This window comes from Hibiscus syriacus, unplaced genomic scaffold (genome assembly GCF_006381635.1).
Source record: "Hibiscus syriacus cultivar Baekdansim isolate YM2019G1 unplaced genomic scaffold, ASM638163v2 tig00112699_pilon, whole genome shotgun sequence".
Taxonomy (NCBI): domain Eukaryota; kingdom Viridiplantae; phylum Streptophyta; class Magnoliopsida; order Malvales; family Malvaceae; genus Hibiscus; species Hibiscus syriacus.
The window spans coordinates 235757-307845 of NW_024063387.1; the positions used below are offsets into that span (position 1 = coordinate 235757).

Consider the following 72089-nt stretch of genomic DNA (forward strand, 5'->3'; position numbering starts at 1 on the left):
AAAAATCAGAAGAAGGAAGGGAAATACTTCAGAAAGAGTTCCTTTCCCCCTCCCATTTATTCCCCCACAAACTCTTATTCTCAAACGGCAGTTACTCCAGCCACAGCTCCCTTTCAAGACAATCAGGTACCCCATTCCGATGAGTGTCGAATCCGACCACCTTAAATAAATGAAGAGTCGGAACAATATAGACATTACCATAAATACTAATCCTTTTCTCCTGCAAAATGTACAGGTTTGCCCCATTTGTCTTTGTAATCCCAAGGACATGGCCTTTGGTTGTGGACATCAGGTTGATTACTTATTCCATCTCCCATTTCTAATTTCATTTCACATCATAATATACATACATATATATATATAATGAAATTAAACATTCAATTTTGGCAGACTTGTTGTGACTGTGGAGAAGATCTCCATCTCTGCCCCATATGTCGTACAACTATCCGAACTCGAATCAGACTGTATTGATCTGTCCCCGTCTACTTAGCATTGTAAATATGTTTCTTTGTTTTGAATTTCCATAAGCAAGGAAGGTTGTTATATAACCTGAAAAGAAATCAGAAATATATCCATTGATGAGGATTTACAATTCTAAGTCATGGGAATGATATATACAGGGAAGGTTTCTGTGTTACCTGATGCGTCCCTTTGGAGTTTCAACCCCCAGCTGAACTTCTTTGCTACATTGAGATGAGATGAGAATTTTGCAGTTTCATGATTGTGTTAATTGTTTTTTTACTAGTTTAGAATTGTGTTATTTTTTTTTTGGCTTCCCTATATATTTGATTATTCTTCACAAGGGTAAGAGTTGTTAAATTATTGTCCAAAACTTTGGTAGAATTTAAATTTCATATGCTAAGAACCGAGATCAATATACAGGGGTGTAAATGAATAAAGTGTTCATTGAATTATTCGTGAATCGTTCGTATAACGTTCGTTTTTTAAGTTAAATAAGCGAGCATGAACAAAAATTTTATGTTTATTTAATAAACGAGCAAACACAAACAAATGTATGTTTGGTTTGTTTATGTTCACGAACAAACTCGTTTATTGACTCACACATAAGCTCGATCATCCGATTCTCATTTTCCTTTTATTTTTTACACTTTCGATATTATTTAAGGCAGGGGTTTAACTGAATACAAGCTTAATGTTGGAGTTAAAATTGTGAAGCTTAAGAAACACTAGGACTAATGTTGTAATTTTATCATTTTCTTTTGGCTTGAAAATAAATGGAGAAATAAAGAGTGTTGATTGCCATACATTAATTCTTAATGTGCACATAAATTTTGATTGAAAATATGAATTTATATTAAGGAATATTCTAACATTAGATTTCTTTCTCGTAAATCAATTACAATGTTGTACTAATTTTCTCTTATCTCTTGTATTTTTATGAACTATAAAGTTGATTTTTTTAATTAATCACTTGTATCCGATTTATTGACGACTAATTCAGATAAGGTATTGTAGAGTCAAATGTGATCCTTCACACACAATTTACTCCATTCGCAAACACCAGAGTACGAACCTCTAACCTTGCTTAAGGGACCTAATATCTCACCACACTAGACCAACTGGTTGTTTGTATTATTAGAAGTTGAAATTTTAATAAAGGCGTTCCAAGAATAACACATTTGCTGACTGACAAAGGATTATTTAATATTTGTAGCGAGCACACGAACGTAAAATAAATACAGGAATGAGTAAACAAACAGCAAATCAAGTCACTTTTTTTAATCTAAGCATTGTTCATCAACCTGGGCTTGAAAGTCACCATCAAACCATTTTTCATGTAAAGTGTGGTCGTCAACTTTGGTACAACACTCTGACCTTCAACCACCTTAATGGAGTACCTTAAAAGAACCGAAGCAGCCACCATTTTCATCTGAGTGTATGCAAATTTCTTCCCCAAACATAGCCTCGGACCGGCATTAAAGACGGGGAATTTGAACTGACTTGCACTCACAAACTTCCCATCTTTGATCCACCTCTCTGGCTTGAACTCCAAGCAATCTTTTCCCCATATGGATTCAATACGCCCCATTGAGTATATGATGTGGAAGATTCGAGCGCCCTTTTTAACCCTTGTTCCGTCGGGAAACACGTCGTCTTCTTGGACTTGTTTCATTTCCACAGGCACTGATGGGTAGAGCCGTAAGGATTCAGATAATGCAGCTTGGAGATAAACCATCTTTTTCAACCCCTCTTCTGTGAAAGCTCTTATGTCGTTATTACACTGAGAATGACCCAAAATTTGGTGGATTTCGGCCAGGATTTTGCTTTCCTCATCAGGGTTTTTTTGTATTAGCCAGAAAAACCAGGCTAATGCAACCGAAGTTGTGTCTCGACCTGCTAAGATGAAACTTACGCAGAAATCTCTCAAGAAATTACCTGGAAAATGCTTGATGTCGCTCTCCATAAGCCTCGACAAGAGATCAGAATGGTCATTTATGTTTCCAAGTTTGCCTAGTATGTTCCTTCGATCTCTCACTGTCTTATCTGCAAAATTATGGACGACTTCTATAGCTTCCTTGAGCCGTCTCTCGGTTCCAAGTCCGAAGAACGTCAGTGGCTTCAATACAAAAGGTGGCATCAAGAATCTTAACAGGCTGAGTTCCGTCGCTTCTTCAAAAGCTTTCGCGAAGGGAATGTCTGGTAGATCAAGGGCTAAACACCCAGGATCAACGCCAAGAGCTGCAGTGCAAATGTTATCGAATGTAACCGAAGAAGCACATCTTGAAGATCAAAGCACTGCCCTGAAACAGCCAACTTTTCCAATAAAACCAACAGCTTTTTGTGTACAATATCTTGCATGGTTTTGAAGGAATGATCTATAAAACGACTGGAATGCATCTCGACCTTGGCGAGTTGCCTTTGCTGCTTCCATGATTCACCGTCCGAGTTAAAAATTCCATCCCCCAGCAGGTCGCGGAATCTCTCTTTATAGCAACTCCCTTTAGGGAAGTTGTTAAAATTGGTCTTGAGCATATATTCAACAATGGAGGGGTCAATTGTAATGATGCCATGGGCACCTCCCATCCACATTCCCCTGTAAGGGAATGTTCCTCCAGTTTTTATCAAAGCTCTGGTGCCCCAATCATGTATGCCGCTCCTGTTGGAGAGAATTGTTGGTAAAATCCCAAGCACCGGCCACAGCATCGGACCCTTTCCCGATCGTCTCTGGTGCAAGCAACGGAAAATGAAAAGCCCCAACAAAGCAATCGATAAATCCCAAGAAGTCAGACGAGAAATCGCCCACTTTAGCATTTCCCCCATTGTTGTCATCTCTATTGTCTGGCACAATACAAGCTTTTGTAATTGTGAAGCCAGTTGAGAGGAGCGGGGGATAAATAATGTAAATGAACTAGCTAACTTTTGGGGCAGGTATCGACGAATTGAAGACACAAAATTATGGCAGAAATCAATGTCGCCTATGTTACTAAATGGCAGTGGAAAATGATACTTTGAAGACATGAAAGATGGATGTTGCCCTCTTAAAAATTTAAAATTATATATATATTAAAAACCTATTTTCACTCTTGAAATTTTATAAATTTATCTTCTAAAATTTTAGAAATTATCCCCATAAATTTTATAAATTTATTTTCACTTACAATTTGAACTCAAAGCATTAATAAGAGGTGTTATGAACATCTTCCAAACTTAGCTACCTTCATCTCAATTTTTTAGTGCGTTATCGTACCATAGCTTGGGTTAGATTTTGACAGTATATTTTTAAAATATCATAAATATTCGAATTATTAAGCAGTTTCAATAGTTAAAGGTAGCATACTCTGTTAAGATCTGAGTTCGAGCAGTTATATTTATAAGGTGTACGTGTATTGTCAATAATTAAGAAATATCTAAACAAATATTTTATGATGTGTTAAATATATTTATTTATTTTATAAATCTATAATTTATTCTGTAAATTTAAAATTTTATCGTCTTTGTTTAATAATTCTTTTTTCTTCTTGCGAGAAAAAGAATTTGTATATTGTCTCGTATAATTTTATCTTCACCAATCAATTTATTTATTATTTTAGAATTGAATTTGTGGTTACTTCACTAATTAAAGAATATGCAATTCTTATTCAACATATATACTTTCATTCGATCTTGTGTGATACCAATAAGCCGGCTCATTAGATAATATTACACAAATCAAACTATCTCAGTGATTAAATGAATAATTGGTATCACTAGAAATTTTATGTTCGAGCACCAACAATCACAACTTAAGCGTTCATTTGCCAAATGATTGAGTCTTTATAATAGATACTACCACTCGTAATCATCCCAGATTAATCTAAGAAAAACCTTAGATAATATCGGTTTTCACTAGGACTTATATTCAGTTGTATTGAGTAAGCTTGTTCGTTTTGCAGTAGCAATCTTTTGAAATTATAATTGTTACTGTTAGAAGAAAAAGTTAAAAAGAGGGTTGGATTTTTTCAGAAATTGGGACAATCAGTGTGGGTTTTCAACAATGAGGGGCATCGAATTCCAATTCTTTATTAAAAATAAAAATGGGTTAATCATATTTTAGTCATTGCACTTTAGGGTATTTTCAAAGATTAGTCTCTAAGCTTCAATTATAAATACCCTAGCTCATTTAGGTTCAAAATCATCCAAAATCTCAAAATCATTTTCTTTCTCCCAATACTAGAGAGTTTTCTTGTGAGTAGTGAGTGTTTTGTAAACACCTGTAATTTTTCTCTCTTAGTAAAAGATCTGCAGCAGTCCAGAGACGTAAGCAAAATTGGCTGAACTCCGTTATCAATTTTGGGTATTATTTTTCCGCTTTTATTTCGTATTCTCACTAATCTGGTTATAGGAAATTAAGCGTACTATGTTTATTTCCCAACAACTGGTAATCAGATATTTTGATTGTCAATTTTGTCAATTTTTGCGAGGTTACTATTCATTACTATTCACATAAATAGTGAATTTCGTGAATAGTAAAATTTTGTCGGCGATACGAATTTGTCGACGGAGGTGTTCTAATACACTGCGGTTCGCGAAAATTGTCAAAACGATCCAAAGAAGCCAGATTCGAGTGGGAGCGATGGCTGCAGACGAAGGGAATGTGAAAATTGAAAAGTTCAATTGTGCGGACTTTGGAAGATGCAGATTGAAGATTTTCTGTACCAGAAAAATCTATATCAACCTCTCTCAGGAAAGCAACTAGAGGGCATGAAGAATGAAGACTAGGCTTTTCTCGACAGACAAGCCCTCGGAGTTATCCGACTGACGTTACCCCGCAATGTTGCTTTCAACATAGCAAAGGAAAAGACACGGCGAGTCTTATGGCGGCTCTCTCCAGTATGTATGAGAATCCATCGGCTTCAAACAAAGTTCATTTGATGAGGCAATGTTCAATTTGCGGATGGCGAAAGGGGCATCAGTGGCTCAACACCTAAATGAACTCAACACAATCACAACCAAGTTAAGTTCCGTGGAAATTGAATTCGATGATGAAGTTCGAGCTTTAGTTCTCTTATCATCTCTACTAGATAGTTGGAATGCTACTGTTACAACAGTAAGCAGCTCGTCGAAAAATAGTAAATTGAATTCGACGATGTTCGGGATCTGATACTAAGCGAAGAAATTCGACGGAGAGAATCGGGTGATGCATCAACCTCATCAGCCTTGCACACGGAGTCCAGAGGGAGAACTTCAGAAAGAAATTCAAATCGTGGTAGATCCAAATCCAGAAGGGGAAATCAAGAACAGGAAAGAAAGATTTTACCTGTTATAACTACGGTAAGAATGGTCACTTAAAAAAGATTGCCGAGCACCGAAGAAAAATATCGGCGCACACGAATCTGCCAACATGACAGAGGATATAGGTGATGCCATGATTCTAAGAGTTAACAGTCCGATTGAATCATGGATCTTGGATTCAGAGCATCTTTCCACTTCACCCCATGCCGAGAAATCATGGAGAACTATGTCAGTGGTGATTTTGGGAAGGTTCATCTAGTTGATGATGAAACCTTGAAGATCGTCGGAAAAGGAGACATCCAATTAAAGTTGTCAAACCAGACCGCCTGGACGCTAAAAGGAGTAAGACATATTCTTGGCCTCAAAAGAAATTTGATTTCTGTAGGACAACTTGATGGAGAAGGATATAACACAACTTTTTCAGGTTGTGAATGGAAGATTACCAAAGGAGCACTCGTCATTGCTCGTCGTAAGAAGACTGGTACTCTCTATGTAACCTCAAATTTAGAGAATATCATTGTAGTAGTAGATACTGATGGAAAATCAAACCTATGAAACTAAAGGCTTGACCATATGAGCGAGAAAGGGATGAAGACACTTTTGTCAAAAGGGAAGTCGGATCTAAAGAGTGTAGACGTCAGACTATGTGAGGATTGTATCTTTGGCAAACAAAAGAAAGTCAGTTTTACAAAGATTGAAAGACACCCAAGGCAGAAAAGTTAGAGTTGGTTCATACTGACGTATAGGGACCGTCTCCAGTTCCATCTCTTGCAGGCTCATTATATTATGTCTCCTTCATCGATGATTATACAAGGAAGGTGTGGGTTTATTTTCTGAAGAAGAAATCAGAAGTCTTTGATACCTTCAGAAAATGGAAGGCCATGATGGAAAATGAGACTGGTTTGAAAGTCAAGCGGTTGAGGTCTGACAATAGAGGAGAGTACAAAAATAGAAGATTCAAAGATTTCTGCGCAAACAATGGGATCAAGATGAGACAACAGTTCCTATGACACTGCAACAAAATGGCGTAGCAGAGCGCATGAACAGAACTCTGAATGAACGTGCCAGAAGCATGAGGATACATACCGGATTACCCAAATCAACACTGCAACTTACCTAATCAACCGTGGGCCCTTAGTTCCCTTGGATGGTGGAATACCGGAGGAAGTTTGGAGCAAGAAAGAAATAAACCTTTCACACTGAAGAGTGTTTGGTTGTATTTCTTATGTACACATAGACTCTGCTGAAAGAAGTAAATTTGATGCTAAGTCCAACAAATGTGCCTTTGTTGGTTATGGTGTGATGAGTTCGGTTACGGTTTTGGGACTACAAAAATCGGAAGATCATCAAAAGCAGAGATATCATTTTCAATGAGAATGTGATGTACAAAGACATGTCAACCATAGAATCAAGTAGCTCAAACATCGAAGTTGAAATAAAGGAATTTACTGAGTTCGAGGAGATTTATGGAAATGATGTTCAGATCAGTCCTGAAGCAGTTCAAGAAGAACCAAGCACACCAGAACTAAGGCGCTCATCCATAATTCCTAAACCAACCCAACGTTATTCGCTTTCTTTGCACTACTTGTTGTTGACTGAAAATGGTGAACCAAAGTTCTATGATGAAGCAATGCAGGTGAGGATTTAGTCAAGTGGGAGTCTTCCATGAAAGATGAGATGGACTAGCTCATGTCAAATCAGACATAGGAATTAGCTGAATTACCACCAGGCAAGAAAGCGCTCCACAACAAGTGGATTTACAGGATCAAAGAAGAACACGATGAGAGCAAACGCTACAAAGCAAGATTGGTTGTCAAAGGCTTTCAGCAAAAAGAAGGTATTGACTACAATGAAATTTTCTTTCAGTCGTAAAACTGTCTACAATTAGATTGGTGTTGAAAATTGTAGCTGCAGAGAATTTAATCTTGAGCAGTTAGATGTAAAGACAACTTTCCTTCATGGTGATTTGAAGGAAGAAATCTATATGAGGCAGCCAGAAGGCTTCATATATGCAGGCAAGAAAAACCTGGTATGTAGGTTGAAGAAGAGCTTGTATGGTTTAAAACAAGCTTCTAGACAGTGGTACAAGAAGTTCGATAGTTTCATGAGTAGCAGTGGTTTTACCATATGCCAAGTAGATCATTGTTTCTACATCAAGAGGTTCGAAAATAGCTTCATTATTTTATTGTTCTACGTTGATGACATGCTCGTTGCAGGCTCAGACATGTAAGAGATTATAAACTTGAAGAAAAAATTGTCGAAGCAGTTTGCTATGAAGGATCTGGGCGCTGCAAAGCAGATTCTTGGGATGAGGATTAAGAGAGAAACAAAGTCGGGGACTTTGATGTTATCACAAGCTGAGTACATCAAGAAAGTACTCTCAGGTTCAACATGCAAGATGCTAAACTAGTAAGTACACCTTTAGGTGTTCATTTTAGACTCTCCAAAGAACAGTCACTAAAGACGGATGAAGAACTTGCACACATGGTGAATGTGTCGTATGCCTCAATAATTGGAAGTCTAATGTATGCCATGGTTTGTACCAAACCAGATATTGCTCATGCAGTGGGACCTGTTAGCAGGTACATGAATAATTCAGCAATGTACACTGGGAAGCTCTCAAATGGATCCTCAGATATCTACGAGGTACTACAAACAAAGCACTTTGTTTCAAAAGTGGAAATACGATACTGACAGGCTATGTAGATGCTGACTTAGCCGGAAATGTTGACATCAGAAGGAGCACTACAGGTATGTCTATACTCTAAGAGGAACCGCAGTGAGTTGGGTTTCTCAACTACAGAAGATAGTTGCTCTCTCCACAACTGAAGCAGAATATTTCGCTGTTACGAAAGCCAGTAAGGAGATGGTTTGGCTCCAAAGTTTCTTGGAAGAGTTAGGCAAGAAACAAGAAAATAATGTCTTGTATTGCGACAGTCAAAGTGCTATCATCTAGCAAAGAATCCGTCTTTTCATTCCAGGACGAAACACATACAATTGCGATATCATTTTATCCGGACTCTTCTGGAAGATGGGATTTTGAAACTTGAAAAGATTAGTAGAGCTCAAAATCCGGCAGACATATTGACAAAGACGGTGACCACGGACAAACTGAAGTTGTGTTCAGGTTCATTTGGCATGCTAGAATAACAAGACTAGAAATGCTGTTGCATTGATCGAAGTGTGAAGACCGATTAAAATCAGTCTTCAAGTGGGAGATTGTTAGAAGAAAAAGTCAAAAAGGAGGGCTGGATTTTTTCAAAAATTGGGGGCAATCAGCTTGGGTTTTCAACAATGAGGGTGCGGTGCCCCAATTCTTTATTAAAAATAAAAATGGTTAATCACATTTTAGTCATTGCACTTTAGGGTATTTTCAAAGATTAGTCCCTAAGCTTAAACTATAAATACCCTAGCTCGTTTAGCTTCAAAATCATCCCAAAATCCCAAAATCATTTTCTTCCTCCTAATACTAGAGAGCTTTCTTGTGAGTAATGAGTGTTTTGTAAACACCTGTAAAATTTCTCTTTTAGTAAAAGATCTGCAGCAGTCCGGAGACGTAAGCAAAATTGGCTGAACTCTGTTATCAATTTCGGGTATTATTTTTCCGCTTTTATTGCGCATTCTCACTAATCTGGTTATAGGAAATTACTCGTACTCTATTTATTTTCCAACAGTTACGCTATTGATTTTTTTAGCAAAGTATAGAAAAGTTTTTAAATTAAACATATAATTATAATATTCTCATTTAATCATTGATATAATAAATTAGTCACTCGAGATTATATAAGGAAAATGTTAAAACATGTTTGAAAAAACTCAATTAAAAGATATACGCGAAAAAACTATCAATGAACGATGTATACAAGTTCAATCCAGAGATCCAAAGCATGAAAGATTAACATGATAACAAATAAACGTCATCTTGATCAATCGAGACGATATCAAACTTAACCTAAAATATTAAATGAAGAAAGACGATCAAATGACCGAAAATGTGTTATAAAAGTAGAGGAAAATATGTTATAAAGTTGAACTAATAGAAATAAAAAAAACTATGATATAAGAAAATAAATAATTTTAAAACAAATAAATACAGTAAGAATACAGAAAAACATGAGGCCGTCATTGTGTTGTCCTGAAATTAATTTTGAAACAAATTAAAGAGCTAACCGGTCAGTGGAGATTTCTAATAGAAGAAGCCACTAATTTCTTGACCAAATTCATAAGTGAGTTTGTGTTTCAAATCAAGAATCATTTAAGGCATTTGTTGGAGGCCCAGCACCGACTTTTCCAATACTTTTGTCACTCGATTAAGAGTTTTAAAACAAAGAAAAAAGCGTTCTTTAATTGGATTATGAAAATGGAAAATTTAGTGGTAAGAAACTGATGCATTTCTATGTAAGATATTGAATTCGATTTTTATGAATAAAGGAATAGTATTAGAAACAAAGATTTTGTCTAAAAATTCGATCCGATTGAACTTGAATATAATTGAATCAAACACCATCTATTAAAATCAGGGATTTTACATAAAAGGTAAATTACACCGTTCCTCATTTAATTTTACTCTCTTTCCTATTTTATTCACCGTACTTTCAATTTTTCTATTTTACTCACTAAACTTTACATATTGGATCATTTTGCTCACTCTACCGTTAACTCTCTAACGGCGTGATGACATGTTATTTTTATTATTATTATTTAATATAAAATAATTAAAAATATAAAAGATAAATTACACTGTTCTTCACTGAACTTTATCTTCTCTCTTATTTTGCTCACCCTACTATGAGATAAAAATAGAAGGTGGCCGGATGCCACCGTCGTCGTATAAGGTGGTCGTTCGGTCTCAAATTTCATGGGTCGATTTGCCTCGACACATTGAGTTTGAAACCGACTTCCATTTTGTCGGAACTTGCTCCGAAGTCCACAAATCGGAGATTAAAAGTGAGGAAGTCAAAACATTTCAATCAAGATTCATGGGTTTTGAGACATTTTTCGATGCAACAACCATCATATTCGGACTCAGGGGTCGAGAAGAACCAACCCATGAATTTTGAGACCGAATGGCCACCACAAACAGCGGTCAGCAGGGCATCTAACCACCTTTTGTTTTTATTTTATAGTTGGGTGAGCAAAATATGAGAGAGAGTAAATTCAGTGAGGAACAATATAATTGACGACTAAATAATAAAAAAATGACACGTCATAACACTTAAAAGTTAACGATAGAGTGACCAAAATGATTCAATCTGTAAAATTTAGTGAGCAAAAAAAAGTACGGTGAGTAAAATAGGGAGAGAGAATAAAATTCACTGAGAAATAGTGTAATTTACCAAAAAAAAAAAGTCTGACGTAAAAATAAGAGGATTAAAAGGAAAGTAAGAAAACGAAAATATCGGTGCTTTAACTGCACTATACAAAGAGTGGAGTGATGAGTTTAATAAGTTGTTTTAATAACACAGTGTTAGGCTATTAATTAGTTAATCAAGACATGTTACTTTCCATTGCTAAAGTATACTGCAGAGGACATCACAAAGTGGAAGACAATTGGGCAGAAATTCCCCTGCAAGGAAATATAGTATTGACTAAGGAGAGAAAGAGATTATGTGTTGGTAATTAATCTGAGTCCAAATATAGTTAATTTATTCACTGCCTCTCACCCGCTTAATTCTTCTTTTCTAAGATTCCCATTTATCACTTAATCACTCCAACTGTATTGGTAGTTTGGATAATAATTATATCTACCAAATTTTGTATGTTGTTATCTTTCATTTTTCATATAAGATTATCACAAGCTGACTCGATTTAGCTTTTGATCTGTTTCTGTGAAAAATGTACTTACATGTGTCTTGTGATATGGTATGAGATCCAAAAAAAAAAAAGTGTGAAACTGACAAAAAATAATTTAAACTTTGTTCATACGATACAATATAAATTTATGTGTTTTAGTGGTAAAAAAAAGATGTTTTTTTAGAAGTTTTGGGTTCAAGCAGCTACGTCTGTAGAGTAATGTGTGCATTGTCTATTAGCAACATCGAACCGATCGAATCACGCAACATATACAGTCATCTTAGGCCGCTGGTGGATGTGTTTTTTGGACTGTCTGGATTGTTTAGAAGCCCATGGGCGGGGGAGATCTCATTGCTCCCTTGATTTTTTTTGTATAAGAAAAGGATGCCATGGAGATATATGTTGGGCTCATCCGCCGTTGATAATTTATTTATTTTAATTTAGATGGAAAGTGGTGAACGATAAGATAAGAAAATAATTGTTGACTGATATTTTTGTAGAAAAAAGAGCATGCCATGAAAACGACGATATCAGGACTGTGAGAGCCTGTTCATTCGTTGGCTGCCTGTCTGGTTGATTATGCCATAAACTGTGAAGATTGGGAGATTAGGAGGAACATGTGCTGATTGTGAAGCTTTGCTTCAACAAATTGGTGTTCCGACAGTGGACATGCAGTTTGGAACAGGTAATGAGCATATTACATTTTATATATTTTTTACTTCACAAGGCTAACGAAAAAGTGTTGGATAAAATATCAAACTATTCTTTTGTTCAAATATGTAGTTAGATAGATGCCAAGAAAATAACTTTAGCAATATAAGCATGAAAAATAAATAGAAAAAATCCCAATATGATAGTACAAGTTTTCTTGTTTCTGACTAATAAAGAGTAATTTTGTTCACGCAGGATACCCAATATATCATTCGATATATGATGACTAATATGGACAAATTTTTTGATGACAAACAGAAACGATGATCAAGAGGTTGTGGTGAAATCGTGGCCAAAATTTGACTATTGGTTTCGGATATTTCATAGGGAAGTATCAATTTATAATAATCATATAGTTTTGAAAGCTTATTGTAATTAATAACGATATGGGTTGTTATTGTGTAATTTGTAAAAAGTATGTCATTAGTAATTTATGAGATGTTTTGATATTTATTGTAATTTATAGAAATGTTTGTCTTTTATACAATTTATAAAAAAAGTGTTGTCCTTAAATGTAATTTACAAAATATTCTTTTATTGTAATTTATAAAAAATTGATATTATTATAATTTATAAAAAATAGATTTCTATTGTAATTTCATGATTTTTTATTTAAAAAAAATTAAAATCTTAATTAAAAATTGTAACGATATTATTTTTGTCATTTATATATAGTAAAATTAATATATTAGTTGTGACAATACAAATAATTATTGATGATATTTTATATTTTTTAGTGACAATTAATTGTCAATAAATATATATTATAACGTGACGTTATTCATTAACATCACTATATGTTTAATAATTCGTGACGAATATATATACATTGTCACATTTGACATTTAGTGATACACCTAGGGTGACGCTCGTCGTGATATCAACTTTTACGTCACAAAATACAAATAGTGACATAAATGTAACTTTCAGTGACAATATTTTAGATGCCACAAATAAACAAATTTGTTGTAGTGACCACTCACCGAACATGTCATCAAAATCCCAATTGGCCTTGTGAACAGATTTGATATCGGTGACACTAACGACGAGAACAGGAGGGTTAAGGGCGGTAGATACTCTAAGCTTATCCCTAAATATATAGATAAGAATACAAGCATAGGGAAGTGTCTTGTTGTAATTGGACCCTTTATGGACAACATCAACAAGTTCTAAAAATATGATCTTTGCAAAGTTTGGGCGGATGTTGTTCTTAATGTTATAAAACCATCAATAGTTGCAAGTGAGCATATGGGTAGCCTTACCACTGGAAGGACGAAAGAACCAAGTAATGAGGAGTAGCAAGAGATAATCCGAAAATCAAGATGAGTACGGCTATCATTTGGGAATCTCTCGAAATGAGTAGGGAAAACTTCTTTGAAAGGATCATCATCTCTATCAACGATATTTAAGTGCACAACAATGGAGGAAGGACTAAAAGAAAAAGTTTAGCCCATGAGGTACAACTCAATTCCAACGATTCTATCCTCATTACCTTGGGCATGGACAAGAATGACATTAGCAAAGAAAACACGAACAAGGTCCAGATGAACCTTGGGAGGAATGCAAAACATGTCCAACCATCCCCACAAGATGAAAGTTTCAAAAATAGGAAATTGATACTCCCTAGACATGAGAAAATTAAGGTTCCTAAAACAAGTGTTTTCAAAGTTTGAGGAGATAGAGAATTGACCTTGGAGGAGAGTCCTACTAGTCTTACTAGACCTAGGAAACTCGTTGGAAGTTCTAGGAGGCATTTTGGACGACAAAAGAAGGATAAGACAAAAGAAATTTTCGTTTGGGAATTTTTCGAACATTTGAGAGGCAAACCTAAAACAATGGCTCTAGGCTAATAAAGGTGAATGGGTTGAACTCAAATTTTTGAAGAAAATTTGTGATGATGATGATGTTAATCCACTCTAGATAAAGAATGAATGAGGAAATCAACACGAAATTTCAATAAATTGGAGTGAAGATGGAGGATTTTTAGGAAGGATTCGATTTAGGTTTTAAAGGTTTGATAAAAAATGATTTTGGGGGAAAATAATCCTTAAAAACTCGTACAGGGACCCCAATCTTGAAACTGATACTAAAGGTCTCGAGACTCATTGCCCGGTATCGATACCATTTTGGCTACTAGAATTTTGGTCTCGATACTAATATATCAGTCTCAATACCAAAAGGTTAGAAATGCCAAAAATGACATTTTTTATCCTCAAAAGCTTCTGGAATAAGCACCTAATGATTTTAAGACTATAGAATGCACTAGAAACTTATTTAAGCACTAAAAGTTATAATATGATATTAAAATATAATGTTCTTCTAGGTACTTTACTAGAGTGTATATTATGGACTTTTTAAAGAGTTTTTTACTTAGAACAAATAAGGTCCAAAACATACCACAAGGATTAATTAAGGCAAAAAAATATCAAATAAGCATACAATACCACAAAGAAACAATTCATGCATTCTTAACTCCCCTAACTAATTGTAATTAAGCATTATTTGGGGACACACAATCAAGCACAAAAACTCAAGTAATCACATAAAAGCACAAAATTTATGAAATTAAAATATTTTACCACTTGAATTAAGATTGATTTATTCAATCTCCTTTTCTTCAAGTGCCATTCCATAGTGTGTCTAGAGCCTTTAAATACCTTGACATTGCTCATCATTTCTCCAAAACACCTACAATAGACAATTATGCAACTTTTGGTAGCTAAATTTTTTTGGGTTCATTAATGTTAGTTTCAATCAATTTAGTCCACTTAGGTATCCATAGAGATAGGATATCCTTATCTTTAGTAGCAATGAGTCCTTTAAGGACTCATATACTTTTAACCATTTTCCTTTGAAATATTTAAGGGAATAAGCATTTCTATTGTAAAAGCTATTTTTGACAAAATTTGATTTGGAGAAATTTCTTCTTTCAAATTTATCTTTAACGATTTTATCAAAATTACCCTTTTCTTTCTCAAGATCATCAATTTTCTTTTATTAATCCTCATGAACTTTGGAAAGAAAATTTTGCAAGTCTAAATTCTTTTTCTCAAAAAAATTATTTTCTCTTGCAAATCCTTGACTTTGCTTTCAAGTTCACTATTAGTCTTAGAAAGCGTGTCATTTTCAATTTTGAATGAATCTTTTTGTGTTTTGAAATCATGACTTCACATTCTAATACTAATTTATCATAGGTATCTTGTAACTCATCAAATGAATAGGAATTTGAATTATATGAATTAGAGGATACCTTTGAACTTTCTTGGATGACCATGAGGCAAAAGTTGGCTACTTCTTCATTTTCATCACTGGTGATATCTTTATCACTCCATGTAGCCACAAAAGCATTCTTCTTATTTGATCTCTTCTTCTTCAGAAGGGGACATTCATATTTGACATGTCTCATTCTTTGACATTCATAGAACACCATGGGATATTTCTTTTTACTCGATTCATGCTTCTTATCTTCTTTGGATTTCATGAATCGTTTGAATTTCTTGAAGGGCTTGGATATCTCTTCATCTTCATCCACCTCTTTACTTGAGTCTTGATTACTCTCATTGATGGATTTTAAGGTGATTTTCACCTTCTTCTTTTTTCTATTCTTCTCTTTTTCTTATTTCTTATTTCTTTGGAGCTTCACCTCATAAGTGAGTAAATAACCAATGAGCTCATATAGGGTGTATAGCTCCAAATCCTTTGCTTCTTCAATGGCATTTGCTTTACCTTCCCATGATACAGGCAAAGAGGAAAGCATCTTTCTCACCATCTCTTCATTGGGATAAACCTTCCCAAAATTCTTCAAGTCATTGATGATCATAGTAAACCGATTAGACATTGTCTTGATGTCTTCACTGGGCTTCATTTTGAAGTTCTCATAGTTGATAGTGAGAATGCCAATCTTTGACTTCTTCACTTTGCTTGTTCCTTCATGGGTCACCTCTAATTTGTCCTAAATCTCCTTAGCATTAGAGCATGAAGATAATCTACTATACTCATCCGAGCCAAGAGTACAAAAGATGGTGTGCATGGCTTTGGTATTGAGTTGGGCAAGCTTCTTATCTTCACTTGTCCACTCTTTTCGATTTCTTGGAGGCACGAGAGAACTGTCGATGATGGTATCCCAAACCGCAAGGTCAATGGATTGGATGAACAACATCATCCTATTTTTCCAATAGGAATAATTTGCTCCATTGAAGTAGGGTGGTCTATGGATGGAGTGAGAATCCTCAAGGTAGCATTGACCGGATGTAGAAGTCATCTTCTCAGTTGCTTTGGGAAGTTGATAGAGAGCTTCAAGGATCTTCACAAGGTTGTTAAACCGTCAATTTGTGACCCACTCTGATACCAGTTGTTAGCTCTAACGACCAACTAAATAACGTTAAGAGGAGGTGAATTGGCCTTTGAAAGATTTATGGTGGAAGCAATTGAAATTAAAAAACTTTGCACAACAATTTAGAGTGGTTCAACTTCTAAACCAAGTCTACATCTACTACCTTAGCTATCTACACTAAGGATTTCTCAAATCCACTAGATTTGCAAACCTTTAAGGATAAGGTGTAACCTTACAAAGACACAAGATTTATACCCTAAAACCTTAGTTACACTATCTCCACAAGAGGAATTACAAATTTAGCAAACAAAAGAAAACCTCAAAAAGGAAAATAAGTTTGCAATTAATTAAGCACACACCCAAATTATACTTGAGCAAGAATAAAAAATAAGCTCACAAGTGTATTTATAAAGAATTTGACAATTTAGCACTAAAAACTCTTTTGATGTTGAAATGATCTTGCAATTGACTTTCTTGTTGTTTTCCATTTGAATATTGGTCCTTTTTATGTCTTTTAACATCAATTTAGTCGTTTGGAGTTGTTGGGATTGAATAGAGTCGTTGGTTTCATTAATTTTGAGCATTTAATGCCCACATTCACATTTGGTATCGATACTGAGACCGAGCCTTCCAACGGTCAAATTTATAGCTATTAAACCTCCAATATCGATACTGCTTGAATCAGTATCGATACCAGTCCACCGGTCTCGAGACTAAGAACTTGGTATCGATGCCAAAATACATTTTGGAATTCTGGTATCGAGATTGAACAGATGATCTCGAGATTGGATGGTGGTTTGGCAAAATTAAGTATTTTGAGCTTTAAAAATGATATAAAATGTGGATAAACTCAAACACTTGGGATTATTTTCACACTTAAAAATACTTTAAAATTGTTTGTCTAAAATTATTTATAAATATTGTGAAATTCAAATTTTATTAATTTAAAATATTATAATAATCATGTTATATCAAAATCAAAACTTAGTTTAACAATATATAATATTTTTTCCAAAATTATATATTATATATGTTTTCAAAACCTATATATTATATGTTTTCAAAACTATATAATATGTTTTCAAAGACAATATTATATATTATATATTTTTTGAAATTATTTCATATAAATTATCATATATATTATATAATATAAATACTATATAATATAAATATTGTAATAATAACCTTTAAAGTCCCAGACGAAAATGAGTGTCTACAGAAAGCATTTGAGCATGTTTCTACCATTGAATCAACAATGATACATAATCTATATCTCACAATGTAGACACGCATTTTTTCCGGTATTTTTATTGTTTTATTTTATTTTTATTTTATTAATATTAGATATTAATTTAATTTTATTGTTATTTTTTTAGGTCATTACAAGGCTTCAATTGTACCTGCAACAGTTATAGAAGAGAAAAAAAACTGCAATAAAAACAGTTTGTAAAGGGGGTTTTCCTGGCTCCCATATATTGAAAAGAAAATGGTTACCATTACGTGTGGGGAGGGAGGCCATTTTTTGAGGAGAAAAAAACTGATCATTAACAGGGGAAATCATCTCTGTAATCTTTGGGAAAACAGCGAATACAACCAGATTTTGAGTTCTTCGAAGAGATAAAATCATCCTTAGCCATTGAAAACGAAAAAAAGAGAAATGAGCATTCTTTTCTTGTGTTGATTCACAAAACAAAAAGGCCATCCAAACTAGCAAGGTGTCGAGTAGTGGAATAAAACCATTTGAAAAATCATCATCAAACAAAAAAAACAGAAAAAAAGAACTCTGTAGTAAAAATCAGAGAGAAAGAAACCATCTTTGATCAAAATAGACACTTATATTACTTGTTCGTCGGAGATAAAATGTTAATCGGTGTAAATCTTTGGATCTAGGGAACCTCGCTTGTTTCTACCTGAACCTAGAGGTAGACCGGTGAGGTAAAGCCTCGGATCTATCTTTTCAAGTCTTTCATTCGAACGTGGGTCACCAGAAACGAAGATCCCTTGTGTCGACGAACAAAACAGAAGGGCTTGATTTTAAAGGTCGGCTACTTTTATAAAACAAAGGTGAAAACAAATGATCTTTTCTTTTTATTCTTTTTTAAATTTTTAATATGAATCAGAACTTTGGAAGTGGAACCGCACTATTGTTCATATGTTGGGAAAATTCCTTTTAGGTCACTTGACTTTATTATGAGAAGATTATCAAGTTTCATTGCTTGCTTAATTAATGGGTTGATTACTAGATGTGTTCTGTTAGATAATCCTTTAGGCTTTTCGCGTGTGTGTTGATATATATTTGTGAGTCTTTATTATGTGTGTCCTGTTTAGGATAGCATATGATTAAATAGGTTTCCCATATATCCATGTTAAATCATATGTATAAATATCAAGTATAATTTAATTTTTGATGTTAATATGGTCAGTTGTATGAATATAGGTGCATATACTAATTGATATAGGATAAGTTTTGTGCTTTGCTTTATTTTATTCAATGTGTTGTACAAATTAATGTTATGGGTATTAGTAGTTACATTTTTATTAGAATGCATATACGTTTTGATATTTTCATATCATTTACTTAATAAGTAGAGTATTGCACAATGGTAGGATATCCTCATTTGCATAATCGGCATATTACATAATTGGATTAAGGGTAATACACTTTTAACTTAAAATTGTTTTAAGTGGGTTGTCATAACATTTGAGGTCCGCTTTTAATGATTTTAAAATAAAAGTGTATCCCATTATGACGCCTAAAAATTGATCCATCACTTAAAATTTGGGAATGTAAGAAAAAGAAATATTCGGCTATTTAAATTTATCGAGAAAATGTTGTTATAGCTTTTAAGGTCTGGTCTCGATATTTGTAAATAATCGAACATTCTTTATCTTTCTAAAATGACTTGGTAATTTTAATTTAATTTATTTGAGTGGTTTTGAATATTATTAAATTTACATCTTTGTTTTATGGGATCAAAAATCAAATTAGATTTGAATTTGTAAAGTTCATTGCAAAGACGTTAATTAACCGACTAGGTACCGATTTAGGGCGTTGTGGGGGTGCTAATCCTTCCTCACTCGTAACTGAATCCCAAACTCTGATTTTGGTAACGCATACCTTAATTTGTTATTTTAATTAAAATTAATTTTTATTTAAAATAACAAACATTTTTGGGTGCCCAATCACACCCTAATCAAAGATTGGTGGCGACTTTTTGAACCATATTTTTTGCTATCGTAAACGAAATCCAAAATTATTCAAAACGAGAGGTCTTTTAAATCGCATTTGTTTTTAAACTAAAAATCGATTGAAAGAGATAAGTCAAAAATTAATGTTGTTTTCAAAATCTCACCTTTTAAGGAAAAAATCATTTCGACAGCTTGGCGACTCTGCTGGGGATGTTTTTTTTAGAGAGTCAGGCCGATAGTCAATTAATTGTCTTTGCAATTGAAAGTTATAAATTCGTTTTAATTTGGTTTTTGATCCATTGTTTGGTTTTTAATAAGTTTTGTTTGTATTTTGATTTTTTTAATTTAATTTGATTAATAATTAAATAGTTGTACTGATATGTTTGCTAACGGTTTTAGAATAATTGTGTGCTTTGGGGAATTGGTTTTGAGTTTTTTATTGTGTTTTCTTTTTCTTTTTCTTTTTCTCACACACTGCACAGCTGCATTTTCATGACATGAGCTAAAACCCCGCTCCGTCCTATTTAAGTAGGAGTAAAGGAGTGAGAGACTATGCCCTCGTGTGGTTTTCACCTCTATGGGATAGTGGATCGCTCCTGGAGCTCACGCCTTATGATCCTCGTGATGGTATTCACCTCCGCACAGACATAAGGAGGTGTGTTCTCTCGAAATTGAACTTGATCCCCTAAAGCCTGTGATGGGCTAGGATTGAGGGTTCGGTAGCCCAAGGGGGAACCAACAAGGACAATTCAAGAACCTATTACTTTAGAACCGAACCCAGCATATAGTGAACATAGAGCCCGAACTTAGGTCGAGCCTAACCCGAACCTTAAGAGTCCCGTAAGGAGAGAACACAAGGAAAAGTTTTTTGAGTCATTTATTTTTTCTTTTCGAATAAATGCATGCGAACTAGAAATCACGCGGTTAGGTTTATTTTTCTCGAACAAGCATGCGAATTAGATATCATGCGGTTAGGATTTTTATGAATAACAAGGCATGGGGTAGATATCATGTTGGGTAGGATCTACTAAAGCATGATTGGGTAGCCAGCATGTAAGAGTAGGTTTTATTTAATGATTATGATATTTATTATTTTGTTGCTGATATTACGTGCACTAACCCATTTTGTTGTATGTCTATTTTATTTTGATTTGATTGCATTTTCATCTTCATGTCATCCAAAGGTGTTAATTCGTAAGTGATTGACTAATAAGAAGGTTGGTCATAATGAGACAAGAAATTCTTAACCATGTAGTCAAAATCAGGAGATTCAAAGATGCTCAAATGATCCATTAAGAAGGGCATCCGATGAATGAAGAAATTTAAAGCTGATTGAGACTTTTTTAAAGGAGTGAAGGCCAAGATATTCCCTCAGAAGATAGATACAGTTATATCAGGGACAAGAAGACCCTTCACAAAGACATGAAGATCACTTCGTATTGAAAGTAAAAATGGAGACCTCAAGATTCAATTTAAGGACATATGGCATCGTCAAAGGTGATAAAGTATGCCGACAACTTTGGGTGGAATATTAGATTCCATGAAGAGTACGACTCAAGGAAATGAAGAAATGAATAATCACATTTATATTTTGACTACATGGTATATTGAATTCTTGTTGTCTAAATGAAGATTGTTCTATGGTGGTCACTTTTGGAATTAACACCTTGTGCATTTGCATTTTGCATTTTCATTCTTATTAGCATTAATTAATTTATTTTGTTATTGTTGCTTTTTGTCATTTTGTTATCTCATTTGTACTAACTTGTTTCTATATTGTTTTTCTCTTTGTCCGCATTGCATGATCATGACATATTCAAAAGGTGTTGATTTGTAAGTGGTCATCATATTAAAAGGTTTTCATGACGGACAAGGGGTTTCGTGATCAAACAGACTATAACACAGTCAAGAAATGGCATCCTGAGAAAGCTTCGAGAATAATGAAGAGTTGCGCGCATAAAGATCATATGTCTGACGAAGAGCACAAGGAGATAAGAGAGATAAAAGAGCAAATGTCCAAGATGATGGATAGAATAGATGTTTTGTCCAAAGGAAGAGAGACTTCTACAAAAGAAAAGAAAGAACTCAATGAAAATAATCTCGAGGTGTCAGATACGCAAGGGACTACTTTAGAACCTGTTGATTCTAGTCAGTATGAGAAATCACGCACGATCATTGTTTGTATCATCAAGTTGTTTGGAAATGCTAAGGAAATAGTGGCAACTATAGAAGTTCAGAATGATAAAAAGAAGCCATGGAGTCAGAACTCGTTGGTGTTTGATAGTCTACTCCTAACATCAGGGGAAATAAAACTAGAAACTCTAGTTCAACCCAAGTTGAGAGGTGGCTCTCGTTGTGATTTCATCCCAATATCATATAAGTAGTTGTATGATGAACTGTTAGAAGCCCGAGAAGTGGCCCCGCATTATGTGAAACCTTTGCAGCCTCCATATCCAAGTTGGTATGACGTCAATGTTCATTGTGAATATCATGCCAGAATTCAAGGACATTCTATTGAGAATTTTTCTACCTTCAAACGTCGAGTCCAACTTCTTCTAGATCATGGAGTATTGGAGTTTGAATTGAAAGGACAACACAGTTTGGAGACGGATTATCCTGTTGAGTTTGAACCAAAAGTGACCAAAGGTAAGGGTATCAGTGAGGACATCCAGGAAGAAAATTGTTTTCCAAAATACGAAGCTCTGATTCATCATTTAGGAAGTGAAAATGATAAATTGAGCAGAGAGATGGAAGTCATACGAGATTATTTTCAAATGATCAGTCAAGCTTTTAAATTTGTTGGTATGGGAAATATCCTAGATGAGTGGATAACAGGAGTAGCTAAACTGAAGAATGACGTTGAACAGGGAAGAAGGAATTGTAAGGTGCACGAGGGTCGAGCCGAGAAATTTTCTCATGATTTACAGATTGCAAAAAGAAGACGCAATATAGCTATTGATAATTTGGGAAAATATCGAGCCAAAAATTAGATGTTGAATTTCTCCGTAGCCAACATGAAAATGTTATATCAACGCTACAAGCAGGAGAATGAAGCTGAGCTAGAAGCCACTAGAGACAAGAACAAGAAGTTGATGAAGATTGTGGATAATTGTAGTGATCTTATGCAAGAGTTTCATAACCACAATGACTTTCTTACAAGGAGGATTCAGCAGCAGTGTCTGCAGTTCCGAGAATCGACACTCAAGATAGAGAAAAAGGACAACGTCATGAAAGAAGCTATGACCCAAGCAAGCGATGTGGCTCACAAATGGGTTGATTTAGCTGGTTTTGCAAGAGAATTGAAACAGATTGACAACTCGACCCTCGAGCATGAGTGGAAATTAAATTGGCTTTTGAAGGAGATAGAAAAGTTCGGAGTGAAAGCTGTCCATTATATGTAAAGTTTGTTTGATGTATCGAGACCTTTGTGTTCAATGAAAGTTGTTTTAAGATGGTTACTCTGGAATGACACCTTTTGTATTTGCATGTGACATTTGCATTTTCATTACATGTATTTATTTAAGCATTTTACATACATTAATTATAAAAACACAGAAATAATTTATGGAAGGTTATGTGACAGTAATAACAAGATCATCCATTCATACTACTTCCTCATCGTCATGAATAAGCAAATGGAAACAATGGAGCAATCTCATAAGGGATCACAAGATCAGTTGCAAGAGCAATTAGTCGGGTCATAACAAGATACGAGGAATCAAACATCGGGTTCTTTGCAAGGCGTATCGAATTAAATGATGCAGGTACTGGTACCACAGGCTGCTGGTAAAGAGAAAATAGAGGATAAAGGAAATCAATCTCATCAGACTGGTATATCAAGAGTGATAACCTACCCTGGAGCATCTAACTCAAACCAAGAAAAGAGTTTTGTCAATTATGAGTAATTTGAAGACAAATTCAGGTGGTTGAATGAAGCCATTAAAGATATGAAGGTTGTTAATGCCCCTCATAAGGAGTTAGAAGCTAGAGAACTCAGTTTGGTCCCTGATTTGGTCATCCCACATGAATTTAGGGTGCCTAATTTTGAAAAATATGATGGCACTAGTTGTCCCCTAATTCATCTAATGATGTTTTGTAGAAAGATGAAAGAGTACCTAAATAATGACAATCTGTTGATTCATTACTTCCATGATAGTCTTGTTGGGCCAGCTATAGCATGGTATAACCATTTGAACAAAGAACAGATCAAGACATGGGTCAACCTAGCTGATGTTTTTTTGGAACAATATCAATATGTTAAAGGCTTAGCCCCAAAACGTCATGACCTTCAAAGGATAAGAATGAAAGCTACTGAGAGCTTTAAAGAATATGCCCTAAGATGGATAAGAGTGGCAGCACAAGTTCAACCTCCTTTGTTAGAAGAAGAAATATCATATATGTTTCACGATTCTCTTCTAGCTCATTTTTTTGAGTTAATGATGGGAAAGTCGACGAATAATGTAACACCCCAATTTAGGGGCTAAATTTAAGAAATTATAAAGTGGATAATTTAATTGGTATTTTTTGAAGAAATTGAGGATTAAATTGTAAAATCGTAAAGTTAGCATACCATTTTAAGAAGTGCAAGAAGTTTAGTGACTAAACGCATGGTTTACTTATTTTTCTTTTAGAGATAATATAAACCCCCATTTCCCGTATCATTCAGTAGAAAATTCTCAATTTTCCCTTCCCTTCAACCCTCCTTTCAACTCCGATCTACTCGCCGTACGACCTCCGATCGACGAACCGAAACCACCATCGTGTTCGTTGTCGACCGAGGAACAAAACCCCTCAAACCTTTTGTCATGAATCGTCGTCGTTTGTCGTTAATTTCAGTCAGAAGTATCCTCGATAATAACTCGATTTCAATTGGTTTTTAGTCGATTCACGACGATCTAGTCATCCGTTTACGACAACTCCCGCACCATCGTGTTCCTTGCATCGTTTCGAGTTCGTCGGTGTCATCCTTGGTCTCCGGCGACGGTGGTGCGTGAGGAGGTGAGACGGTCAAAGTTTCTGACGTTTTGGAATCGAGCTCTCCACCGTTCAAAATTGTGAACCGAGCTTTGTAAGTACCTCGAAATCGCTTAAAATAATTGTTAGGATTTTTTCGGGAATTTTTCGACACCGTAGCACTGTTCACGCGCCACGCCCGAGAGTGGGCATCGTCTGGGTGATAATTTTGTAATTAATTTATGTTTGGTACTATTTGTGTAAAATTTGGGTGTTAGTTTAGTAAATATTTACAGAATGGAGCTAATTTGGTAATTAATTTCTGTTAGGGTGATATTTGTGTAAAATGGTCGACTATTGACCGTTGACCACATTTGACCAGAACTTTGACCGGGGGCATTAAACGACCTTTGACTTTGACCGAGTATACCTATCCTGACATTTTTCGACATTCCAAATCCGATTCCGCAGTCCGTTTTTCAAAATTCAGACCCGAAGGCCTCGAAATTGCCAGTCAAACCCGTTGACTTTGATTTTGACTGAAAATTCCAAATTTTTGAAAAGTTATATTTTATGCTTTCGACGTCCTGAATCCGAATCCGAAGTCCGTTTCGCTAAATTCGAACTCGGTAAGCTATTTTTCACTGATTTATCATCCGATTCAATCCACTTTTTAGAATTAAGTTCCGTTTTGGATGTAATTTCTGTTGATATGGATCCGAGGAAATATTGGAAATGATTTCAAGATCGAGGGCATTCGAATGGAATTTAAGGGTCGATCAGTATTGCATGAAAATCGAGGTAATACTTTCTACCTCTTTATGCTTTATGAACGTGTGAATATTGGTAAATGTATGAATAAGATAATGTTGGTCTCATTTAGGTAGTTAATGAATTTCTACACTCGATTCGAATACAGTAGAAATTTGGCAACTGATTATGGTTCAGCTGATTAATATAAGAAATTGATGGATTGTTAGAATTATATTATGAGTTATATGATTAGTGATAAAGGAATTATCATGGATTTGTTGCTTATAATATATGTCATTAAAGGTTAAATGTTAAAGGTACTTGATGAGAAATTATGAAAATACCCTAAAGTTGTAAGATGTTAAGAATTATCTCTGGAAGTTGATTAATAACTCTGAAAGGATATATTGATATGATATAATTACAGATGTGCATAAAAAATAATAGTTTTGTTTATAAAATTTGGATAACTGGTTTTAATGCCAAAAAGGGTTTGCGCAAGATGCTAAAATTTTGTTAAGGAATAATTTCAAGATCAGAGAATGTTCAGAAAAGCAATTGACCATAGGATCTTTAAATTATAATTATTTTCGTTAAGAGCTAATATCGAAATTATCTGGTTAAAAAATTACGAAAATACCTTTGAGAGGTAAAATAGTCCGAATTGACCCTGAATAAAAAAGTATGTTGAAGACTCATACTTAATTCGATTAAGTACGGAGTTGATTGTTAAGATCCTGTCTTTGTACAGAAAAATTATATTCCGTTTGTAAAATATGAGAAGACACTTGACCCGAAAATATTCGTGTAATGAGTAAATACCTGAAGAATAATTTATCGGGGTATTCTGCTATCAGAATTGTTCGAAAGAACTAAAATAAATGATAAGATTGAATTTAATAGTAAAATTGGACGGAAGAAAATGATTAAAATACACTGCATCTGTAGAATGACCAAAATACCCCTATAATGGAAATGACCCAAGAATATCACCAAGCTCAGTAATGATTGGATATCCTCGAGCTCTAAAATGAATGGAATAAAACTGAACACCAAAATACCCTTATGGCCTATATTAAGTAAATGTCTTGGATTAATTAAGGAATCCAAATAAGCATAGGTGTTGGACTACCTTTAAAAGTAATGGAACATAATTTAAGTGAGTAGATCAACCCTAAAGCTATATCAATACCTGAATGGCATAGATATTATTGGAATGCGTGTTCTTCTTCTCAAGTTTGGCTCGATGATAAATTTTTGAAATATTAAGCTCAGCTCAACTCTATATCGCATTCAATACTAAGAATTGGACGTTTTTTCGACAAATCATCCACAAAGACCAAATTGAATGGAACGGAAGTATAACATGTATATGAAATTCAGTAACGTTTGAATTATTCTGGAAAATCCTGAAGTAACTGGAATAAACTTGAATGCTAAATGAACCAAGTAACCTCAAGGACTGATGATTAAATAAGAAATTGGAATAAGTTTGGAAACTCGGATGAACTTATGTGATATATCATCCCAATGGATTATGAACCATAAATCAAGTACGTCAGCATTTCCTGGTAGAGTTGAAACATGGAAATGAAATAAAGACCATTAGAATATTTGTTCGTCTCCTTAAGATTGTTCATTGATGACTCAGAAGATGATCCATGAATAATAATATTGGGTATTAAAGAGTGAATAACCTGGAAGGTTAATGAATCGACAAGTTGATAAGTATTGGTTCTGGAAGCTATTCATCTGGAGTTGTTCAATAATCGGATTAATTGTCATAGATTGTAAAGATTCTGAATACCCTTCAGATTTCGTAGAGCTTCTAAAAATTATCCGAATAAGATGATCCTAATAAATTATATTCTGAATAACTGATGATTATGTCAGTTATTGAACTCTTCCAATAGTGATTCTAAATTCCGACATTCTATCGGTATATGAAAGATCTTTGTTTCTTCTGCCTGATAAGATTATCCAGTACCTCTGAATAATATCTGTAAACTCTGGTGTGTTCCCTAAACATATAAATATTTTATCTGATTTCCGACTTGCATTCTATTCTGATACATGACTTGAATTCTGTTCTGATTTCTGATCTGGATTCTGTTCTGATATTTGTTCTGAATTCTGTTTTGATTTTTAATATCTCCGTTTACTGACGAAAAATATTTTAAATGGGGGGTATTGTTGAAGGAAGTATTTCTGCAGGTTTCTCGGCTTTGTGCTCAGGGCCTTACAGGTTGTGTGGGTTGGGTGTATGGTTCTGGGGAACCTACACAAACAGATTGTGAAAGGATGAGGGTATATATATATATATAAATATGTTTTAAAAGATATGTATCTTTTTACTGGTTTTACGGGAACACACTAGATAACCTATTCTGATCTCCTGAACTCAGTCAAATATTTATCTGAACTAAAAGCTTATTGTCGTTACCATCTGAAATATCAATAGGATCTCTGATTAACATATAAATCTGTACATGTTCGGAAACAATAAGAAAACATATGTTTATCTGTATCTGCACATTCTTCAATATCATCTGGTAGTTGTGTATTACTGAGCTTTCCGAAGCTCACTCTATTACTCAACATTGCAGGTTAAAAGAATTGTACCAGTGCAACTATCGTCATCAGTAAGGGAGTTCTTCCGGTACTGTTTGCAGAGTACGGTACATGTGATTAGGGGGCATGTAATTGTATTTTGTTTTATATACGAGTCTAAAAATATGTTTTATTTTTAAATAGTGATAAATGATTTTATAAGTTTACATGTTCTGATAAAAAGTTTTAAATTTTCCGCTATTTTTACAGTGGGTCGCTCCTGTGGCCCTAATGTGACACTCCAGATCGGATCAGGTTACCCGCATCGGTCTGAGGGGGTTACAAATAACTTCAAGGATCTTATGATAGCTGGAGAGTTAATTGAGGATGCAATCAACAAAGGAAACTTGAAAGACACTTCCAAACGTCCAACTGATCAAAAAAAGGCTGATGAGGTGAATGAATGTCATATCCATAGCTCCCACAACCGCAAACGAAAAGGGGCAGTGGGTTACTCGAGACGTCCAAAGAAAGTCCCAAGATCAAAAAATTCTTTGAAAGTATTCCAAACTCCTATCTCAGATCTGTATCCTCATTTGATTAAAGGTCAATACCTCACACCGAGGCCAGTGAAAGTGCAACCAGACCCTTCTGCTCACACCTATGATCAAGATAGTGTCTGTGATTTCCACTTGGGGGTATTGGGACATTCTACGGGAAATTGTAGGCCACTGTTAAATGAGATAGAGATGCTTGTGGAAAATGGGACGTTGACAGAGGAATTGGTGGAACAGTGGATAACGAGCTTGAGTGGAGCACAAAGAACAATATGTAGCATCTGTTTAAGTTAAGTACCACGACATTAGTGGGTAATGGGGAATCCTAGGTAGGAAGAGATCATTTCATTCTATCATGAAGCTTTATTCCATTTGCAACATCATGTTTGAACTTGTTTTTCATCATTTCTCAGTTTTTTTGTAATGATATTTAAATGAATTTATGATACTTTAAAGATGGTGAGCATTGAATTAAATTTGCGATTTGGAATTCTTTGAATATCAACTGAATTAAAAATCTATGTAAATGGTCAGAGTTATTATTCTTTGACAAAGTGGCATGATTGAAACCTGATAAAACAAGGACCTTGACCTTATCCCCAGAAAATACAATCGAACACTATACCCTTTTCTTGTAAGGACCGATATAGCCTTCTCCTATTATAAGGGAATGAACAAGAGGCTTGATATTTAGGTATGTATAGAAGCGGACAATATGGGGCATCTTTGGTGTATGATGTTACAAAACCAAATAGATTTCACTTCTGTTGATGATGTTCAATGATGATTATGATCTTTACGGATGGAATAGTCGAGTAGGTGAATCTAGTTTAGGTCAGTTGCTTGGGAATTAGACTCTAATGATGAGATTTTCTGACTTTCAACAACACCTAGACTATGACAGGTTCCTCTTGACAAGCTTAAGAAATTGGATCGTATACACAGATTATAATATTATATGTATATAATAAAGCTTGAGTTGTCCCTCTAGAGCAATTGGTTAAACGCCTCGGCTTATGGATATAATTCAGCTAGCCTGATAAAAATGATTATATTATATGTATACAATAAAGCTGAGCTATTCTGCTAAGGCAATTGGTTATAGAGGTAACTCGAAAGCCCTGGCTTTATGAATATATTATATTCAAACCATGACCTTGATCGGGTACTTGGCAATTCGGTGTATGCTCCACTGTGATTGTCAAGTCAAAGACTTTATGATGAGATGAACCCTTCAGCTAGCCTGATAAAGGCAAATTACAATAAAGCTGATTTCAGCTAGCCAGATAATGGCAAATTAAATCAATTTTATGAATAAGGAGTTTCGGTAAAAATGGACTAAGGGAGTTAAGGAATACTGTTATAGTCAATTTCACACGAGCACTCATGAATTTCATTTTTAGACCGATATTCTGCACTACCTTTGTTAGAGGAGTCTACGAAGCTTGAACAAATGGAAGATTTCAGAGAACTGAAATAGAAGTGTTCTAGAAAGTCTATTAATTGATTATGCAAGTTGCGTCATTTTGTCTGTATCCGATTAAAATACCAAGCCGAGAAGGAGGAGCATGTTGTGATGTTCACGATGATCGAGAGGGAAATGAAATTTTGGTGGCCGAAACCTTAAAAAATAGGAAGCTAACCTGAAGCCAACCCATCAATTTTGACACTTGTCAAAGAGCTGTAACTTTGAAAACATTAAAGAATCTATTGATTCTTTTGATATTCTGTGAACTCATGTTTGTGATTTGATTCGATTGTGAGCCTGAACTGAGGGGGTAATGTTTTATAAAATTCTTTCATTTTTTCCCTAAAATAAGAGAAAGGGGAAAAACATTTTCAAATAGGACAGTCTCAAATGTGAAAAGTCATTGAAGTTAGTAAGGCTTATTTTGCCTCTGTTGTAGAAAAATAAATGAAGCCAGAATAATGAATCATTTCATAGTATTGAAAGCAAGTGGTCTGGGAGATTAGAAGGAATGAAGAATAAAACTTTTGGAATTTCCTTGTGACGTTGTCAATAACCCATTAAGAAGAAGATGATCTCATTATTCAGAAGGGGCACATATTACAGCTTGTATAAAATGCAAGACATTTTGTTAGAAGAATTGATCACTTCTTAAGTGTTTATGACAATGTGAAGAGATGTCCTCAAACTACTTGGCAATACTACTGTGAAGTGACACCAGAATGAGAACATCCAAGTTGAGCATGACCAGAAACCCAGATCATGTTGGGATGATAAGATTCAGACCAAGAAGATATTGAGAATGAGTCTCACAACTTGAAATGTCAGGGGTAGACCTTGAATTTGAGCATAGATTACCATGTAAAGCAAACCAACAGAGCATCAATCAATGGTAGAGTCATAGAAGAACAACTTTGAAAGCATAATTGAGTCAATGGCGAAAATGGGGCAACACAGTGGTATTTCTGATCATAGCAAGAAGTTGAGAGAGAAAACAATTTCTCCGAAATGAAGATAGAAAATGAAGATAACAAGAAGATAGAAGAAGATCAGAAGGCTCTTCAAAAATGGAAGTTGGAAATTATGAGTTGTTATACGGATATCTAAAGCAAACCCGGGAGAGGAATGATCAAGTAGAAGAAGACTAAGTTCGCTACTTTGAAGTTAAATAAAGATGGAATCGACATTTATGCATTCATGAGAACATCATTTGCATAAATGAAAATGCATTACATTGATACATTTAATTGCATTCATGTTTCATGCATAAACACATGGTTTTGATAGATCTTCCAGTGAAAAGAGAAGATGCAGGATGTTAAAATCCCGACAATTGAAAGGTAGAAGTTAAACATCAAATACAGGGAATCATGTTTAGAGAGGTAGAACCTGAGAAACGCAAGGGTCAATCCACAGAGGAAGCATTGCTTTGAAGCGAGGCATGTGGCCCGACCATTAAGTCATTTTATAAAGTGAAATGAGAAGGATTTCGCATTAAAATATGAAGTTTGAGATTTTGAAAAATAAGAAAGGTTTCTTATCCAGTAAACAATTTAAGTCCTTCGGGACCATCAGTAAGTCTTTCGAGCATGATGATTAAAAATCCTTCGGGTCATCTATAAGCCTTTAAAGCAAGATGATAAGTCCTTCGGGCCATCCATAAGACCTTCGGGTAGGATGTTTTCACGTGAGTTTGAAAAATAAGAAAGTGATGTTTTAAGAAAATGAAACCTTTGACAACTAAAAAGGATTTTTTTCCAAAAATTCGCACTTAGTAAGTCATTCGGGCCATCAATAAGTCTTTCGAGCATGATGCTTAAATCCTTAGGGCCATCAGTAAGTCTTTCGAGCATGATGATTAAATCCTTATGGTAATTTGTAAGCCTTAACGGAAGAGTAGTGAAGCAAACCCATCAGTAAGTGCCATCAGTAAGTCTTTCGAGCATGATGATGAAGTCCTTCGGGCCATCAGTAAGTCTTTTGAGCATGATGATTAAATCCTTCGAGCAATTTGTAAGCCTTTACGGAAGAGTAGTGAAGCAAACCCATCAGTAAGTCTTTCGAGCATGATGATAAAGTCCTTCGGGCTATCAGTAAGTCTTTCGAGCATGATGATTAAATTCTTCGGGTAATTTGTAAGCCTTCACCGAAGAGTAGTGAAGCAAATCCATCAGTAAGTCTTTCGAGCATGATGATTAAATCCTTCAGGTAATTTGTAAGCCTTCACGAAAGAGTAGTGAAGTAATCCCATCAGTAAGTGCCATCAGTAAGTCTTCCGAGCATGATGATGAAGTCCTTCGGGCCATCAGTAAGCCTTCCGAGCATGGTGATTAAGTCTTTCGGGCCATCTTAAGCCTTCACAAAAGAGTAGTGAAGCAAAATCACACTAGAAAATTGTTCGAGTTCTACTCCCTAAAGCAATAGGGAGGGAGCCCGTAGGCAAAAGATTATTCGAGTTCTACTCCCTGAAGCAAGAGGGAGCGAACCCGTAGGCAGAAGACTGTTCGAGTTCTACTCTCTGAAGCAAGAGGGAGCGAACTCGCTAGTCGAAGATTGTTCAAAGAAGAGGGAGCAGATCCCTCATCAAGTTTCAAAGCCCGAAGATAGAATTGGACAAAAACGCACTGTCTTTTTTATCTTTGTCCTATTCTTGTTAACACAAGAATGGGCAAAGAGGGGCAGCTGTAGACACGCGTTTTGTCCGAGATTTTTATTGTTTTATTTTATTTTTATTATTATTAATATTATATATTAATTTAATTTAATTGTTATTTTATTAGGTCATTACAAGGACTCAATTTGGGTTTAAGTCCAAACCATGTTACAAGACCCAAAGTACAACAAGCCCGAAATGCACCTAAACAACTGTGGAAGCCTCTCTTGCCAACTGTCTCACTTGCATAACCGTCTTCAATTGTACATGCAACAGCTATAGAATAGAGGAAGAAAACTGCATTAAAAAATAGTTTGTAGAGGGGGTTTTTCTGTCTCCCATATATTGAAAAGAAAATGGTTACCATTACATGTGGGGATGGAGGCCATTTTTTGAGGAGAAAAAAAAACTGATCATTAACAGGGGAAATCAACTCTGTAATCTTTGGGAAAACAACGAATATAACCAGATTTTGAGTTCTTCGAAGAGATGAAATCATCCTTAGCTATTGAAAACGAAAAAAAGAGAAATGAGCATTATTTTCTTGTGTTGATTCACAAAGCAAAAAGGCCATCCGAACTAACAAGGTGTCGAGTAGTGGAATAAAACCATTTGAAAAATCATCTTCAAACCAAAAAAAAAACACAGAAGAAAAAGAACTTCGTAGTAAAAATCAGAGAGAAAGAAACCATCTTGGATCAAAATAGACACTTATATTACTTGTTCGTCGGAGATGAAATGTTAATGGGAGATCCAAGTTACTCGAGTGTAAATATTTGGATCTAGGGAACCTCACTTGTTTCTATCCTGAACCTAGCGGTAGATCGGTGAGGTAAAGCCTCAGATCTATCTTTTCAAGTCTTTCATTCGAACGTGGGTCACCAGAAACGAAGATCCCTTGTGTCGACGAACAAAACGGAGGGGCTTGATTTTAAAGGTCGACTACTTTTATAAAACAAAGGTGAAAACAAATGATCTTTTCTTTTTATTCTTTTTTAAATTTTTAATATGAAACAGAACTTTGGAAGTGGAACCACACTATTGTTCATATGTTGGGAAAAATTCTTTTAGGTCACTTGACTTTATTATGAGAAGATTATCAAGTTTCATTGCTTGCTTAATTAATGGGTTGATTACTAGATGTGTTCTGTTAGATAATCCTTTAGGCTTTTCGCGTGTGTGTTGATATATATTTGTGAATCTTTATTATGCGTGTCCTGTTTAGGATAGCATATGATTAAATAGGTTTCTCATATATCCATGTTAAATCATATGTATAAATATCAAGTATAATTTAATTTTTGATGTTAATATGGTCATTTGTATGAATATAGGTGCATATACTAATTGATATAGGATAAGTTTTGTGCTTTGCTTTATTTTATTCAATGTGTTGTACAAATTAATGTTATGGGTATTAGTAGTTACCTTTTTATTAGAATGCATATACGTTTTGATATTTTCATATCATTTACTTAATAAGTAGAATATTGCATGTCGTAACGCATTTGAGGTCCGCTTTTAATGATTTTAAAATAAAAGTGTATCCCATTAGTGACGCCTAAAAATTGATCCATCACTTAAAATTTGGGAATGGAAGAAAACGAAATGTTCGGCTATTTAAATTTATCGAGAAAATGTTGTTATAGCTTTTAAGATTTGGTCTCGATATTTGTAAATAATCGAACATTCTTTATTTTTCTAAAACGACTTGGTAATTTTAATTTAATTTATTTGAGTGCTTTTGAACATTATTAAATTTACATCTTTGTTTTATGGGATCAAAAATCAAATTAAATTTGAATTTGTAAAGTTCATTGCAAAGACGTTAATTAACTGACTAGGTACCGATTTAGGGCGTTGTGGGGGTGTTAATCCTTCCTCACTCGTAACCGACTCCCGAACTCGGATTTTGGTAACGCAGACCTTAATTTGTTATTTTAATTAAAATTAATTTTTATTTAAAATAACAAACATTTTTGGGTGCCCAATCACACCCTAATCAAAGATTGGTGGCGACTCTTTGAACCATATTTTTTGCTATCGTAAACGAAATCCAAAATTATTCGAAACGAGAGATCTTTTAAATAGCATTTGTTTTTAAATTAAAAATCGATTGAAAGAGATAAGTCAAAAATTGATGTGGTTTTCAAAATCTCACATTTTAAGGAAAAAACCGTTTCGACACACAACATATTATATTTATTTTGTATTATAATAAGAACAATAAAATAACTCTAACTTCCATTTTTGTAGAGAACATATAAGCCCCAAAACTATTTAAACAAATTTAATTATTTATTTATAAATATGTGCATTTCATATATTTTAAAATATAGTTAATATAATATTTAAAATAAATTTAATTTAATTTTTTAAAATCAAATTCATCAAAGTTGGAATTCAGATTTTAAAATATATTTATTTTCATAGAATGAAAGTATAATTTTAATTTTTTAACTTAATTAATAATCTTTATATTTTTTATAAATAGTCATTAAATAAAATTAAAATTATTAATTATATTAAAAATAATTTAATTCCCTATATGTTAGTTTTAGTAAGAACATATTATATAAAACAAATGTTGTAAAACTATATGAAGTGGACTGCTTAGTCCAAAGGCTTTAGCTTGCTAAAGGGAACCGCAGGTCATTTTTTCGATCCCATTCAGCTGCAAATAAGCAATTTACAATGTTTTGCATTAAAAAAAAGGTGCCGACATATATCACCACTTGATTGGGACACAAAATAAAATAAATTAAATAATTAAAATTAATAAAATATCTTTTAATCTAGTTGTGACATGTGTCACCATTAATTGGAGATTAAATTTTATTAAATTAAATTAAAATTATGATCAAATTAATAGAAGATATAAATATTAAGTATCGAATGTGTAATTATAACAATTTTATTAACTGTCACGTCAGCACTTTCGTTAAATTTTAACGGTTAGTGGTCTAATTGAATGCAAGTAAATAGTTGAGAGAACATATTAACAAGAATTTAAAAATGGTGGTCAAAATGAAAATAGGCTATAGTTGGGTGATCAGTAATATAGTTTATCCAATAATTTTTACAGCGTAGTTATATTGTCATGCGAGACAAACTTCTAAAATTTTAGAAGATGATAAATATATAAAATTTCAGGTGAATATAGATATTCAATAAAAAAATATAAAATATATGATAATTTTTATATTATATATATATATAATATAAAATTTCTGGCATAATTTTGTGCCTTCAATTCGTGGATACCTACCCCAAAAGTTAGCTAGTTCATTTACATTATTTTATCCACCACTCCTCTCAACTGGCTTCACAATTACAAAAGCTTGTGTTGTGCCAGACAATAGCGGTGACAACAATGGCGGAAATACTAAAGTAGGGGATTTCTCGTCTGACATTTTAGGATTTGTCGATTGTTTTTTTGGGGCTATTCGTTTTCAATTGTTTGCAACAGAGGCTCACAAAAAAGGTCGGATGCTGTGGCCGGTGCTTGGGATACTACCGACAAACCTCTTCCACGTGAACGACGTATATAACTGGGCCACCCAAGTTTTGATAGAAGCTGGAGGAACATTCCATTACAGGGGAATGTGGATGGGAGGTTCGTATGGCATCATGACAATCGACCCTTTCAACATTAAATATATGCTCAAGACCAATCTAACAACTTCCCTAAAGGTGAGTACTTCAAAGAGAGATTCCGCGACCTGCTCGGGGTTGGGATTTTTAACTCGGACGATGAGTCATAGAAGCAGCAAAGGCAGCTTGTGAAGGTCGAGATGCATTCGAGTCGTTTTATAGATCATTCCTTTAAAACCATGCAAGATATGGTGCACAAAAGGCTGCTGATTTTGTTGGAAAAGCTGGCTATTTCAAGGTGGTGCTTTGATCTACAAGAAGTGCTTCTTAGGTTTACATTCGATATTATTTGCAATGCATTTATCGACGACGATCCTGAGTGTTTGGCCCTTGATTTACCAGACAATCACCTTGCGAATGCATTTGAAGATACCATGGAACTCAGCCTGCTAAGATTCTTGATGCCACCTTTTGTATTTAAGCCATTGAAGTTCTTCGGACTTGAAACCGAGAGACAGCTCAAGGAAACTATAAAAGTCGTTCATGATTTTGCAGACAAGACAGTGAGAGATCGAAGGAACATGCTAGGTAAATTTGGAAACTCAAACAACCAATCGGATCTCCTGTCGAGGCTTATACAGAGTGAAATCAAGCATTTTCCATGTTATTTCTTGAGAAATTTATGCGTGAGTTTCATCATAGCAGGTCGAGACACAACTTCAGTTGCATTAGCCTGGTTTTTCTGGCTAATACAAAAACACCCTGACGTGGAAAGCAAAATCCTGGCCGAAATCCACCAAATTTTAGGCCATCCTTAGTGTAATAACGAAATAAGAATTTTCACAGAAATGGAATTGAAAACGATGGTTTATCTCCAAGCTGCACTATCTGAATCCCTACGGCTCTACCCATCAGTGCCGTTGGAAATGAAACAAGTCGAAGAAGACGACGTGTTTCCCGACGGAACAAGGGTTAAAAAGGGTGCTCGAATCTTCCACAGTATATACTCAATGGGGGCGTATTGAGTCCATATGGGGAAAAGATTGCTTGGAGTTCAAGCCGGAGAAGTGGATCAAGGATGGGAAGTTTGTGAGTGCAAACCAGTTCAAAAACGCCGTCTTTAATGCCGATCCGAGGTTATGTTTGGGGAAGAATTTTGCATACACTCAGATGAAAATGGTGGTTGCTTCGGTTCTTTTAAGGTACTCCATTAAGGTTGTTGAAGGTCACAGTGTCACCACTCTCTACATGAAAAATGGTTTGATGGTGACGCTCGAGCCCAGGTTGGTAAACAATGCTTAGATTATTAATATAAATGGGAGATTCTGATAAGATGCATGTTAGACATATATTCTATGATATTTTCCTCATATTTGAATAATTAAAATTGATTAAATTATGGATTTTGATTATATTTCGTATTTTGTGGATTAGGTTGAAGATTTGGATAAAACAATTTCAAAATCTTATGATTAGCATGATTTTCACAAAACCCCTAATTAAGGAGGAAAAATCGGAATTCAAGAAGCTAGCAAGACCAGAAGAGGTTTTCGCGTAAGGCGTGGGCACGGCTTATTCATCCTGAACTACCGCAAAAGAAGTCTTCAGTTATGGCGTGGGCGTGCCTTACCAGTCCGTACAACCCTAAATTAGGGTTACGAATTTACAAAGAAAAAAGAGTTTAATGACGGCTGGAATACTCTTTTGAATTATTCTTATCTTTAGAAGAAGATGAGGGCATTTAAAACTCCTATTTTTGTGGGATTTTCTTTAGGAGAATCTTCTTTATCTAGAATAGGAAAATCCTTATAAAAGGGGAGCTAGGGCCATTAGTTTTACATCAAGTTTTACATTAAGTTTTCTTTATTTTCTTTTGGTTTTCTTTCAATTATGAGTAGATAAATACTTTTGTTCCAACTGGAGGATAATTGAAGCTTTGGTTCTTCAAGGATTGTGAGATCTAAATAATTTTCATTGTTCTTTTACTTCTTTGCTATTTATATATCTTCTGTTTTTATTAAGAATTTTTGTCTTGATTGATTGTGCAAAGGATCTGTTGTTCAATTATCAAGTTGATAAATTTCCATTTAGAACTTTAAATCTGTAATTGTTTAAACGTTCTAATATTAGTGGTAAAGTAACATGGTTGATTATGATTATGTTATGAAGGTATATAACCTAGTCTAAATGAATCGAGCTTGTGTATTCGTTGGCTAGAATTGGTGGTCCCTCTAGTGATTAATGTTGTTGGTGGATTAAATCTTAAGAGCTTGTCTTGGGTTGTTCATTAACTAGGGAAACAATCAAAGAGCTTTTCTTGATTATCGAGAAACTAAGGAGAGACAGGTTGTTAGAGCTTCTCAATAACCATAACCAATTTAGTGAAAAGTAGAAGATTTTATCGTTGCATCTATGATCAATTCTTTGAACCAATTCTGAAATTATACCTTTAGTTGGATATTTGCTTAATATTAATTTCTCTCAATTTTAGTTGATTAGATATGCTTTTTATTTTTACTTTTCTCAATTTTAAAACCCCTTTTCTTTTCTTTAATTTTCATTAAAATAAATCTACCCAATCCCTGTGGATTCGACCTTGCTTATCGCTACTACAATTTTATATTTCCAAAAGCAAGTATTATTATTTGTTGGTTTCGACACCCACCAATTTTTTGGCGCCGTTGCCAGGGATTGGTGTTATTTAGATTTATTTTGATGCCCCATTCTTCTCGTGCAAGTGAACTCCAATACGATCCTGAAATCGAGAAGACCGCTCGCAGGTTAAGAAAAGAAACTAACTTGCGCAACAAACAAGCTTCTTATTCTTCATCCCCTGAATCAGAATCTACTGTCAACTTGGTTGATTCATCCAGCGATTCTGAAATAGAAGGAACAATGGCCAACGAAGAAAGAACTCTAAGAGAATTAGCTGCACCAAATGTGAATCAACAACCGCTCTGCATTGACTACCCAGCTTTGGAGGTAGCTTTTGAATTAAAATCTGGTTTGATTCATTTGTTGCCTACTTTCATGGACTTGAGAATGAAGATCCTCACAAGCATTTGAAGGAATTTCATGTGGTATGTTCAAGTATGAGACCGCAAGGAGTGACTGAAGAGCAGATAAAGCTACGCGTTTTTCCGTTCTCGCTAACCGATAGAGCTAAAGAGTGGCTCTTCTATTTACCCCCTGGTTCTGTAACTACTTGGGCCGAGATGGTAAGGATGTTTCTTGATAAATTTTTCCCTGCTTCAAGAGCCGCTGGCATTCGAAGGGAGATATGTGGAATAAAACAAAAAGATACTGAGACCCTTCACGAGTATTGGAACGATTCAAACGATTGTGTGCCAACTACCCTCAACATGAGATTTCTGAGCAACTTCTCATCCAATATTTCTATGAAGTATTACTACCCATGGAGAGGAAGATGATGCACGCAGCTAGTGGAGGCGCCATAGTGAATAAGACTCCTCACGATGCTAGGGAATTGATCTCCATCAAGGCTTCCAATTCACAACAATTTGGCTTTAGGCAAGACACATCTTTAAGAAGGGTGAATGAGGTAGGTTCGTCCTCCATTGAACATCAACTATCGCATCTCACCTCCCTTGTTCAACAACTAGTTGTAGGAAAAACGCAACAAGTGAAAGCTTGTGGGATATGTGCTACGATAGGTCACTAACTGACGTGTGCCCTACACTTCAACATGATTCTCATGAGTACGCCAATGCAGTTGGAAGGTTTCCAGATCCACCACAAAGGAAGTATGATCCTTACTCAAATACCTATAATCCAGGATGGATGGATCATTCTAACCTTAACTATGGACCAAGACCATCACAATTCCAGTGTTTTCCACCTGAGTAGTCTTCTTCAAATCCAGGTATGTCCCTAGAAGAAATTGTCAAATCACTTGCAACTAATACACAACAATTTCAGCAAGAGACAAGAACAAGCATACAAAATTTGGAGAATCAAATGAGTCAATTGGCATCCTCCGTGAGTCGGTTAGAATCCCAAGGTAAGTTACCTTCACAAACCATTGTTAATCCAAAGCAAAATGTTAGTGCAATCACATTGAGAAGTGGAAAGGAGTTGAAGGAACCTAGTTCATTGGAACATGGGAGAGCCTTAGAGAAAGAAACTAAAAAGGAAGTTGTTGCTCCTCAAACTCAGAAAGACCAACCTAAAGGACTCAAAAGCAAAAAACCGAAGGAATTTGTCATAGAACCTCCTTTTCCCTCTAGATTCGCTAAATCCAAGAAAGAAGCATAAGAGAAAGAAATTCTTGAGACATTTCGCAAGATTGAGGTAAATATTCCTTTACTTGATGCAATTAAACAAGTACCTCGATATGCTAAAGTACTTAAAGAATTGTGCACCAACAAGAGAAAGCTCAAGGGTAATGAAAAGGTAAGTATGGGGGAGAATGTTTCAGTTGTCCTCCAGAAAAAACTACCCCCCAAGTGCAAAGACCCATGTATGTTTACTATCCCTTCTAAACTCGGTAATGTTAGGATTGAGAGAGCAATGTTAGATCTAGGAGCCTCAATAAATATCATGCCTCTTTCTATTTACTCATCTCTGAATATTGGTCCTTTGAAAGAGATAGGAGTGATTCTTCAACTTACTTATAGATCTAATGTATATTCTGAGGGAGTTTTAGAGGATGTTTTGGTGCAAGTTAATGAATTGGTTTTTCCTGCAGATTTTTATGTGCTTGATATGCAAGAAGATGATTATTCTAAGTCAACATCAATTTTGTTAGGAAGATCATTTTTTAAAACAGCTAGGACAAAAATTGATGTAGATGATGGTACACTTACCATGGAATTTGATGGTGAAGTTATTAAATTCAATATTTATGATGCCATGAGATGTCCTGGTGATGTATCCTCTATTTTTGTCATGGATGTTATTGACCCTTTAGCACATGAAACTTTTAATAAAAATGAAGATGACAAGTTGAAATATACACTCAACATGAATTTCACTTCTAAAGGATTGCAGGGAATCATGAAAAAGTCTGTGTTGGATCTTGATTTGCAAGATACCAAAATTGATTAACCTCTTTCTCACACCAAGCTTCTTCCTTCTCTTGTGCATGCACCAAAATTGGAAACGAAGCCTTTGCCAAATCATCTGAAGCATGTATATTTAGGAGAAGAGGAAACTATTACGGTTATCATTCCCAACAAACTTTCTCACTTAGAAGAAGAAAAGTTGATTCGAATGCTTAGAGAGTACAAGGAAGTTATTGGGTGGAGAAAAAATTTCTCTATTGTTGAAACACAAAGTTTGGATACAGGTCAAATGTTTAAGGTCAACGATCATCGTTTGAAACCTTTTTATGAAGGTTCTCTGGCGCATACTACTGATCAAATCATTTTGGAGTACCCAACTTAGGATGATTGAGAAGCTACAACGTCTAGCCAAAGACGTTAAAGAAAGGCGCTCTTGGGAGGTAACCCAATTTTTCCTTTTTCAATTTCTATTTTCGTTGTTTTTATTTTCAATTTTATTTTTATTTTTTTCCTTGACTTATTGGAGTACAATTACTCTTGTTTTTCTCTTTAGGTCAGAAGATGAATTTTTGCAACCGTGGGCACGCCTTACAAAAGAAGAATTATTCCTAAAGTCTCTCACTATCCAGAAGATGTTTTTGTATAAGACGTGCTCACGTCTAAACTCAACACCACTTCTGGTTCAGGAAACAAGATTCAAATATTTTTTAAAATATAAATGTGCCTTATCTTTTCTTTATTTTCTGTGCTCCTTCAGAAGAATGAGCGCCACCATCCTTCCTTCCCGCTCTACCCGACCCACGTCTCCACTCAGTCCAAGAATCAACCCAGCCAACACACAGTGCCCTTACCCCCAACTCGTGACAGATATTGTGGTTGATGCTCAACATTTTCAGGGGAGTTTTCTGCTCTTATTCTTTTATGGTTTTTGAGCATCTACTTTTGATACATTGAGGACAATGTATGGATTAAGTGTGGGGGAGAGTATTTCATACATGGTTTTGCTCTGAACATAATGTTGCTTCAATTTTTTTTCTTTTTAAAAAAAGTATGCTTTAGTTCTTTTTTGTGATTTTTCTCTTCAAAATTCCAGATTCTTTCGATGTTTATCTTTATATGATTTGGATTGTTGTGAATTATCGAATTAAGTTGAAGCATAATAGGGGATTAGCTTGAATAGTTGAATTCTTATTTTCTACACACTGGTTGATTACTCTTGATGACTGATTGAATGAAAAATGTGTGGGAGTTAATACATGTTTACCCTTTTTGCGAGTTTTTGCGCCAATGAGCACTCCCTTTCAGCATGCTCCATTTCTTGATTGAGTGATTGCCATACATAGTTAATTTTTCTAGAACTTCCTTTGCTATACATGTCAAAGACCACATTTTAAAATTGATGCATCAAGAATGATAAGGGCATTTAGGTGAAACCACTTTTAGCTTTCGTAAAGAGCCTACCCTAATTATCATCCTTAGAAAGCCAATTTTGAGCTTGAGCCTTTTTGTTTGAAATTAACCATGGTACAAGCAAACATCAAATTCTTTTTGTTAATTTCCCCTCTTTTGAACCTTGTATTGGAGGATTGTATGAGCTTCTTCACATGAGAATTCAAGTTATCTTAAGAAGATCGGAAGATGTTGGAATATAGTGATTCGAGTTGCAATCTCTTTCATTGAAAAAAAAAGAAAAAAAGAAAAAGAAAAAAAAGAGAAGCAAAAAATTGTGCAAAGGAAATAAAGAAAGAGAGATTGTGCAATGAAAAAAAAAGTTATATGGCTTGAAGAGAACATTTGAAGATTGAGTTCCATGTGGATAAGTTTGTACGACTCCTTCAATAAAACAACTCAAATTCCTCTCTTACCAAACTTCACCTAAGCCCCACTACACCCTGTTTAAGACCCTTAGGTTTTTATGCATTCAATTCATTGACTAATGCTGAGGATGTGATAGGTTAGCAAGCCTATGGTAAAAAATTTCTATGTTTTGGCTTGAGAGTTTGTTGACACCCTTAAACACTTCGAGCGTATTGAGTGAATCCAATGTGAGGGTATTAGATTCCACTGCATTTTGATTTCGAAAAGATTGATGGAGTGATTATTCATGTGTGTTGGTTTATGAGAATTTCTTCTACGAATTGCTCGTTCCTTTCTTATGTCTAGATTTGAGTCTTTAAGGCATGACAATTTTGATTGTGGAAGGATGAACAAAGGAAGAAGAAGGATTGATATTGAGAAGAGTTATGAATTTGAACTATTGTATGCTTGAGGACAAGCATTGGTTTAAGTGTGGGGGAATTTGATAAGATGCATATTAGACATATATTCTATGATATTTTCCTCATATTTGAATAACTAAAATTGATTAAATTATGGATTTTGATTATATTTCGTATTTTGTGGATTAGGTTGAAGATTTGGATAAAACAAGTTCAAAATCTTATGATTAGCATGATCTTCACAAAATCCCCGAATTAAGGAGGAAAAATCGGAATTCAAGAAGCTAGCAAGACCACAAGAAGTTTTCGCGTAAGGCGTGGGCACGGCTTATTCATCCTGAACTACAGCAGAAGAAGTCTTCAATTAAGGCGTGGGCGCGCCTTACCAGTCTGTACAACCCTAAATTAGGGTTACGAATTTACAAGGAAAAAAGAGTTTAATGACGTCTGGAAGATTCTTTTGAATTATTCTTATCTTTAGAAAAGGATGAGGGCATTTAAAACTCCTATTTTTGTGGGATTTTCTTTAAGGGAAACTTCTTTATCTAGAATAGGAAAATCCTTATAAAAGGGGAGCTAGGGTCATTAGTTTTACATCAAGTTTTACATTAAGTTTTCTTTATTTTCTTTTGGTTTTCTTTCAATTATGAGTAGCTAAATACTTTTGTTCCAACTGGAGGATAATTGAAGCTTTGGTTCTTCAAGGATTGTGAGATCTAAATAATTTTCATTGTTCTTTTACTTCTTTACTATTTATATATCTTCTGTTTTTATTAAGAATTATCGTCTTGATTGATTGTGCAAAGGATCCGTTGTTCAATTATCAAGTTGATAAATTGCCATTTAGAACTTTAAATCCGTAATTGTTTAAATGTTCTAATATTAGTGGTAAAGTAACATGGTTGATTATGATTATGTTATGAAGGTATATAACCTAGTCTAAATGAATCGAGCTTGTGTATTCGTTGGCTAGAATTGGTGGTCTCTCTAGTGATTAATGTTGTTGGTGGATTAAATCTTAAGAGCTTGTCTAGGGTTGTTCATTAACTAGAGAAATAATCAAAGAACTTCTCTTGATTATCGAGAAACTAAGGAGAGACAGGTTGTTAGAGCTTCTCAATAACCATAACCAATTTAGTGAAAAGTAGAAGATTTTATCATTGCATCTATGATCAATTCTTTGAACAAATTCTAAAATTATACCTTTAGTTGGATATTTGCTTAATATTAATTTCTCTCAATTTTTAGTTGATTAGATATGCTTTTTATTTTTACTTTTCTCAATTTTAAAACCCTTTTTCTTTGCTTTAATTTCCGTTAAAATAAATCTACCCAATCCCTGTGGATTCAACCTTGCTTATGGCTACTACAATTTTATATTTCCAAAAGCAAATATTATTATTTGTTGGATTCGACACCCACCAGATTCCGACTCGATTTGATGTTTGCTACTCATTCCTGTGTTTAAATTCTTCGTTTATGTGTGTTAGTTAATATAAGTACATTTGTGAATCTTGAACCTCCTCGTTTAAGTTCCAATATACAGTATTCTCAACAAAATTTTATGTTTCTTATAATCATCCCATTTGGTGCCACCATTTAATATGAACAAAGAAGATAAAGTACATTTTTAAGATTGGATTTAATTCATGGATGGTAAGATTGTGGTTAATTAATAAAATAGAGGACGTAAGATTATAAAATAAAATTATCAAAAATATTAATTATTTAGTAAATTTAATAGGAATATTTAAATAAAACTACTCGTATGGCCCAACCCCGAATCGTTACATATTCAATAAGAGATAATTTTTTTAGATCGATGGTTGTAATAGATATTATGTTAAATTCGCACAAAATTATCTAATTTAATTATTGACTTTAGTGGTTAAAAATAGTGTTATTTTTTTTAAATTTTCGAGTTCGAACAGCTGTGTATACATAATGTACATGTGTTGTCAATAATTAGGAAAGTTATGATCAGATATTACCTTATAATCACTTCATATTTTTTCAAAAAAAATTATAAATTACTAATAAAGGCCACCGTGTCAACGATCGGAGATTAACCAGCGGTTGTTCAAGATCTTTCAATGAGCGTGAAGAATAAAAACAATAGTATGAAGAGTCAAAGAAGTATTGAATATTTTTTTGTCCTTTCGGTTCCTAAGATTTTGCCTTAACTGCTCCGGATCGACTCGGGTTGCATACCTAATTTTGGTGGGTAAGTCTCTAAGCAAAATTTTTTGTATACACAAAAACTCGAACTCGAAATTTACTTAAACGATATCAAGCTACTTACTACTTGAACCAACAAATGATGGTACTATTGAATATTTTACCAGTTTTGTACATTAAGAATGAGTAAATACAAGCTATTTATTTACACAAATTAACAACCAGCTAACTACTTTTAACCTTCCTAACCAACTCTCTAACTCACTCACAGCTCAGCTTTCCATATTAACACCAGCTTTAGAATAGGTCGAAGCCCATATTTTGCTTCTCTAACTTCATATTAGCCGAAAGGAGGGGGGGGGGGAATCTCACTACTCTCTTGATTGTTTTGTATGAGAAATGAAAGCCATGGAGATATATCAAATTTTAAAGGTCTAATTATCAACCAAACTGACATTGCAGTTGGAGTGATTACTAAGAAGTGGTCATGAATTAAGAAGCGGGTGAAAAAGTTGCGAGTGAACTAATATTAGGGTTAACTACACGATCAATTATGTTTGTCTTTTGTTCACTTTTAGCCATTGATTTCAAAAAAATAATATATAATTACTTTCGTTATTATTTAATTAAGATATAGTCACTTTCGTTTATATTTAATTAAGATGTAGTCATCACGGGTTAACTGTTGTTAACAATTAACAAAATATGTGACGAGATAGTTTGTTATAATCACACATTTGATCTCTCTTATTTACATATTCTATCAATTTAGCCATACTTTTAAATAAATTTTAACATAAAATATATATTTTTAAATGGAAATAAAAATAAAATATTTTTAAATTAAGTTAATAATAAAATATATTTAATATGTTAATATAAAAAATATTTTTTAAGTTAACTTATATAAAATATTATGAATTTAAGTATTTATACACTAAGATACACTAAGATACAAAATATATACATTATGTTGTCTACTTTAGACCAAACAATGGTCTTGGCATGACATGTAGAATCATTCGATTGGAAAATTAAATTTATTTTAATTTATTAAAAGTATGACTAAATTAAAAAAAATATGTAAATAACATAAATCAAATGTGTGATTATATCAAAATAGTTATCTATTGTTATCTGCAGTTAACTCAGAATGACCGCATCTTAACTAAATAAAAATGAAAGTAATCATATCTTATGTATTTTGAAATCAATGACCAAAAGTAGACAAAACACAAACAAAGTGATCATCCGTATAATTAACCTTTAATATAAATCGAACTGAATTGAGGGACAATTCAAAATATATATATTAACATAATCATTATTAAATTCATATTTTATATTAATTATTTATTAATATAATTTTTTTGTTGATTGTACAGTCACGTAAGGTAACAGAATGTCTTACCATACATATTTTCGAAGGTTTGCTTAATATATTGTACTTTTGTCTTACTATAAATATTAAAACGCAAATTTGAAAAAAAAATAATGATTACTTAACTAGCTAAGGAAACAAGGCAAAACGAATTGTATAACAAGTGCAATAGTTGTAGGAATTGGAGGTAATTATTTTTAATATACGAGAGAATTATAAGATAATATTTATTTTTAAAATTTATTGATAAAGTACACAGAGACGGAGTTATGTAGACACTTAGGAGCCACTCTATCCCTCTAACTTTTTTAACATTAAAAAATATAAGAATAATTACTTATTTAGGTCTTTAAATTTTGATTTATTTTAATTTTTCCATTTTATTTTGCCCCCTTAACTAAAATCATGGTTCTGTCTCATAATGTACACATATCTTAGTGACACAATTGCTCGAATCTGATTTTTTTTAAAAATAATATTCTCTTTTATTACTGAAATCATCTGATAGATTATAACTGTAATTCAGTTGCATCATATTAATTGTATTTACAAATATGACATTTGGGGGTGGGGGTTTAATAGCCATGAATATCATCGACGGCAGAAGAAAACAGAAATGGAAATATACATATAAGATACCAGAATAAAGCTTAGGTGAAAGTATTGTCAATTTCATCTATAGGCATCTTAGCTTTTCGCTTCAAATACGTAAGGTTCCCTCTGTTACTGTAATTGTTACAGTACGAGAAAGACTAGCCACCAAGGCAGCTGGATTCTTTATTTATTTTTCTTATTTTATTATTTCTTATAACAAATAATATGCATATCGTAGATAGACCAAGGGGATTTGTGGGGGATGATTGTGCCCTAAAAATTTTAAATTCTCGTATAATTTAAGTATTTCTTTATTTTGTTCGTTGATAATCTAATTCCATCCTTAAACTTTATAAGTTTAGCCTTAAAATTTTATAAATTTAACCCTAAAAAAGTTGTCCATCCATCCTTGACATACATTTTTAGGCACGTCGTGTCTAAAATCTAATTAGATGGGTACATGTTGGCTCTATTGTTTATGAAGAATAATCCTTTTAGAATTTGTGGTTGTCCCTTCAAGTACAATAATTACTAATATTCGAATCCGAATTTTCTTCCTAAGAATGTGACATACTGCACTTAATACTTAAGAGTAAAATAGATGAGCATATGATACTAATCTCAGAATCCATACAAAATAGACTTTAACTATATATAACACAGTATAGCAACAAGAATCTAGTTCAGATCTTGCTAAAGGGAGTCGTAAGCTGTAACAAACAGTTGTAACAAAACCAAGACAATTTATTGCATTAACAGTCAAGATTCATCGATGAACGTACGTCGGAAGTTGCGGTCTAGGAATCGCGAACCTTTACTCTGTTAAGATCTAGCTGTGGACGAAGATATTTCGAAGCCATTGTTCGAAATTCCAATCCTCTGTGGCACTCATAGCTTAAACCTCATTCGAAGCAAGGAAGAAATTCCTCTCCAAATTGCCTATATATAAGTCCTTTGAGTCCCTCCAATATTTATCCAACAATAACCAAGCAATCCATCTCTTTTAACGCAATGGAATTGTCATCAGTATTTCATGGAAGGAGCGACCCTCATATTTTCTCAGCCTCAGGTGGCAAAGCGATGGGCAAGCTAATTGAGGCCACCCATGAGTTTGCTGGTTTCGATATCAGCATGAAACCTGTTCTCGACATCGTCGAGGACATCTTTCGACGAGCAACCCCGGCTGCTCCGGTAACAACAGTTCAAGTTATGTAGTCTTGGTGGTTGTCTTTATATATAATATGTTTAATGATTTAATACTACATTGTTTGCATAGGGAGCACTCAAGCAAGTGGAAGATGCTAATGATGAAAGAGCTCTCCCTTATTCTAACCTTGATGAGTTGATGGACGTTTTAGCAGTCACTATAAATAGAATTTCCTGCGAGGTTTGAGTATAATCTTCATCTTCTCTACTACTACAAAGAAATCTGGTTGATTTTTTTTCTAATAATGGCAGATAACCTACCGGTTGTCGATCGGAGAAGATGCGCATTCGACAACTCTAGCAGTGGCTCAGATAGTTAAAGGTTACTTGTGGGATGCGAAGATTGTGTTAGCCTTGGCGGCATTTGCGATGACTTATGGTGAATTGTTGCTGGTGATTCAGCTTTACGCCACTAATCCACTTGCCAAAGGAGTTGCACTGCTCAAACAGTTGCCTGAAGTTCTCGCCCGACCCGACCTTTTGAAACCGAAATTCGACACGCTTGCCGCCCTCATCAATGCGATGGTGGTGGTTGCCAAGTGCATTGTTGAATTCAAGGAGCTTCCCTCGAAGTACATTAGCCCCCATGACCCAGAATTGTCATCAGCTAATGCCGATTTCCCTTCAGCTGTTTATTGGACCATCCGGGGTATGGTGGTTTGCTCGTCACAGATTATGAACCTCATTAGCATGGGACATGAGTATGTCTTCCTGCCTCCAGTACAATTAGACAACGGATATAGTATGAAGAGTGTTTCATATCTAATGGTTTTCATATAATGTTTGATGTTTCCCTTAGGCTCTTACCATCGACTGCAGATTCATGGGAGTTGTCGAGTTTGACACACAATATCAATGGCATATACGACGACCTTGTGGAGAAGCTCAATCTATGTCGTAAACGCATTAGTAAGCAGTCCTTTTTGCAAGATTAATTACACGAAATTATACAGATCGTTGCCGTAAATTGATATCAGCAAACTTTTGTTAACTCGATATAGATGAACGGAAGGACATCGAAGCATTTCAAACGTTGGTCCGCCTCTTCGAAGCAACACATATTGATAATATAAAGATTCTTAAGGCTCTGATTTACGCCAAGGATGACCAGCCGCCACTTTGGGATGGAACTACCAAGAGAAGGGTAAACATAGCCAAACTGAAGATAAGTACACTTAAAATTGTTTTAAACAATGTGATTTTGATCACTTGTACCAAATTACAGGTTAACATTGAAGTGCTGAGGCGAAAGAGTGTGCTATTACTCATTTCGGACATTGAGATCCCGGACAAAGAGCTTCTTATTCTCGAACAAATATATAACGACTCGCGAGGGCAAACAGGGATCGAGAGTCAGTACGAGGTGATTTGGATCCCAATTGTCAATAGGTCCACCCCGTTTGATGACACGAAGATGACTCAATTCGAGTCTGTACAAGCGACGATGCAGTGGCACTCTGTCGTTCACCCTTCGATGATTCAACCGGTGGTGATTAGGTACATCAAAGAGGTGTGGGGGTTCAGTAAGAAGCCTTTGCTAGTGGTGTTGGACCCTCAAGGAAAAGTCGTGAACCATAATGCGATGCATATGATGTTTATTTGGGGAAGCGCGGCATACCCTTTCACCAAGCTCAGGGAAGAAGCTCTTTGGAAAGGAGAAACATGGAGGATTGAACTCTTGGCAGATTCAATTGACACCAACATAAACAATTGGGCAAGTCCTATTCGAAAACCCTACTTGAATTTGATTGGAACATATAACAAATCCATGTTTTAACTTCTAATCTTGTGAGCCATTGTATTTGCCATGAATTGCAGTTAACAGAAGGGAAAGTCATCTGCTTGTATGGTGGAGAGGACATGGATTGGATCCGGAAGTTCACAACAGCCGCGAAAGCTGTTGCGAGAGCAGCCAACATCGAATTGGAGATGCTCTACATGGGAAAAAGCAACCCGAGAGAGCAAGTTCGAAGAAACATGACAGCGATCAAGTTAGAGAACATCAGTCATACATTGCCAGACATTTCGTTGGTATGGTTCTTCTGGGCACGGCTCGAAAGCATGTGGCACTCGAGAGCTCAGCACGGCATGACCGTACAAAATGACTTAATCATGCAAGAGATTTTGACAATGCTCGGCTTCGATGGAAATGATCGAGGATGGGCCGTGATAAGCAGGGAAGCCGATGAAATGACGAGGGCTAAGGCAGATACTGCTTTGAAAAGCCTCGAAGAATACAAGGCATGGGCGACAGCGTCAGCGGAAAAAGGTTTTGTTCCGGCACTGAATGATTACATCAAAAGTCTTCAAACCGAGCACCACTGCAACTGCCTGATACTACCGGGGATTAGTGCTGCTGCAATTGGAAGCTTTAATGAGAGAGTTGTTTGCGTCGACTGTGGCAAGCCGATGGAAGTACTCCTAATGCTCCGCTGCTGCACCGATTGATGTTTAGGCCATCGCTGCTCGACTGAGCTCATTGGAGTCGTTATGGAGTTGACATTAATAACTACGTAAGGGAAGATGCTTTGCTTGATGCTATAGGTTGGCGAATAAAACGTTGTGAACTTTGTTAAAGAATTCCCCATGTATTAATGGCTAATGCATGCCAACTGTAGTTAACCTTCCAGGATTAGTTCTTATTCTCGCATGATGAAATAAATGGTAAATTAGTATCTATTTTGGTATCTAAACTTTTAATTTTGTTAAAAACCGTACCTAACATTTAGTTTTCGTTTCCTTTCCGTACACCGTTAAAAACTTAACGTTAAATTTTGAAACCTAAGCATCTCATTCCTTTTAGTCGAGGGAGTATCACTCAAACACTTTCCGGTCATCTCCATCCAAATCTCGGTTGAGAGTTAAACACGTATTACTTCATTTAGTGATCAAAGATAACGATCAATGGCTCATTCATATCAAAATAAAACGTTAGAAACCAAGCTAAAATCAAAGCTTGGATCCATGTCTTGTTATTTTAGAATGCGATGATGTTAATTCAATTACGAGAGCAAGCTAAATCCAAGCACGATGAGTTGATGATTCATTGAATCCTCCACTAATGATACGACACTTGAATCCAAGCAAACACACTAATAACCTACTTAACAACATTAGATTTGGCTCTACCTCGGAATTAAAAGCCACTCTACATTGGAATTTTGTAAATTGTTCATTCAACGATGAACCAGTTCATCAAATATATTCTAATTTCAAAATACATATACCAGGAGACAGGTAGCACTGTGCAAAATAATAAAGACGCACGGCGCTGTTTAAAACTGGTTGATTCTTAATTTATGCTTCGGAAACATGAACATCCCTCACTGTTAAATCTGAGAGCGTTCACCAGTAAGAAGCAACTGCTCACACACAAAACAACAATATAAACCAATTCTTCAAGAAAACTGGAAAACTCTAGTAAAAAATAAAGATATCTAATGCAAGCCTTCTGGATTCCTGTAACAAGCCAACGAAGGTCGCAACCCCTATTAAAAGCTATTGAATTGAAACAGCAGGCACCAACAGAAGATTAAACCAAAATATGGAAGAATAGTAAACGAATGACTGCCTCATGGACAGCGGCGTCCTATTGCTCAGTGAGCGTGGGGTTTTATAGCGGCGCTCTGGGATTGCAGATGGGGAAATGCGAGGTGGAAACCCTAATTTGGGGGAAATTACCAAAAGACCATTTGGGCTTGAATTTGGTAAGATGAATATGGTCCCTCATAGTAAGTTGTATAAAACGGAAAGCACCAGGCTCGACTTGCAAAAATTGTGAGTTGCAAAACGTCAACTAAACCCCTTTTTTGGGCCATTACCGTAGGCTCCAACATTATTTAGAAAAAAAGGTATCAACAAATTATTTTAAGGATTTACGGTATTTTTTACAATGTAGTCCATGAGATATTATTTTTTATTCCAAATTTAATATCTTAATATTTCTTGTGAAATTCGTCACCTTATTAAAAATTATTTTTTCATATTTTTAATATAAATTTAGTTTTTAGAGAAAAAAAAAATTAGAACTCATTATCTGGTGACGAGTGTAACAAATTTTTTCAGCCACGTTCCATGTCAACATATCAAATTTTGGTTATGGGTAAAATACATGTTTAATATATAAATTATAATTTTTGTTTTCTTTTGGTACCTAAATTTTTATTTATTTTAAATTTATACCTAAAGATTACTTTTTTATATCATTTTGGTACATCACTGTTAAAAGTTTAGCGGAACAAGCATGACATTTTTATGGGCAAATTACATCATTTATCACTCAACTATATTCTCACTCCTATTTTGGTCACTGAGTTTAATTTTTTAATTTGTGACATCATATTTTTATTATTAATTTATTAATATATAATTAAAATAAAAAATTAAATTTAATAACTTTCAAATTGCTCCTAATTTAATCACTCTAACTTTTAAATTTAATTTTAACAGCGAGGTACCAAAATGAAATAAAATGTAAACTTTGGGTATAATTTTAAAATAAATAAAATTTAGGCACCAAAAGAAAACAAAAATGATAGTTTATAGATTAAACATGTAGTTTACCCAATACCAAAATTGATATATTTACATGAGTATTGTAGTGAAATGTGTTGACATTTCAAAGCTCAAAAAATTGTTACACCAAAGTTTTTAAAAAGAAAAACTAAATTCATATTAAAAATTTTAAAAATAATAATAATATTTTTTTAAAGAAACTCGTCACCTCGAGATGACGAGTTCGTCCTACACTATAGAAAATGTCGTAGATCCCAAAATAATTTTTGAGATGTCTCATTGGGCCAAATAATTATTTTGGTTACCCTATTGGGCCAAAAAAACCCAACTAAACCCATCATATCCCTTCAATGGGCCTTGTTTGACAAATTTTCATGTTCCTATTTCAAGAAGTGAATAAAAATGAAAAGTTTTTAATAACAATAGTATTAAAACATATTTAGTTAATTATTTTCATTTGGTAAATAAATAGAAAAATAAAAATATATTTCAATGGAAATGAATCAGGGTTATAGCTTGTTGGATATCTAAGTATAAGCTAAAGAACACATGTAAAGTAAGTGAAGAAGATGACTTGAATTACACTGATCTACACTCCTCACATCCTTATATACAGTTTTACAAGGTTGTTATAGTCTTAACAAACTTAGTAACTAACCACTAACAAACTCAACTAATCATTAACAACTTTAACTCCTAGCAAGCTTCTAGAATCACTATGCTCGAGCAGTGCTCACGAACTCATTATGCCAACATTCCCTCTACTTCTTCTTTTCTCCTGGTCTTGACAAAAGTTGTACCCCAATCTTTTCCCGAAACACTTCAAAGGTTGCTTTGGATAAAAGTTTAGTGAAGCCATCTGCAATTTGATGAGTTGCAGGAACGTAGTTCATGCAAAGTTGTTGAGCTGCCACCTTCTCGCGAACGAAATGCACATAAAGATCTACGTGTTTCGATTGAGCATGGTAAACTGAGTTGGCACTCATTGCCATAACCCGTGTTCTCACACCAGATAACAGATTTCTTGTGTTACTTCAGCCCAAGTTCATTAATTAGCGTGCTAATCCACGTAACCTCTGTTGTAGTATCAACTAGACTTTTGTACTCAGCCTTCATGGTCGATCGTGAAACAGTTTTTTGTTTCTTAGAGCTCCATGCAACCAGGTGATTATCAAGGAACACTCCAAAGCCTGAAATTGATGGACGATCGGAAACATTGGCACCCCAGTCAGCATCAGCAAAAGTTGAAACTGCGTACCTCACCTTGGATGGAAAAAACATCAACCCATACTTAAGAGTTCCTGTAAGGTACCTCAAGATTCGTTTTACTGCTAGTAGATGACTTACATGAGGTGCATGCATAAATTGGGCCACCTTTCCAACAATAAAGGCTAGCTCTGACCTGGTATGACAAACGTATAATAACGACCCAACAATGGATCGATACATGGTAGCATCAATCAATGGCTTACCATCTTCAGCTAACTTGGATGCCAGAACCATTGGTGTTGCACATGATGAAGAATTTTCCATGCCAGCTTTATTCAAAAGCTCTAAGATAAATTTCTTTTGTCTAAGCATTAAGGAACCACCACATCGCTTTACTTCGATTCCCAAGAAGTAACTAAGAGACCCCATATATTTGAGTGAAAAAACATCTTGAAGCGTGCATACAACCTTGGCAATTAAAGATGATGATGAACCTATAATTATTATATCATCCATGTAGACCAGGAGAAAGACATATTCAATATTTATTTTTGTGAAGAATAAAGAAGTGTCAGCTCGAGACATTTGAAAACCAATTTGTAGAAGCACATCCTTCAGTTTGGCATACCAGTTGCGAGGGGCTTGCTTTAATCCATATAGGGCCTTCTACAGTTGACACACAAGGGGCACACCATCTGCTACTGATTGCTCGAAACCGGGAGGTTGTTGTATGAAGATTGTTTCTCTTAGGTCTCCATTAAGGAAGGCATTGTTGATGTTAACGTGCCTCAATTCCCAATTATTGGTTACTGCAACAGATAGAATAACATTGAGTGTTGTAAACTTTACAACAGGACTGAATGTGTCAAGATAATCTTGCCCAGGTACTTGCGAGAAACCTTTGGCAACTAGGCGTGCCTTGTACCTGTGAACTGAGCCATCTGGGTTCTGTTTTATTTTAAAAAGCCATTTACATCCTACTGCAACACGACCTGGTGGAAGTTTAACAAGTTTCCAGGTCTCATTTCTTTTAAGTGCATCATACTCTTCTTGAACAGTAGCAGCCCACTTTGGTGATTGTAGTGCTTCATCGATAGTCGAGGGAACAACCTCATCAAAGTGACAGGAATAAGCTTTGGGTTTGAAAATGCCACACTTGCTCCTTGTGAGCATAGGGTGGTTGTTTATGTGAGATCTATCAACAGCAGGGGGAATTTTAAAACTGACCTCGGCTTCACTGGCAGGAATTTCATAATTGCCTTCAGCATTTCCATTTATTTCACTAGTGTTACTATTGGGAGCAGCTAGACTAGAGGATTCTTATACTTCTTCCTCTACAGGATCATTCTCAGGAGTAAGTCCAGCACTTGCTTTAGCGGGAGCATTCGAAGACTCACTGACATCTTCCATGTTGAAAGGTAAAGTTTCTCCTGACTCGGCACTGCCTGGGGTACCCGAATGCGTAGGCTGCTGCATAGGTACATGTTGTTTATTGGAAACAATCTCAAGTGGTTGGGACTGATGATTCTGAGCCATACGCAATTCATATGGGTGACTTTCCTGCAAAAGGAAACACAGATTCATTAAAAATAACATGCCTAGAGATATAGACCTTTCTATCAGTAGCCAGGCACAGAAAGCCTTTGTGTTGGGGGCTGACACCTAGATAAGTGCACGGTTGTGATTGAAATACGAGTTTATGGGCTTGAAAGGATCTCATGTAAGGGAAGCATTGACAACCAAACACCTTGAGCTCACTGTAGTTTGGTTTCTTTCCTAACAACTTCTCACTAGGAGAGAGCCCTTGTAGAACCTTGGTATGCAACTTGTTTATTAGCTGAGCAGCAGCAATAATAGCATACGAGCAAAGCTCCATTGGCAGTGCTGCATGTTCCAGCAGTACAAGGTCCATTTCAACTAAATGTTTGTGTTTTCTCTCAACAATCCCATTCTGCTCGGATGTGTGCGGACATGACAATCTGTGGGTGATACTAGTTTTGGCTAGAAGTGGAGAAAGACTGCGAAACTCACCACCCCAGTCACTCTGAACAGATTTAATGAAGCACCAAACTGTGTTAACACCATCTTTTGAAATAATAAGAAAGCTTTAATGGCCTGAGATTTATATTTGAGGAGATAGATCCATGTGTATCTGGTACATACATCAACAAATGAAGTATAATACCTAAATCCATTTGAGTAGACGTGTGGAGGTCCCCACAAATAAGTGAAAACAAGTTGAAATAGAGTATCATATGATGTGGTTGATTGCACAAATGGCAATTTGTGGCTTTTTCCCATTTGACAAGCAGTACACGTTTTATTAATGTCTATGGAAAATTTTACATCGAGTTCTTTAGTCACTTGTCTTAGTATTTCATTAGAGGGATGGCCAAGTCTTCTATGCCATAACTCCTCTAGCTCACTAGTCACAGAATTAGTAACTAAGATAACATTAGCAGCAGTGCATCTGTCTTCTTTCCCAGTGTGACTTGCCACAAATGAGTAAAGCCCACCATATTCTTCACCAGTCAGGAGCACTCGGTTGGTAACCTCATCATGTACACAGCAGTTATTTGCATGGAACTCAAAGAAGATGTTGTTGACCCTAGCAAGCTTCGAAACCGAAAGCAAGTTCTTTGTTATATGGAGAATATGCAACAAATCATGCAACATTAATATTCTGGATGTAGTAGTAAGATTGCCCTACCAACTATTCGAATATCAAGGGAAACACCATTACCAACTGTAATTTTACCTGGTCCATGGAAATCAGAGGCATTTGTAAGGTTTGTTCTGTCTGGAGTAATGTGATGAGTGGCACCCGAGTCCACCACCCAGCGTTAAGAAGATGCAGCAGCCACATTTGCTTGAGAGTTTGCCTTTATACGTGAGCATCACTCGCAGCTTTGGTTACCACTGGCAGAAGTCGAGCCAGACGAGGAGTAACTGCTAAAGGAACTATCATTGGGAGAGTGATAATTGTTGGCAGTGACACAGTTGAAGTCTTCATCAAACCTATGCCAACAACGGTCAACCAAGTGGCCTAGCTTCCCACAGAGTTGGCATTGAACACGTGTTCGGCCACTCCCTCAACCACCATTCCTCGATCCAGACGCAGATGATGGTGCACGATTGTTCCTATGATCTGAGCGATTAGAGATGTTACGATCTGCATCTCCTCGAGTATAATTCGCAGTCATTGGCAGAATGTCTTGCTGTTTATCAAACCCCGTAATTTGGACCTCATCATCCATCAATATTGTATATATATTATCAATTGAGAGATCCTCTTTCATAGTAGAAACAACAGCCATGAAGGGTTGATACTCACAAGGAAGACCTTTCAAGATGGTCACAATTTTCTTAATTGATGGAAAACTACTTCCACACGAGGCAAGAGCATCACACACTTCCTTGATGCTTGTGAGATACACCCGCATACTGTCATTACCTTTCCTTATAGACTGTAGTTTATAATGTAGACTCATAACAAACATAGTTGAGCGATCTGCAAAAAAATTTAGAACCGTTTCCCAAACTGCTGCAGCTGTTTCAGCTCCAACAAATTGTGACAGCAGATGCGTACTCATCGTTGATAGAAGCCACGATATCAACGCACTATCTTGCGTGACAAAGTCTTCATAGTCCTCATTCACTCGAGTCTCACCATTTGGATCAGTAATCATCATGGGTGGTGACGAGACATCATTGGTCAGCAGACGCTCCAGCCGATGACTCTTGACCGTGAGCAAGATTTGTTGTTTCCAAAGCAAGAAATTGGTTTAATCAATAGCCATATTAACTTTCTTGTTGGAGAAGTTTCGAGATGTAGAGGAGGTAAGATCCATGAATGAACTGATCTTCAAGAATCTTGATTCACGAGCGGAAGCAAGAGCATACGATCCCACGATCAATGACGATTGATACCATGTTGGATATCTAAGTATAAGCTAAAGAGCACATGTAAAGTAAGTGAAGAAGATTACTTGAATTACATTGATCTACACTCCTCACATCCTTATATACAACTTTACAAGGTTGTTATAGTCTTAACAGACTTAGTAACTAACCACTAACAAACTCAACTAATCATTAACAACTTTAACTCCTGGTAAGCTTCTAGAATCACTATGCTCGAGCAGTGCTCACAAACTCATAATGCCAACATAACTCAGTGAAAATATATAGTGTATATATAAAAGATTTTTGGGTTAATTACATGATTGATCACTTATGTTTGTGTTTTGTCTATTTTTCTTCACTGATTTCAAAAAATATAATATAATGTCACTTTTATTTTTTATCTAATTAAAATGTAGTCATCACAGGTTAATTGTCATTAACAATTAATAGATTAGGTTATGCGATAGTTAAATACTTTGGTAGAATCACACATTTTGTCCCTATTATTTACATAAGATCATTTTCGTTTTTATTTAGTTAATATATGGTCACTTTCGTTTTTATTTAATAAAGATGTGGTCACCGCAAGTTAACTGTTGTTAACAGTTATCATATCTTAATTAAATAAAAATGAAATTGTTCATATATTATGTTTTTTTAAATCAATAAGTAAAAGTAGACATAACACAATTTTTTTATGACATCATGCATTTCAATATGCCTAAACTACACTAATGGTCATTAATGTTTGGGTTAGTGTTCATTTTTATCACTGATATTTGAAAAGTCACAAACCGGTCACTAATATTATTATTTGTTACAAAATAGTCACTAACGTTATCGTTTGTTACAAAATGGTCACTTGACGTTAACAGTAGTTAATAAATCGTTACTGCAGTAATGGAATACTGACGTGGTACGTTAAATCAGCTGACTCAATATGTTTGACCGATTATTTGACTCTTCTTCTTCTTTTTCTCTTTCTCCTTCTTCTTTTTCTCTTTCTCCTTCTTCTTCTTCTTCTTTAATATAAATTACCACCCATGCAGTGACCTATTGCCCATGCACAAAAACAAGTGGATTTCAACTTTCCTTGACTGCATTTTAACACCACCCATTCTACAAGTAAAAAGATTCAGTGATAACCTCCTATAAACATTCTGATAAAAGTGAGAATAAATTAAATTATTTCGAGTGAACTTATTTCAAGCTCTCCATTTTTTCCATGACTTGCTACAACAATGAACATCTTATTTGCATGAACACTGAACATCCATTCATGTTTCAGCTATAAAAAGTGACATAACTTACACGTTATGTAAAAATAAACACGTTATGTAAAAATAAACGTACTTGGCAATGCACACAGGATCTCAAACGTGGTTAAACGGTTAAAACCCATATTTCATTATGTTTTAAATTTATGTAAATTTATAAGAAAGGACACCAATACCAAGGACGTCAATGAGTTCGACTTTTGGTAAACCCACAAGTTACTGTAGTTCCAGTGGTGTTGTGTTCATAGAACAAAATTTCCAAGCAAAGGAAGTTGCACCTTACAAGGATGATCTTGACTTGTTGACGCAAAACAGAGGCAACACCTTGCAAGGATGATCTTGAGTTGTTGGCGGCAAACAGAGGTAACGTCATGCAACGATATAAAGAAGAATTATGAGTTAATAATTATGACCTGTTCTATTATTTAAAACAGAAATATTGGCGCAAAACGCCATGCAACATCATGAAATGTTAAGAAACGTGTATAATAGAAAATATACACAGTAAAGAAAATGCTTGCATTCATATCAGCTGGCACACTACATTTATAAGAGTGGTTTAGCTCACCACTAACCACCACTAACCATCTAACAAACTAACTGACTTTGCTAACAGACTAACCACCTCTACACGTATGTGCTGCATTGACAGCAGCCTAACATTCCTCCTGCTCTTCCTTTTCTCCTCTTTGACAACAATCTAACATTCCCTCTACTTTTCCTTCTTGATGAAAAGATGAACACTTGAACCGGAAGTGCCGATGCTTCCTCCCGTTCACTTGAATCGGAAGTGCCGATGCTTCCTTCCGTTCGATTTGAATCGGAAGTGCCGATGCTTCCCTCCGTTCGATTTGAATCGGAAGTGTCGATGCTTCCCTCCGTTCGACTTGAATCAGAAGTGCCGATGCTTCCCTCTGTTCGACTTGAATCGGAAGTGCTAATGCTTCCCTCTGTTCGACTTGAATCGATGCAGACTTTTGATGTGAATGAACATTCAACCAAAAAATTATAAAAAAAAACTATTCTATAACAACAATGTTTCGCAGCTTAACTACTAACAATTCTTCATCCTCCTTGCACGTAAACCTTCTGCTTCATATTGCTTGGAGCAAGGGCAGTGATCTCCTTGCTCATACGGTCTGCAATATCAGGGAACATAGTTGAACTACCACTAAGAACAATGTTACCATAGAGATCCTTCCTGATATCTATATCACACTTAATGATAGAGTTGTAGGTAGTTTCATGGATTCCAGTTGCTTCCATTCCTATGGAAGATGGCTGGAAGAGGACTTCAGGACACCGGAATCTCTCAGTTCCGATAGTAATGACTTGTCCATCAGTTTTGAGGGTATACTCAAAAGCACTGTTCATTAGCCCACCTTTGCATCCATAATCACATGAACCTTTCTCTTCTTGATCACACTCATGATCGCAGTCGACTAGCTGTTGTTCGCTGAGGCTCAAAAGTTTTTCGGTTGCCAAAAAGTTAGCACCTTCCAAGGCTCCTGTTGTACTAAAAGACCAGCATGATCCGCATGAACCTTGGTTTTTGACGGATGAAACAACTCTTTTTTCTCTCCAGTCGAATTCTTCAGGCAAATTATCAGTAGGCAAAATCGGTGCCTCGGTCGCATCTTTAGGCAATCTCAATCTCCTTAATCCCAAATACACATTCCTGAACTCTCCCGGAGTCAAATCGGAGAACTGAGTCACCCCGTGAGTCGCAGATGGGTCAAGCTTCTGATGACGCGCCGCTCGTCTCAGGTTATACTGGAAAACCTTGAACCTATAACCGTGCTCCTCCTGTGACATGTACGATTTCTTGAACCGCTTTTTGAACAGAGAGAAGCGATGCTCCGCTGTCAGCAGCGGTTGCTCGGCTCCATCGTGACCATACGTTACTTGCTCGATCAAAGGATCAACTTGGAATCCCCCCGCTGTAGTACGACCACTGGCATACAAGGAAAGAACAACCTGCATGGCAAAGTACATGGCAGGTACATTGAAGATCTTAAACATAATCTGCTGCTCGAGACGGAAATGCAGTCACAATAGAGCCAACGGACTCCATGCAGCGGAAGAACAACAAGGTCAGGACCGTTTGGCGATTGATACCATGTTAAGAAACGTGTATAATAGAAAATATACACAGTAAAGAAAATGCTTGCATTCATATCAGCTGGCACACTACATTTATAAGAGTGGTTTAGCTCACCACTAACCACCACTAACCATCTAACAAACTAACTGACTTTGCTAACAGACTAACCACCTCTACACGTATGTGCTGCATTGACAGCAGCCTAACATTCTGTTGTCAAAGAGGAGAAAAGGAAGAGCAGGAGGAATGTTAGGCTGCTGTCAATGCAGCACATACGTGTAGAGGTGGTTAGTCTGTTAGCAAAGTCAGTTAGTTTGTTAGATGGTTAGTGGTGGTTAGTGGTGAGCTAAACCACTCTTATAAATGTAGTGTGCCAGCTGATATGAATGCAAGCATTTTCTTTACTGTGTATATTTTCTATTATACACGTTTCTTAACATGAAACAGTCATCACATCGTTAGGAGTTTCCAAACCGAGGGAAAGAGACAATGGGGTGACATCCAAGAGGAAAAGACCCTGCACCTTCTCGTTATCGTCAGTCCTTCACCACTCAAGTTAGCGGATTGGACTGCAACACCATAAGCAACAGCCTCATCGATCAGGGTTGATGCTCTTGCAGAGCTCTTGTAGAGCTCCTTTCCATTTAAGAAATATTGCAGAAGTTGATGAACCTTGGGAATCATAGTGGAACCACCAACAAGCACAACATCGTGGACGGCGCTGCTCTTGTCCATCTTGGCATCCCTCAAACACTTCTCAACTAGTTCCATACATTTTCTGAAGATATCCATGTTAAGTTCCTCAAATCTAGCACGGGTGATGGTCGAATAAAAGTCGATATCCTTGTACAAGGAGTCAATCTCAATAGTGGTTTTGGGCAGTTGATGAGAGAGTTCTATATGCCCTCTCACAAGTGGCCCTCGACCTCCTAAGAGCTCTAGGGTTGCCACTTGAGTCAGTTGGTTTAACTTGCCACATCAGGTATTCCGTTACTACAGTAATGGTTTATTAACGGTTGTTAACGCCGAGTGATCATTTTGTAACAAACAATAACGTTAGTAACCATTTTGTAACAAGTGATAACGTTAATGATCGATTTGTGACTTTTCAAACACCAGTGGTGAAAACGAACACTGACACAAAAATTAGTGACCATTGACGTAGTTTACCCTTTCAATATTGATTGATTGTTGGAGACAGCCCAGAGTTGCATTCATCGAAAAAGATCGCCTATCTGTTATTCTTGCAAGTTTTAACGTATAAAGCAAGGAGGTAGGCACGAATTTCACAAGTGGAAGCTTCCAGATAAAAATAAAAAATAAAAAAAACATGAGTGAGCATACTGGATTCCATGGACGACGCTAGCGCCATGTATGATCATCAGCTTCAGATAAAATGGTTGTAGATTCCACTTTGTTTTTGAGAAAATTATAGCAAGTTGGGCAACTTGGAACTCTGCAATTCTCTCAATGTCGTGACCATCGTTTCATCATTCATTTTTATAATAAATTTTAATTTCCTCTCACTTTCAAAGACGGATGCATATGGCCTTATAATAGGTCAAATTATTAGCTGTCAGTTATTTAGTCACTTAGTTTGTTATTAATCTGTTAATGTATTAGTAAGATTAGTAACAATTAGTGTGATTGTATATAAATATCTTAGTTTTGTAAACATTATTTTGAGATGAATGAAATAGATGAAGCACTTTTTCACTAAATATTCCTTTTAACATGGTATCATGAGTTATAAGATTCGTTTCTCGTAAATTCGCTTCTCTTTGTTGTGTTCAACACTCGGTCAAAATTGTTTTAGGGTTTTTTTCTCTCTTTTTCCTCTTTTTTTTTTTTGCTACGGAAACTTTTGTGCTCGATTTCAATTACCCTTTGTTTTTGCATGCTTCTGATGCACCTGGGTGTCTTCTCGTTTCGCATCAACTTCTTAGCATCGAGAATTATGGTGTATGGAGCAGATCTATGAAGATTGCCTTGCTTGTGAAAAACAAGTTAGGTTTTGTTACCGGTGATTGCAGGAAAGAAAATTTTGACGAATTTCTGCATTCACAATGGGAGAGATGCAATGCTCTTGTGTTATCTTGGATTCTCAATACGGTGAGTAAAGAGCTTTCGACTGGTATTGTTTTCGCGTCCAGTGCTGCTTTGGTTTGGCAGGACCTGAAGGAGAGGTTTGATAAGATCGATGGATCTAGAACGTTCTTCTTGCATCGTGAAATTGCTTTGTTAACTCAAGGTGATTCCACAATATCAACTTATTTCACTCGTTTAAAGTTACTTTGGGATTAGTATGAACCCTTAGTTCCAGTTTCTTCTTATGGTTGTGAACTTTCACAATGCACCTCTATTCATCACGCTGAACAGAAATCATTTCAATTTCTCATGGGTCTCAATGAGATATATGCTGTTGTGCGAAGTCATATCCTGGTTATACAACCATTGACGTCTGTAAATAACACATATTCAATGAATGTTCAAGAGGAATCGCAAAGGGTTTATTCTTTTGGTCTTTCTCCGATCTCTGATGTCTTTGTTATGTACTCCAATTATGCTGGGAACAGTGATCGGAAGCGGTTTTTCGGTGTGTGTGATCATTGTAAGATTCGAGGACATAAGCATGAGAATTGCTATAGATTAATCGGTTTTCCTGCCGATTTCAAATTTTCCAAGAATAAAGGGAGTCAAGTGGCTTTGGCTTCTAATCGATCTGTTCTTGGTTCTCACAATCAGGTCAGTCTTGAGCCATAACAGGTTGTTGCTTCCAGTTTTCCTGATGTTGCTCATGTGTTTACACACGCCCAGTACCATCAAATTCTCGATCTCTTGAACAATGAGCCTTCTGTGGATTCAACAGTAAACCTTGCATGTATTGTTTCTGACAAAACTTGTAACACCCCAACCCGTATCCGACCCAGATATGAATCTGAGGTGTCACATTGACCTTTTAAAACATGTACTTGTATAAAATAGTGAGTAATTTAAAACTTTTATAACGTATAAATGACTAATTTACATAAAAGACATTTTCATTATTACAAAACCAATCAGAGCGTGTATATTTCACTTATTTATTTACATATAACTATTCAAAACATTTATAAAACTGTTCATAGCTTAAACAATATATTCTTTTGAAAACATGCCAACTAGAACTTTATATACTAAAATACATATTATTCACATCTTTTCTGATCTGACCTTTAGTAAGGAGAACTGACCTGTCTTGCTCCACATTGCTCTTTACTCTTCTCGAAACCTACGTGTAAATCACTTACACGCTAAGTCAAAGACTTAGTGAGGCAATAAACATATAAGGTAAACGGTAACTAATAATCATACATAAACAATTACTACTATCATTTCATACAACTCATACTTTTACATGTAACAAATATATACATACATATATGTCATTATCATTCATATCTTATCTCATGTTCCTATGATCTCTTATGTCCATATCATATATCTTATAAACTTATTATTATATCATCATTTCAATCAATTATACATTCAACATATCATGTACTATCATATAACATATACCATATATACTATCATAAAACACGTACACCCAGGCAACTATAATATCATCTTCATTTTTATTAATATTATCTATTTAATTCCCATGATACACATGTGAGAACTAAAGATATGCGAGTACATAGAGGTTGTGCACTAATGCTGTCACCACAGCTCATATAATTGCACCGAAGTGCCACATATAATTGCACCGGAGTGCCGCGTAGAATTACACTGTAGTGCCATATAATAATGTCCATAAAGACCACATATCATTCCTTAAGAATCATATACATATACTAGGGATCAAGTATGTGTCTCACCAGACTTCACACATGTTCCAAAGAATACATATATGTCCCGAAGGACCACATATCATTCCTTAAGAATCATATACATATGCCAAGGATCAAGTATGTGTCTCACTTGACTTCGCACATGTTCCAAAGAATACATATATGTCCCGAAGGACCACATAGACCCTCGACTCTTGGCATGCCAACTATACCCCTAACTCTTATGACACATAACATGGGCATTATCTTTTATATCCTTTTTCGTATTCATGTAACCATATCATATATTCATATAAGCTCATGGTTTCATTCACATATACATATAATCACGTAATTCATGTCAATTCTCATATGAGTTCATATTCATATAAACATATGATTCACCTTCACGTATCACATATACTTTCTCTTTCATATAGCTCATAACATTTCTCATGTGTTCATATGATATGTAAATCATTGTCATCTCATCATGTTATCACATAAACATATAATCTTACAATACATACAAAAACACCTCAATACATATATTCACATATACCTATCATTTCATTATCCTTATTATTATTCTTATCATCACCATTAATCCCTTTTACTTACCATATTCATATCAATAACACATATAAATCATAACAAATACATACTTCTATGAATTCATGTTTTTTACTATTGGAAATAGACTTATCACAAGTCTTATTTTCCCTTGAACCTCATATACTAGAGAATGTGCACTCACCTTAGCCTTGTTTGCTTTGAATCAATCTTAATCCTTAGATTGTTCCGAAACAAGCTTCATTCTATATCTACATTATAATAATACATTGATACATATCAGTATACTACCTGTGCATCGATACACCTTCAAACAATTTCTGGGTTTTAACCTTGATGCATCGGTGCACTATGAATATACATCGATGCACTCTGCCTAGAATCCTCTTTTTGAACCCGAAAATTCATTCTTTTTGGATTAAATCCTTCATATTTTAACCCCTTTCGTATTCCTAACTTACATATACATACTTAAACTCATTAATATTCATTTATCTCATCTTTAACCTCAAAATTCCATCTTTCATATGGAAATCAATAATCATACCCAATTTTCCATGTTATCCAAACTTAATTCTAACACTTCTAACTTCTTATTCTTATAGATGACAAGTCAAATTCATCATCTAAATTCATTTAAACCTTCTTATTCAAAATTTCACTTAAAAACTCATTTTCTTTAATCTCTTCTAACCTCTTCATTTCTTTAAGCTTTCTTAGTTTCCAAAGAATCAAAACCAACTTAGAATTCAAATAATAATCAACTAATAAAAATTCTCACCTTTGCTCTTGGCTTCCACGCGTGAAGAAGAAAGGAGAAGAAGAAAACTCTGGAAACTCATTTCCCTCATTTCCCACGTTTTTATATCCCCTAAAAGAGAAATAAAAAAATCTTCTCTTAGAAAAGACCATAATACCCTTATTACTTTCAAACTTTACTATTAAATCCAACCTCAAAATTCTCCAATTAAAATTCTAAACTTTTAACTTATTTTGAAATTGAACACAATGCTTTCAAAATTCACCTTTAGATCACTAGCCTGATATTGAGGATGTTACAAAACTGGCTTGACTAGTCTTTCTTTCAATTGGATATTGGATACAGGGGCCACTAACCACATGTTATCTGATTTTCAAAGGCTAATTTTTCATATTTCATGTAACTCAGAATCTAGTCTTGTACATTTACCCAATGGCCAAACAGCTTCTATCAGACATAAAGGTTCTTTTTGCCTTAACCATGAACATTTCATTACCAATGTTTTGTTTGTTCCTAAATTTTTCTCATAACCTCTTATCCATTTCCAAGCTAACCAAAGAACTTAATTGCAGTCTTTCTTTTTACCCTAGTTTTTCCATTCTACAGGATCTCTCCACTGGAATGATAAAGGGGATTGGTAGAGGTCAAATGCATGCCCATTTTTTTAGATTAGTTATTAAATATAGTTCAATATAATAAGGAAATAAGAAAAAGTAAGAAATTTTTACATATCTATTATATTAAAAAAATATTAAAAATTTTGAATTTTCATTTATAAATTTCTAGGTCCATCACTTCATGATTCAGTGAGAATATATATGGGCTTATTTTGTACTATTAAGTTTTTTGTGTGTGGTGTAAGTAAATCATGAAGTTACTTCAGCAATTGTTTCTCTAGAGATTTCAAAATTATTATATATATTAAACTTATCCCGTTCAAGCAACTGAAATCAAGACTACTATACACATGAGTTTGACTTAAACCAACAGCTTAAATATTTATTGATTGCTTATAAAGCTTCTTTCATTTGATTAATTCGAATAAGACAAAACAGATAACTTCTTGTGTTCGCCACTAGTTGAATACTTAGTTCTCATGCAATACTAAGATAATTAACAATTAGTTAAGCCACACGGAAAGCAAATTAAGCTTAGGTAGCGCCGGTCCACAAGACAATTACCATATAAGAATTAAGCTTCTAATAGATCTTAATAATTCGAGGGTCCATGGTTAATTAATGTACACTAGTTGTTATAGTATAACAAGTTGTTGTAATATTTAATCGTTATGGTAGCACATTTAATTTTAATATTATACTTTTAAATTAAATTTAATATCATTTTGGATGATGTGATATATATTATATTATTATTTTAGTGGTGTGTCATATGATACATCATTAATTAAGTAAATATAAAAACGCCACTCAACAACATGCATTAATAGTTGATTAACTAATAATTAGTATCTAACCGGAGTTATTTGACCAAAAATTAAAACGAGCTAAAATGCTCCAAAAAATAATAAAATTAAATAATCATTTGAACAAGTGTTAGGGACTAATTTTATCGGTATGCCTTTTTATTTTCATCTACTTTTATTTTTATTTTTTTTTGAAAGGGTAATTAGTATTATATTCTGAAAGCGAATACAATACGAAACAAAGACTAAGACCTCGTTAAAAAACCTCTTTATACCTAAATGGAAGAAAAAGAATGCATTAGATCTGAAATTATATAGACGTCATTGTTGCGGAATACGGCTATCGGATAGAGCAAAATCGCAACTGATAATTTGATAAAATAAAAATGAAGATAAAGAATACACAAATTTTACGTGGAAAATCCCAAAATAATATAGGGTAAAAACCATGGGCAACGGTAGAAGAATTTCACTGTGAGAAAATTTGAATTACAACTTCTCTCGATCTAACAAGGAAAAAACAATAACAATTCTCTCTTGATAAAATGAAGAAAACAACTTTCAATAAAACTCTCTAAATTCTCTAGTATTGGGAGAAAGCTATAATTATTTGGGATTGTTTTGAAGCTAAATGGGTTAGGGTATTTATAGTTGAAGCTTAAGGATTAATCTTGTAAATACTCTAAAGTTCATGGACTAAATGTGCAATTATCCCATTACCCAATTTCAACAAATTCTGTACCTAATTCGGTGCCTACCATTTTTTTCATTTTTCCACCGAAAGTTTGATGGTCACTTGATATTTACTTTTCAACAATCTCCCACTTGAAGATTTGATTAGAACAGTCATATCTTCACACCATTCTTTCTACCTTGTATCTTCATGTTGCGTACGTTTCTGTCAGGCCACAAGAAGATCGACACCAAGTAAATTTATCAACATTGATCGCCTTCGTCATGAAATCTAGTATGTTGTCTTTGGTATGGATTTTATGCATATCTATCGTTTCTTCTTCCACCTTTTCACGAATGAAATGGTATTGAACTCGTATGTGCTTTGTCCTTGAATGAAATGATGGATTCCTTGCTAGATGCAAGGCGCTTTGACTGTCACAAAACAAAGAGACATACTCTTGATTGTGCCCAAGCTCCTCCAATAACATCTTCAACCAAATTGCTTCTTTGCTGGCTTGTGTAGATGCTACATATTTTGCTTCTATTGTGGATGTAACCACAACTGAATGCAATTTTAAAATCAAGCTTACAGCTCCACCAACAATTTTGAACATATATCATGTAGTAATTTTTTTTATCCAAATCCCCTGCATAGTCAGAATCAACATACCCATTGATAAGTAAATTTGATCCTCCGTAACATAATTCAACATTTGAGGTCTTTTTGATGTATCTCAGGATCCTCTTTACTGTATTCCAATGCTCTTTGCCTGGATTCTCCATGTACCGACTAACCACTCCCAATGCTTGTGCAATATTTGGTCTTATGCATATCATAGTGAACATTAAACTTCCCACTGTCGATGCATACGCCACTTGAGACATCTCCATCCTCTGTTCTTCACTGCTAGGACTCATACAGGAGGATAATTTGAAGTTAATAGGAAGAGGCGTAGAAATTGGCTTACAATCTTGCATGTTGAATCGTGATAAAATCTTCTTCAAGTAATTCTTTTGTGAAAGCCAAATCTTCCTAATACTTCTATCTCGGTGAATTTGCATCCCTAGAATCTTGTTGTTGATCCCAAGTCCTTTATTTCAAATTCCCTAGCCAGTTGTGCCTTTAATTCTTCAATAGAATCTTTGTTGGGTCCTGCAACCAACATGTCATCCATATACAACAGCAATATAACAAAATTGTTATCACCAAACCTCTTGAAATAAGCACAAGGGTATGCATTAAGTCTGTTGTATCCAAGGCATATAATGAAGTAATCAAATCTCTATACCAACACCTAGGCGCCTGCTTTAGACCGTACAGAGATTTGTTCAACCTGCAAACCAAATTCTTCTTTTCTTTTTCTTCAAAACCTTTAAGTTGAAGCATATAAATCTCTTCTTTAAGATTTCCATAAAGAAAAATTGTTTTAACATTTAGCTGCTCTAGATGTAAGTTCAATGTAACACACATTGCCAAGAATACTTGAACTGTTGTTAGTCTAACCACATGAGAAAATATTTCATTGAAATCAATACCTTCTTTTTGAGCATATCCTTTGACCACCAGTCTTGCACGATACATCTCCACTTGATCGTCACCATTTCGCTTGATTTTGAAGACCCATTTGTTATCAATTGGCTTCCTTCCTTGTGGTAGTGGCACAAGGTCTCATGTATTATTTTTATGAAAGACTTTAATTTCTTCTTGCATCGCCATCATCCACAGTGAAGCATCTGAATTGTTGATTGCCTCTTGGTATGTTGATGGCTCACCGTCCTCTGTTAAAAGACGGTATGCAATATTATCTTCTATAACATAATTTAAGTGTCAATTGGGATGTCTTCTCACACGATCTGATTGACGATTTGTTGGAGCTTCAAAACTCTCTGGTTCTTGTTCATCATGTGCTAGTTCTACTTCATAAGAATCTCTTTGTTCAAACTCCTTTTCCACATGTATTTGTGTAGTCTCTGACTTTTCAGCGCTATCATCGTCTTCTTTTCTTTGTAGTTTATCTTATACAAAGATAACATCCCTACTGATGATCACTTTGTGGGCAGTGGGATCCCACAAGCGGTACCTCTTTACTCCATCAGCCTACCCTAAGAATTTGCATTTCTTGGATTTTGGATCCAACTTTGAAATTTCTTAGGAGTTGTACATCACGTACACAATACTTCCAAATACATTGAGGTTTAAATAATCAACTGGTTTACCAGTCCACATCTCCATTGGTGTCTTCAGCTCTATTGCAGTTGATGGAGTTCGATTCACCAAATAACATGCAGTATTGATTGTTTTTTCCCAAAATAATTTTTCTAGGCATGCAGCTCTCAACATTGCTCTTGTTCTTTCTAACAAGGTTATGTTCATCCACTCTGCCACTCTATTTTGTTGATGAGTGTTTGCCACTATAAACTATCTTTTGATGCCTTCTTTCCTACAAAAGTCATCAAATTCTTCACTTGTGTATTCTCCTCCATTATCTATTCTAAAACACTTGATCTTATTTCCAGAATCAAGTTCCACCCGCGCTTTGAAGTTTTTGAAAGTTGAAAACACGTCTGACTTCTTTTTAATACGGTACACACAATATCTCCTGGAGTAGTCATCAATAAATGAGGCAAATTATTTTGCTCCGCCTAGGGATGTAACTAGTGCTTGTCATACGTCAGAATGAACCAATTCTAGAACATTTTTGCCTCTAGAATTTGATGTGTTGAATTTCAATCGGTGCTGCTTACTTGTTATGCAATGCTCACACAAAGTAAATGATACCTTTGTTAAGCCTAGAAGTAGCTTTTACTCCACAATGACTTTCATTCTTTGTTCTGACATGTGTCCAAGTTTCTGATGCTATAGCATTGCAGAATCTGAACTACATGAGGCAACAGAGGCTTCTGCTTCTAGCAAAGTCTCTCCCTTCAGCATGTACAAGTTTG

The 72089-nt window shown here is 35.0% G+C and overlaps 2 protein-coding genes, 1 non-coding gene and 3 pseudogenes across 3 annotated transcripts; 3 read left to right on the top strand and 3 right to left on the bottom strand.

Moving 5' to 3' along the window:
- Nucleotides 1–508, top strand: part of LOC120182639 — a 2372-nt pseudogene extending 1864 nt beyond the window's left edge.
- A 1231-nt stretch (nucleotides 509–1739) lies between these two features.
- On the bottom strand, nucleotides 1740–3295 carry LOC120182632 (annotated as a pseudogene).
- A 13152-nt stretch (nucleotides 3296–16447) lies between these two features.
- On the top strand, nucleotides 16448–37592 carry LOC120182640 (annotated as a pseudogene).
- An 11066-nt stretch (nucleotides 37593–48658) lies between these two features.
- Nucleotides 48659–51371, top strand: LOC120182641 (protein SIEVE ELEMENT OCCLUSION B-like). The gene is made up of 7 exons (XM_039187559.1): nucleotides 48659–48877; nucleotides 48963–49073; nucleotides 49145–49593; nucleotides 49692–49801; nucleotides 49894–50036; nucleotides 50118–50606; nucleotides 50711–51371. The coding sequence occupies exons 1-7, from the start codon at nucleotides 48698–48700 to the stop codon at nucleotides 51338–51340; spliced, it is 2112 nt and encodes a 703-aa protein (XP_039043490.1). The 5' UTR covers nucleotides 48659–48697; the 3' UTR covers nucleotides 51341–51371.
- Nucleotides 51372–52111: 740 nt separating this feature from the next.
- Nucleotides 52112–52255, bottom strand: LOC120182663. Its single transcript, XR_005521852.1, has one exon. It is a non-coding gene; the product is annotated as a small nucleolar RNA snoR137 (small nucleolar RNA).
- Nucleotides 52256–60864: 8609 nt separating this feature from the next.
- LOC120182642 (cysteine proteinase 15A-like) lies at nucleotides 60865–62695 on the bottom strand. The gene is made up of 2 exons (XM_039187560.1): nucleotides 62420–62695; nucleotides 60865–61776 (listed from the first exon to the last, which is right to left on the bottom strand). Exons 1-2 carry the CDS (start codon nucleotides 62693–62695, stop codon nucleotides 60865–60867), a joined length of 1188 nt encoding a protein of 395 aa, XP_039043491.1.
- Between the last annotated feature and the right edge of the window lie 9394 nt (nucleotides 62696–72089).

What these genes read in the sequence shown, in the direction of transcription:
- LOC120182641 (XM_039187559.1), top strand. Translation starts at nt 48,698, where the DNA reads ATGGAATTGTCATCAGTATTTCATGGAAGGAGCGACCCTCATATTTTC. An exon ending in ATGGAACTACCAAGAGAAGG is followed by an intron (nt 50,037 to 50,117) that starts GTAAACATAGCC and finishes ACCAAATTACAG; the next exon opens with GTTAACATTGAAGTGCTGAG. An exon ending in ACACCAACATAAACAATTGG is followed by an intron (nt 50,607 to 50,710) that starts GCAAGTCCTATT and finishes CATGAATTGCAG; the next exon opens with TTAACAGAAGGGAAAGTCAT.
- LOC120182642 (XM_039187560.1), bottom strand. Translation starts at nt 62,695, where the DNA reads ATGGATATCTTCAGAAAATGTATGGAACTAGTTGAGAAGTGTTTGAGG. An exon ending in CGATAACGAGAAGGTGCAGG is followed by an intron (nt 61,777 to 62,419) that starts GTCTTTTCCTCT and finishes TTTGCCATGCAG; the next exon opens with GTTGTTCTTTCCTTGTATGC.